Here is a 71823-nt window from a genome sequence, read left to right as displayed (position 1 = left end):
TATGAGCATGAGATGCTTCTGACCAACATACTACCCAGTCCTGCAGGGATGCATCTTTCTCAGCAGAGGTGACCAAGGTACCTTTTGGTCATTTGATTGTTCTAATCAGTGGCTTCTCTAAATCATTTGTCTTCAACCATCGTGTTATGAACTGAATTGTCTTCCTCCACCCCCAGTTCATATGTTGAAGTCCTAACTCTCCATGTGACTGTCTTTGGAGATAGGGTGTTTAAGGAGATAATTAAAGTTAAATGAGTTCGTAAGGGTGGGTTCTTAATCTGATAGGACTGGTGTTCTCGTAAGAAGAGGAGGAGACACCAAAGAGCGCTGTCTCTTTCCTCACACACACAGAGGAAAGGCCATGCAAGGACATAGCAAGAAGGTGGCCATCTGCAAGCCAGGGAGAGAGCCCTCACCAGAAACCTAATGTTCTGGCACCTTGGGCTTGGACTTCCAATTTCCACAACTGTAAGAAAATAAATTTTTGTTGGCTGGGCACAGTGGTTCATGCCATAATCCCAGCACTTTGGGAGGCCGAGGCAGGTGGACCACTTGAAGTCAGGAGTTCAAGACCAGCCTGGGCCACATGCTGAAATCCCGTCTCTAGTAAAAATACAAAAATTAGCTGGCCTTGGTGGCAGATGCCTGTAATCCCAGCTACTCAGGAAGCTGAGGCAGGACAGTCGCTTGAACCTGGGAGGAGGAGGTGGCAGCGAGCCGAGATCATACCACTGCACTCCAGCCTGGGCGACAGAGTGAGACCGTGTCTCAAAACAAATAAATAAATAAATAACAGAAAATAAATTTTTGCTGTTTAAACTACCCAATCTGTAGTATTTTGTTAGGGCAGCCTTAGCAGACACTAACATCGATCATTTCTCTTGGAAAAACTGAGGAGATGCCCCAACTCCTTGCTCAGGCTCCGGATCTCAGTTTAGTTGGAGGTTCTTTCTTAGGGAAGGCTGGCCTAGGGCCAATGGCCATGGCCAAGGAGAGCCAAACCACAGCAATTTCCACGTTTGGAACCCTTGTGGTCTGGGAAATACATTTCCTGTAAACTTCATTTGAGCCAAATACACAGCAATGTACCATTAATGTATTTAGCTAACTGTTTAATTAGGCTATTGGCAACAGTTTCAAAGGAGTCAGATTGAATAACAACAGAATATGTCTAACTGTTGAAAAAATTAGAATGTGTCAGCATGTAGGCACTGCGAGGGTGCTGCCAAGTCTGTCGTCAACATGTGTCTATCTGAATTGCTTTCTTTAGGTGGGGACCTTGTTTATTTTTCTAAAAGAATGCTACTTTTAATTACGTTCAGTTTTAAAGCACTGTGAAATTTCAAGGAGAGACCTCAAATATCCTAATATTTCTGCCCTTAAGCTCTCTTCCTACACAGTCGGCTGTTCCGCCATTTGGAAGGGTGGCTCAGTCTTGCAGGAAGATCAGTTAGGGGTTCATTTATTGCTTCTCTGCACCCTCTCTCACAGCAGGCATCAGGGCCCAAAGTGTGCCCCCCGGAGCTGGCTAGCTCAGCCCTGGAGACATCGCCTGCATAACCCTTGGCCATCTCATCCCTAGCACACCCCATGGTATGGTTTGAATGTTTGTTCTCCTCCAAAACTCATGTTGAAACTCATGTTAAATCACCAGTGTAACCGTATTAAGAAGTGGACCTTTTGGAGGCGATCGAGTCCTGAGGGTGGAGCCCTCTTGAATGGGATTAGGTGCCCTTATATGGTGGAAGGAGTCTTTTACTTTTCACTTTCTGCCATTCGAGGGCACAGCATTCCTCTCCTCTGGAGGATGCAGTGTCAAGGTGTCATCTTGGAAGCAGAGAGCAGCCCTCACCAGATACCAAACCTGCTGGTGCTGTGGTCTTGGACTTTCCAACCTCCAGAACAGTGAGACAATAACTTTCTGTCATTTACAAATTGCCCAGTCCCAGGTACTTTTGTTATAGCAGCACAAAACAGACTAAGACACCTTACCTGGAGACTCTCACCCCTATATCCAGTGAAACACCAGGTCATGTTGATTCTCCCTCTCTTTGTGCCAGTCTCCCACTTCCCAGCCCCTCGGCCCTCCAGATTTAGCATGGCTATGGTGGACACTTCCCTGTCCCTGCTAGCACTCTATGTCATAATGCACACCAAGGTCTCTGCTTTGCTTTCTTTCTCTAAAGCTGTGCTAGGCAACATGGTGACCACTACCACATATGATTATATAAATCAGAACAAATGAAAGTGAGATATAAATGAAAAATTGAGTTCCCCAGTGGCACTGGCCACATTCCAAGTGCTAAGTAGCAACATGTGGCTAGTGGCAATCGTATCGAACAACACAAAACATTTCTATCATCACAGAAAGTTCTATTAGACAGTGCTGCTTTTAAATCTCCAAGGTCGGCCGGGCGCGGTGGCTCAAGCCTGTAATCCCAGCACTTTGGGAGGCTGAGACGGGCGGATCACGAGGTCAGGAGATCGAGACCATCCTGGCTAACACAGTGAAACCCCGTCTCTACTAAAAAATACAAAAAACTAGCCGGGCGAGGTGGCGGGCGCCTGTAGTCCCAGCTACTCGGGAGGCTGAGGCAGGAGAATGGCGTAAAACCCGGGAGGCGGACCTTGCAGTGAGCCGAGATCTGGCCACTGCACTCCAGCCTGGGTGATAGAGCGAGACTCCACCTCAAAAATAAATAAATAAATAAATAAATAAATAAATAAATAAATAAATAAATCTCCAAGGTCATTCAGCTGTGTGAGCATGCAACCCAGATATGTGTAGGGTCTCACACCCCTGAGGGCTCCCTTCAGCCAATGGAGATGGGAGTTGGTGGTAAATTCCTCAGGCTCCCTGTCCTTCAGTGGGCAGTTCTGTTTAGTTGCTTAAACGCTCCTCAGGGCGACTGAGCTCCAGGGACCCTAAGGAGTAACATTCTCCATAGCACACCCTTCATTGGTTCATCTCCCTTCCCTGTCACTCTTTCCCTGCGTCTTCACTTGTGCTTCCTGAGATCACCTCCAAAGTGAGCTATGTGCATCCAAGTCCTTGTCTGTGGTCTGCTTTTAGGGGAGCCCTAGCTAGGACACCCCTGAATTTGTAGGTTTTTCTCTACCTGCAATGCCTCTGCGTCAGTGTGGAACCCTACCTTCCTATCTGGGAGATAGTGACAGCCTCCTAGTGGGTCTCCCTGCCTCCTGTCTTACCTTCCACCAGTTTCCATAGCAAAGCCAGAGGACAACAAACAACACAAACATGAACCACCTCTACCCCGTGCCTCCAGTTCATATGTTGAAGTCCTAAGGTCCAGTACCTTGGATTGTGACTGTATTTGGAGGAAAGGCCTTTATGGAGGTTATTAAAGTTAAATGAGGCCATTGGACGTGGGCTCTCATCCACTATGACTTGTGTCCTTGTAAGAAGAAGAGATTTAGGACAGACATGAGCAGAGAGAACACCATTGAGGGCACAGGGAGAAGGCAGCCATCTACAAGCCAGGGAGAGAGGCCTCAGGAGAAACCAACCCTGCCGGCACCTTGATCTTGGACTTCTAGCCCCCAGAACTGTGAGAAAATAAATGTCTATTGCTGAAGCTTCCCAGCCTGTGGTACTTGGTTATGGCAGCCCTAGCAAAATGATGCATGCCCACTGCCCTGAGGAGAGTGGCCAGATTCCTTAAAATGGTTTTTGAGGCCTGGGTCATATTCAGTTCTAACTTACACCCAGCCTCTTCCCTCCTACTTCTGAGCAACTGGGAGTTAAGATCAACTCATCCACAACCAAATTATCAAAAGCAATTTGCCAAAAATCACTCATCTGTCTAACAGTCAATTTGCCCAAATCACGGGATCTTAAACAGAGCCTCCGGTAGTTCATGCAAGAACCAGGACTAGAGTGAGGTAGGGGATTTGTAGTTTTCAGTATAAAAGTCCTATATGTGTTTTGTTAGATTTATCCCTAAGTATTTCATTTTTTGAAGGGAAGGCAATTGTAAATGGTATCGTATTTTTAATTTCAATGTCCATGTGTTCATTACTAGCATGCAGAAATGCAAAAGATTTTTGTATATTTATCTTGTATCCTGCAAACTTGCTGAACTTACTTATTCTAGGAGTTTCCTTTTTTTGGAGATTCCTTTGGATTTTCTATATGTAAACAAAATCATGTCATCTGCAAATAGAGACTGTTTTATTTCTTTCTGATCTGTATATCTTTTATTTCCTTTTTTTGCTTAACTGCGCTTGCCATACATTTCAGTACTCTGTTGAATAAGAGTGGTGAGAGCAGACATCCTTGACTTTTTCCCAATCTTAGGGAGATAGTATTTGGTCTTTCACCATTATGTATAATGGCAGTTGTAGGTTTATTGTACATGTTCTTTATCAAGTTGAGGAAGTTCCTCTCTACTTCTAGTTCTATGAGAGTTTTGTTTTTTTTCTAATATGAATGAATGTTGGATTTTGCCAGATACTTTTTCTTTATCAATTGATATGACCATGTGATTTTTTTCATTGTTAACCTGTTAATATGGTGGATTTCACTGATTGATTTGCCAATGCTGAGTCAGACTTGCATACCTGCAATAAACTACTAGGTCAAAGTGTATTTTTAAAAATACATTGCTAAATTCTATTTGCTAATATTTTATTAAAGAAGACTTTTGCCTCATATCTATGAGGGTTATTGATCTGTAGTTTTCTTTTTATGATACTGTATTTGTCTGATATTGATAAAAGTGAAATATTAGTTTAATAAAATGAATTGGGAAGTGTCCTTCTCTTCTATTTTCTGGAAGAGATTATATAGATTTCATTGTAATTTCAAATGTATTTTCTTTAAACTTTTGATAGAATTCTTCAGTGAAACCATCTGGGCCTGGAAACTTCTTTTTTGGAAGGTTTTAAATTACAAATTCAATTTTATTATTAGTTAAAGGGTTATTCAAATTACCTATTTCACATTGTTTGAGGTGTGATAGTCCACACTTTTTAAGAAATTGGTTAAATTTGTGTATGTAGAGTTGTTCATAGTATTCTTTTATTATTATCCTTTTGATGTCTGCAATGTCTGCAGTGACATCTTTGCTTCATCTTTGATGTTGGCAATTTGTGTCATTTTTTTTTTTTTTTTGAGATGGAGTTTTGCTCTTGTTGCCCAGGCTGGAGTGCAATGGTTCAGTCTCGGTTCACTGCAACCTCTGCCTCCCGGGTTCAAGTGATTCTCCTGCCTCAGCCTCCCAAGTAGCTGGGATTACAGGTGTGTGCCACCATACCCAGCTAACTTTTTTTTTTAAACGGGGTTTCACCATGTTAGCCAAGCTGGTCTTGAACTCCTGACTTCAGATGATCTGCCCACCTTGGCCTCCCAAAGTGCTGGGATTACGCGCACGAGCCACCGTGCCTGGCTTGTGTCTTTTCTTGTTTTTCTCAGTTTTCCTAGAAGTTTGTTAATTTTATTGATCTTTTCAAAATACTAGCTTTTGTTTAATTGATTTTCTCTATTGTTTTTCTTTCAATTTTATTGATTTCTATTTGCATTTTTCTTTTGCTTTCTTCAGTTTTATTTTACTCTTTTTTTCCTAGGTTTTTGAGATAATAGCTTGGATTATTACTTGAGAATTTTCTCATGTAAGGATTTAGTGCTAAAATGATCCCTTTCAACATTGCTTAACTGCGTGCACTGATTTTATTACATTGTATTTTCATTTTTGTTCAGTTCAATGCGTTTCAAAATTTCCCTTGACAGTTCCTCTTTGACCTATGATTTTTTAGAAGTGTGTTATTTAGTTTCCAAATATTTGGAGATTTTACTGTTTTCTTTCTGTTACTTAATTTTACTTTGATTTCACTGTCATCAGAGAACACACTTTCTATGATTTAAATTCGTTTAAACTTATTGAAGTTTGTTTTACGGCATAAGATATAGTCTAGTCAGGTATATATTTTGTGGACACTTGCATGTATATTCTGCTGATGTTGGACAGAGTGTTCTATAAATGTCAATTAAATCCTATTGGTGGATTTCTCAATACGTGGTACTGTTGAGTTCTTCTAAATCTTTGCTGATTTTTGTGACTAGTTGTTTTATTAACTGTTGAGAGAAGGTGCTAATATCTCCAACTAGGATGGTGTATTTGTCTTTCTCCTTTCAGTTCTAGCAGTTTTTGCTCCATATGTTTTATAGCTCTGTTGTTTGCTTTATACACATCCAGGATTGCTATGTCTTCTTGGCAAATTGACCCTTTAATATTTATGTGGTGTTCTTTTCTGTCTCTGGTAATTACTTTTGCTCTGAAGTCTACCTTATCTAATATTAATATATAAGATATATTGCTTTTTTGGTTAATATTTGCAGGATTCATATTTATCAATTCTTGTACTTTTAACTTAACTACTTTGTTATATTTGATGAGGGTTTCTTGTAGAGAGCAAATAGTTGGGTTTCCATGCCAGTCTCTGTCTTTTAATTGACATATTTAGACTACTTATATTTAAATTAACTATTTGTATGTTAGGGCTTAAGTGTGCCATTTTATTTTTCACGTTTGTCCTCTCTGCTTTTCATTTATTGTTTGGACGAACGGAGGCAAGATGGTGCACTTCCTGGTTCTTCTTCACCAACTTTTCCCGCGCGCGCGAAAATGTAGCCAGCGACCCAGGAAGGTGCAGACCAACCGGGCATGCGCCAGGTGACGTCAATCCGAAGAGACCAAGATTTACCTGGTCGCACCTGCGGAAGGCCCCCCGACACGCCCGTGCCCCTGCCTATTGCCCTCCCACTCCTAGAAAAGCCGCTCTGGACGGACGCCACGCGTGGACTTCCCAGCCCCACTCCTGTCGGGATGTCGGGACTGTATCAGGAACCCCGCCCGAGAGCCCCACCGAGGGACTCTCTTGGCCTCCTTTGCCGGAGGCCGACAGACCTCTCCCTACCCACCTTCTTCCCCTGAAGCTAGGTGACCAAAAATAAATTTGCAGTTTTGCTCCTACCCTTGCCTACTCGCTGGTTCTTTTGTGCCCGCTCTGGTGGTCTTTAGAAAAAGAACAAATCAGTTGGTGCCGAAGACCCGGGAGGAGACCCCTCCTCAGGCCTCTAAGGGTTGAGGAACCTCCTCCTCCCACGCCGCAGACGGACCAGGACCTGAGACCCGCTTCCCTCACTCTCACGGCCTCTCTGGGGTAAGTGCCCTTGTCTCCTCTTTACCTCCCTCGGCCAAAAATCCTGCGCAGGTCCGAGGCCCACTTTTGAGGAGCCACCATGTGGCTCGGGAGACCCGTTCAGGACGGAGACGTCCACCTGAAGGTCATCTCCACTTTGGCTCCATGAGCCTCCAGTCTGTCTCTGCTGGTTCCAAAGGACACTTTGAAGCCAGGCAGAGATCCACTTCCATTTCCATTGTGTCCATTGTGTAAGTAAAGAGGAAACAAATGGGAAACCCCCAGTCCAAATTTCCAAAGAGCACCCCCTTAGGGTGCCTCCTAGCTAATTTAAAAACCTTACAGCTTGAACAAGACCTTAGGAGGAAGCGGTTAATTTTCCTTTCCACTGTGGCGTGATCGACCTCAGCAATTTCTGCCAGCGGCTAGGCAAGTGGTCTGAAATTAATTACATACAAGGCTTTTGGGCCTTACGCTCTCGTCCCGACCTGCCCTATAGTCCTCCTTCTCTCCCCGCTCTCTCCACCCCCTCCCTTCCTGCCCAGACTCCTCCTCCTCCTTGCTCCTCATCGACTACTAGTAGTCCACTCGTACCCGTGCCCCCTTCCACGTCCTCAGCTGGCCACCTAGGGTCCCCTATCTCTGCACACACCCGCTCTAAGTGCCCTGCTGACACCCTCACTCCTGCCCACACCCTCCTACAGTGTTAGCGCCTTTGTGAGAGGTGGCTGGGGCGGAGGGGGTAGTCAGAGTACATGTTCCTTTTTCACTGGCCGATCTTTCCAAAATTGAGAAGCGTTTAGGGGATTTCTCAGCTAATCCTACCATATACATAAAGGAATTTAGATACCTTTGTCAGGCCTGTGACTTAACTTGGCATGACCTCCAGGTTATGCTAACTTCTACCCTAAACTGACTGAGGTTCTAACCCAATATACCCGGTTAGATCCGGCCTCCCCCACAGGGGCCACCATTTTGGCGTCTTATTTCATTTCTCAATCAGCTCCTGACATTCGCAAAAAACTTCAAAAGGTAGACGATGGTCCTCAGACAGCAATACAAGACCCAGTTAAATTAGCCTCTAAGGTCTATAACTCCAGAGAGGAGACGGCAGGCTCACCTCAAACAGAAGTTACAGCTCCTAGCAGCGGCTTTACAGCCCAGTCGTAACCCCAGGCCAGAGAGCACACACCCCGCAAGAGCTTGCTATAAGTGCGGCAAGGCAGGACACTATGCCAACAGGTGTCCACAATATCCCCGAGCCCCAACGCAGCCTTGCTATAAGTGCAAGGCATCAGGACATTGAGCCAATGAATGTCCTAACTCTCGTCCACCAGCAACCCCCTGCCCTGCTTGCCAGCAGGGAGGACACTGGAAGTCTGATTGCCCCACCCTGAGAACAGGTGCTGCGTCTCCACATGACCCCCTTTCCCAGGATCCTGGGAGCTCCTTCCAGCTCCTACATCTGGACGACGACAACTGAAGGTGCTGAGACTCGGGGACCCCCATCACCCTCGCCGAGCCGCGGGTAACTCTCCTGGTAGTGGGTAAGACAATTAATTTTTTAATCAACAGCGAGGCTACCTATTCTGTTTTGCCGTCCTTCTCTGGACCTAGCCTTCCATCCAATAGCTCTGTAGTAGGAGTAAGCGGAAAGCCATCCACTCCACGAAAAACTCCACTCCTTAATTGCTGCCTGGCCAACAACTACTTTGTGCACTCATTCCTCATTCCCAACTAAAAAGGGCCCCTACCGAAAGCAATCTGGAAATCAGTTTGGCTTTCCCCCACTCGCCTCAAACTCACTAAATTTTCTTAACTATCTCATACTCCTCAGCCTTGCCAGGACTATCCTTCTGGGTTTTGCCCATATTCCAACAAATGATTCCATTCCTCATTCCTATACTAATACTGTGCCTTATTTTATGTTTTGTCCCCATTTTGATCAAATTTCTCCATGCCAAGATTCCGTACGTCCAAATGCCAACCATAGGCCCCGTGCCAAGATTCCGTACGTCCAAATGCCAACCATGGGCCCCGACCTTAACAACGCCCCTTAACAGCAGGAAGTAGCCAGACAGACCACGGCGCCCCTTATCACTATTATCAATAAAACGTTGGACTGTTTGGACGAACGGAGGCAAGATGATGCACTTCCGGGTTCTTCTTCAACTTTTTCCGTGAGCGCGAAAATGTAGCCAGTGACCAGGGAAGGTGCAGACCAACCGGGCATGTACCAGGTGACGTCAATCCGAAGAGACCAAGATTTACCTGGTCGCACCTGCGGAACGCCCCCTGACACGCCCGTGCCCCGCCTATTGCCCTCCCACTCTTAGAAAAGCCTCTCTGGATGGAGGCCACGCGCAGACTTCCCAGCCCCACTCCTGTCGGGATGTCGGGACTGTATCAGGAACCCCGCCCGAGAGCCCCACGGGGGGACTCTCCTGGCCTCCTTTGCCGGAGGCCGACAGACCTCTCCCTACCCACCTTCTTCCCCTGAAGCTAGGTGACCAAAAATAAATTTGCAGTTTTGCTCCTACCCTTGCCTACTCGCTGGTTCTTTTGTGCCCGCTTTGGTGGTCTTTAGAAAAAAAACAAATCATTTATCTGTTTTCTTTTTCCTGCCTTCCTATGGGTTACCTGAACAATTTTTAGATTTCCATTTTAATTATCTACAGTGTTTTTGAGTATATCTCTTTGTATGGCTTTTTTAGAGATAGGTGTGGATATTACATTATATATACCTAATTTATAGCAATCTACTGGTGTAAACATTTCACCAGTTCAAGTGAAATGCAGAAACCTTTCCTCCCTTTTTGTCCCTTCAGCCATGCACTTTATAATACAATTGCATAAACATTTCTTCTATGTACAATTAGAAACACACAAGATAGCATTATAATTTTTAAATTGGCCATCACTCATAATTTAGAAAACTCAAGAGGAGAAGAAAAACATTGTGAACTTACCCATATTTTTACTCTCTGTTTTGTTTTTTCTTCCCATTGTTTCCGATTTCCTCCTTTTATGAGTTTCTTTCTGTTTAGGGAACTTCCTTTAGCCATTCTTTCGAAGTAGGTCTGCTCATGGCAAATTATTTCAGTATTCCTTCACCTGCTAATGTCTTGATTTTCCTTCACCCTTGAAGGATAATTTCTGCTGTAGAATTTTTGCTATAGAATTTTGCATTGACAGTTCTTTTCTTACAGCACCAGAAAAATGTTGTGGCTTCTTCCTTCTGGGTTTCATAGCTTCTGATGAGAAATCCAAGGTCATCTGAATTGTTTTTCTCCGTGGGCAAAGGCTTGTTTCTCTCACTACTTTCCATATATTTTTCTTGGCCGTCTCAAAGAAAGAAGGAAAGAAAGAAAGAAAAAAAAAGGGCCGGGCACAGTGGCTCATGCCTGTACTTCCAACACTTTGGGAGGTGGAGGCAGGTAGATCACTTGAGTTCAAGAGTTCAAGACCAGCCTGGCCAACATGGTGAAACCCCATCTTTACTAAAAATACAAAATTTAGCTGGGCGTGGTGGTGTGTGTCTGTAATCCCAGCTATTAGAGAGGCTGAGGCAGGAAAATCGCTTGAACCTGGGAGGCGGAGGTTGCAGTGAGCTGAGATTGTGCCATTGCACTCCAGCCTGAGTGACAGAGCAAGACACTATCTCAAAAAAAAAAAAAAAAAAAAAAAAAGAAGTGTTTTTTCTTTTCCTTTCATTTTCAGAAGTGGACTGTGATGTGTCTTGGTGTGGATTTCTTTGGTTCTATTCTCTTTGCAGTTTGCTGAGCTTGTTGACTCTGTAAGTTTATGTCTTTTGCCAAATTTGGGAAGTTTTCTGCCCTGATATCTTTGGGTGACTTTCCAGCCCCATCCTCTTTCTTCTTTTCTTCTGTGACTTTAATGTTAGATTTTTTGCTATAGTCCCAGAAGTCCCTGAAGTTTTGCTCCAGTTTTTAGAAGTCAATTTTCTCTCTGATGCTCAGATGAGGTAGTTTATACTATTCTGTCTTCAAGTTTACTGACCCTTTCCTCTGTCCTCTCCTTTATGTGGTTGAGCCCATCCACTGAGTTCGTTAATTTCATGTATTGCATGTTTCAGTTTGAACGTTTGCAGTGGGTTGTCTTTGATATTTTCTGCATCTTTGCAAATACTCCATTTCTTTGTGGAGAACTTCTTTTTTAAAAAAATGTTTATTTCCGGAGGTTTTTGGGGAACAGGTGATATTTGGTTACATGAGTAAGTTCTTTATTGGTGATTTGTGAGATGGTGCAACCATCACCTGAATAGTATACACTGCACCTAATTTGTAGTCTTTTATCCCTCATCTCCTTTCCACCCTTTCCCCCCGAGTCCCCAAAGTCCACTGTGTCATTCTTACGCCTTTGCACCTTTATAGCTTAGCTTCCACTTATGAGCAAGAACATACGATGTTTGGTTTGCCATTCCTGAGTTACTTCACTTAGCATAATAGTCTCCAATCCCATCCAGGTTCCTGCAAATGCCATTAGTTCATTCCTTTTTATGGCTGAGTAGTATTCCATCATATATATACACCACAGTTTCTTTATCCACTTGTTGGTTGATGGCCATTTGGTTTGGTTCTACATTTTTGCAATTGCAAATTGTGCTACTATAAACATGTGTGTACAAGTATCTTTTTCATATAATGACTTCTTTTCCTCTGGATAGATACCCAGTAGTGGAATTGCTGGATCAAATGGTAGTTCTACTTTGAGTTCTTTAAGGAATCTCCACACTGTTTTCTTTCTGGAGGACTTCTATTTATTCATTTGTTTCAAGTGTATAATTGCTTGGGGATGGGGATGTGTTTTTATGATGGCTGCCTTGAAATCTTTCAGTGACTTTTAGTTTTTTTGCCGGGGCTCTTTAGTAGATAATTGTAATATCTCTGTCATTTCAGTGTTGGCATCTACTGATTATCTTTTTTACATTCAAGTTGAGATCTTCCTAAGTTTTGGTATACTAGGCATTTTCGATTGAAACCTGGACATTTTTGTATTATGTTATGAGACTCTGTATCTTATTTGAATCTTCTGTTTTGGCTGGCTTCCTCTGATCCTATTCCAGTAGGGGATGGGAGGGTACCACTTCACTATTTCCAGGTGGGGTAGAAGGCTAGGTTCCCCATGTGAACGCTGTTGACACTCAAGAGGGGAGGGGATCCTTGTTACTGCTGGGCAGAAGCAGGGGGCCAGCCCCTCACTGGCCTTCACTGATACCTCCTTGGCTGGGAGGGGAGGAGTGCCTCATCTTTGTTCTACACTTGGTCTCCAATGACACCACGGGCTTGGTGGCCTCATCATCACAGGGAAGTGGTGAAATTTCTGACTCTGAGATAGTGGGAGGTGCCTCATGACTGTCTGATGAAGTCTAGGCTTTCCATGTAGTTTCTCTTTTTTTGAGACAGTCTCACTCTGTTACCCAGGCTGGAGTGCAGCGGCATGATCTCGGCTCAGTGCAGCCTTTGCCCCCGCCAGGTTCAAGTGATTCTCTTGCCTCAGCCTCCCAAGTAGTTGGGATTACAGGCATGTGCCACCATGCTTAGCTAATTTTTTTTTTTTTTTTTTTTTTGTAGAGATGGGGTTTCACCATGTTGGCTAGACTGGTCTTGAACTCCTGGCCTCAAGTGATCCACCTGCCTCGGCCTCTCTAAGTGCTGAGATTATAGCTGCGAGCCACCGCACCTGGCCTCCATGTAGTTTCTATTGATACTGGAGGTGATGGGGGCTTTTTCCCATCCTGGGGGGATGAATTCCATATTTGACCTCCTCTGCTATCACTCTAGGAGAGGGTGGGTGCCTCATTACAGCCTGGTAGAGACGATGGTGTAATCAACCCACTCACCCTTGGCTGACATGAGTGGGGAAGGACAGAGGCTGTTCTCTGGTGTTTGGATGGAGGAGAGTGGCTATTGTTAAAATGATTCTGCCTTGCCCAGTTGGCCTTTTCCTATTCCTTTGGCTGGAAAGAACCAGCTTGTGTTGGTGCTTTTTTGTCTGTGCCTGGTGGTGTTTCTGGATTTCTGGCTTCTTCGGTTCCAAGTGTGGGATGTATGAGGCAAAAAGAAAATGTAGAAAACCCATCACCACTATGTACCTTGGGTCCCAATGTCCTTAGCCACCCTACCTTCTTCTCTCCACCCTTCAGAATCTCATGATTATTCTGTATATAATTGCCGGGTTTTTTAGTTGTGTTTATGGGAAGAATAGGAAAAAGCATGTCTACTATATTTTCCTGGGTGTATAAGTTGATAAATAATATTTCAATGTAATATTTAAAAAATCCAAGTTAATGCAAAAAAAAAAAAAAAATCCATGGTGAGCAAAATGCATTTTAAATAAAGACAGGAACAGGATTATTGATTTTTCCTTTACCCTCACGCTCCAATATGGCTTGTCACAGCATTGTTACTGATCATGACTCTATTTAAAACGTTGTCATTTTGTACGTCATGAATTTTTTGCATTAATTGTGATTTGAAACATATTGCATTAAAACACTTCTCATGACTTTTGTGTGTTTTGGAGCCCCCTAAACTTTATATCCAAGGCAAATGCCTCACTTCCCTCACTTGAACTTCCCTGGTTTATGTGACCTTTGAAATGACCCAGCCTGGTGTGGCAGTGGCCTGGGCCTCTGGCTGGGACCATGTGTTTGTGATGGATCCAGCTGCCCGAATGCTGGTCAGGAGGCCTCCCTTCTGATGCCCTGCCTGAGGGCTGTGGCCATAGCAGCCATGTTAGAGGAAGCTTTAGGGGCACATTCCCCGTTGTTTTGAAGGCAGAAGGCAGGCATGTGGAGGCGGCACAGGGATGGCCCCTCCCTCTGGCTACAATGAGACCCAAACGTCAAAAAAAAAAAAAGTCCTCCAAGGCTTCCAAAATGATTTGCAACACAAATTGCTGAAACTTCCTAAGTAGAATAGAAACAAATATTTAGTGAATCAATTATCTGGTAAATTGGTCATTTGGCAAGTTGATTTTCTATGCTTTTGTGAGTTCCCCTCGAGAGGGCATTGTGGTCAGAAGCCTGAGGTCATCTTCAAGCACCTCACTGTCCTCCAAATGGCACCCTTCCTAAACCTGTCATTTCACCTACATCCCAACAGGCAGGCAGTAGGTAACTTCAGAATGTCCAGTGGGCTGTGAAGGAAATGCAGCGGACACAGTGACAGCAACTGAGAAGCAGGGAGGTCAGGGAAGCCTCTCCAAAGAGCTGACTTTGAGCTGGAGATGGAGCCAGCCACGAGAAGAGCCTTCCCGGAGGAAGGAGCCGCAGGTGTGAGTGAAAGAGGTGGCGCGAGAAAACCCAAACTAACATGAACTCTGCCTTGGCCGCTTGTGAACTGTGTGCCCTTGGCCAGGGCATCCAGCCTTTGGGATTCTGTTTTCTCATCTGTAAAATGGGGATAATAATACCCACCTCTAAGGGCTGATGCGAGGAGAAAAGTGTTAGGGTCAACCATTCATTATTTATTTTATTTTTTATTTTCATTTGTTTGAGATGGAGTCTCACTCACGCCCAGGCTGGAGTGCAGTGGCGTTATCCCAGCTCGCTGCAACCTCCACCTCCTGGGTTCAAGAAGTTCTCCCGCCTCAGCCTCCCACCACCACGCCTGGCTAATTTTTGTATTTTTAGTAGAGATGGGGTTTCACCAAGTTGGCCAGGCTGGTTTTGAACTCCCGACCCTCAGGTGATCTGCCCACCTCAGCCTCCCAAAGTGCTGGGATTACAGGTGTGAGCCATCATGCCCAGCCTGTCATTCATTTTTTTAATTCATGCAATCAATAAATATTGAGCTTTCCTACCAAGCATGAGGTAGCATTCTAGTCACCAAACAAAAAAGGCAAAAATCTCTGCCCCCATGAAGATAAAGGGAAAGACAAATAATGAATAAAATAAACAAGGAAAATATGTGACTTCTTAGGTGTCAACTCATGAAGGGGGCAAATGGACCAGGGCAGAGGGATGGGAGAGCTGGTGAGAGTCTGCAAGTCAAAACAGGGCAGTCAAGGCTGGGTGCGGTGACTCATGCCTGTCATCCCAGCACTTTGGGAGGCCGAGGTGGGCGGATCACCTGAGGCCAGGAGTTCGAGACCAGCCTGGCCAACGTCGTGAAACCCCATCTCTACTAAAAATACAAAAATTACCCGGGTGTGGTGGCGCACCCCTGTAATCCCAACTACTCAGGAGGCTGAGGCACAAGAATCACTTGAACCCGGGAGGTGGAGGTTGCAGTGAGCTGAGATCACGCCACTGCACTCCAGCCTGGGTGACAGAGCGAGACTTCATCTCAAAAATAAAATAAGGTGGTCAGGGAGAGCCTTGCTAAAGAGATGATATCAGAATGGGGGTCTGCAGGAGGTGGGGCTGTAAAAATATTCCAGGATGGAGGAAAAGCAAGCGCAAAGGTCCTGGGGCAGGAATGTGCCTGTTGAGTTTGAAGGAGGCAATTGTGAAGGGAGCAGAATGAGCGAGCAGGAGGGAAGCAGAAATGAGCACAGAAAGGCCACTGTATTGGCTTGTATGGGCTTTTCTCAGAGTGAGCTGGGGGCCACAGCAGGATTTTGAGCAGAGGATGCACATCATCTGACTTAGTTTTTTAAATTTTATTTATTTATTTATTTATTTTTGAGACGGAGTTTTGCTTCTGTTCCCCAGGCTGGAGTTCATTGGTGCGATCTTGGCTCACTGCAACCTCCACCTTCTGGATTCAAGGGATTCTTCTGCCTCAGTCTCCCAAGTAGCTGAGATTACAGGCATCCACCACCATACCCAGCTAATTTTTGTATTTTTAGTAGAGACAGGGTTTCGCCATCTTGGCCAGGCTGGTCTCAAACTCCTGACCTCAGGTGATCTGCCTGCTGTGGCGTCCCAAAGTGTTGGGATTACAGGCATGAGCCACTGCACCCAACCAGTTTTTTTATTTAAATATTCTTTTTACTTCGATAGCTTTTGGGGTACAAGTGGTTTTTTGGTTACATGGATGAATTATGTAGTGATGAATTCTGAGATTTGAGTGCACCCATCACCCAAGTAGTGTACATTATACCCAATATATAGTTTTTTATTTCCTGCTCCCCTCCCACCCTCCCCCTTCTGAGTCTCCAGTGTCCATTATACCACTCTGTATGCCTTTGCATACTCCTAGCTCAGCTCCCACTTATAAGTGAGAACATAATGGTATTTGGTTTTCCATTCCTAAGTTACTTAGAATAATGGTCTCCAGCTCCATCCAAGTTGCTGCAAAAGACATGATTTCATTCCTTGTTATGGCTAGTATTATTCCATGGTGTGTATGTACCACATTTTAAAAATCCACTCATTGGCCAGTGGGCACTTACGTTGGTTCTACGTCTTTGCAAGTTTGAGTTGTGCTGCAATAAACAAACATGCGCATGTGTCTTTTTCATAGAATGAGTTTTTCTGCCTTTGGGGTAGATACCCAGTTGTGAGATTGCTGGATCAGTCTGGCAGCTGTGCTGTAGTGAGGCAAGGATGAGCAGAAGCAGGGAGATTGAAGAGGTAGCTGTGGTGGTCAGGCGAGAGATGCTGCAGGCTTGGACCAAGGTGGTCAAGGAGGTGGTGAGAAATCTAATCCTGGATGTATTCTGAAGGGAGATCCAGTAGGATTTGCTAGTGAATCAGCTACGGGGTGTGAGAGACCCCCTGGGGAGAGAACTTGTCCAGCCCTTGGGAGGCAGCCCCCAGCCCTGTGAGTCCCCGGTGGTGGGTTCTTGTGCCCCTGGTGGTGATGATGACAACTTGCCTGATGCTCCAGAGATCAGCCATGGAAATGTGGTAACAAGTGACTCTAATTGCTTCTGGTGTTTGCATCAAAGGAAAACCCAGCTCTGTTTGTAAAAAATACATTAGAAAGAGCCGCTCTGTGGGCACAGCGGGCAGAGTGGGAGAGCAAGGAGCGTGCCATCATTTCGGTGCCTGCTGGCTGAGGCAGGTGAGGGGACGAGCTGGAGGCTGACCCTCACGACCCCCCCCACCCCAGCCCTCCAGGGGGCCAGAATGGGATGCAGATTGGAAATAGGGTAGGGGCTTCACCCGAATTTCTTCTTCCGGGCCAACTTCCTGGGCTTCTGGGACTACAAGCTGCAGACTGTCAGCTGCACTGCTAGCTGGAGACTGTCCTTGGCCACAGGGAACTGCTCTGCCTAGGTGTATCCGCTGTGGGAGGCAGCCTGGGCTGATGTGGGGATACAGAAGCTGGGGCCCTTAGTCTCAATTCAGGGTAACCCTGAACTGCCGTCCAGCTCTGGGACTTAACACAGGACCGACAGCAGCCTCGCGTCAGTCACACTGACAGCAGTCACACTGCAGGCCAACGTCTCCCTCCCTGACTTCATCATTTCTGTGCGGAGTCATTCCTGACAACATTCCCCATAAACCTCACCCAACCCCCTGGCTCAGAATCTGTTCCCAGAGCACCCAATTGAAGGTAGCAGGGGTGCCATGGTTTCTGCTCTCTCCACTTGGGGGTCCTCTGGGCAGTTCTCACCCTACCTGACCAGGTCTGAGTCCATTTACCTCCCCACCCCTCCTCTGGACTTTCTTACATCATCTGCCCAGTGACCCAAGCCAGAGGTGGCTGTTGACTGGAGACACTGGTTCCTGGCCACGTGGGATCTTAATGCAAAGCGCCTGACATGGCAGCTGGCTCTGCCAAGTGAGCAGGAGAGAAAGCAAGAGAGATAGGAGAAGGCCAGCAAGAGGGAAGCCGGGGCTTTTCTAACCTTCTCTTGGAAGTGACATCCCATCCCTTTTGCAATGTGCTATTCATTAGCAGTGAGTCCCTGGGCCAGCCCGCATGCAAGGCTGGGGGGCACATAAGGGCACAAACACCAGGAGACAGGGTTGTGGGGGGCCACCTTGGAGGCCAGTCACTGCACGTAAGCACTGCCCTTGCCCTGGACATAGCCCCCGGCAACCACTCAGTGAGCCCACCTCCGGCCCGTCTGATTGGCCCAGGATGCATACCTGACAGTAAGCTGGGCCAATCAGACTTCGAAATGATGCTGTTCGTACCCCTGAGCGCTTGAATAAAGGCTTGAACCCCAGGGAGCCGTGCCATGCACGTGTGTGACCCCATAGAGAAGCCGGGAACGCCAGTTTCCAGAGAGGAGCCAGAAGCCCCGACACAGGAAGGGGAGGGGAAACAAGGCATTGGAGTTCCAGAGAGACATGGAGACACCACCAGAAACAGTTCTGACCCAGGCCTATGTCCCCTGAGATGCTCTGTTCTCTTGGGAAGCTACTAGTTTTGTCCCAGATATTTTGAGTGGATTTTATTCCTTGCAACTAAAGAGCCTTGAGAAAGAAAGATATTTTCTCTGTTTGTTCCCTTTCTGCCCTTCTCCTTGTGCTTTGGCAAGACTTTTCTGAAAATGTCAGCCCCCTGGTTCAGCTGAGCAAAGGGAGAGGCAGGCTGGCATGTGTGGGCCTCTCACTGTGTACCAGGCTGGCCACGGGCATTATCTCAGATAATGAGGCAGGGCTGGCGTTGCTCCATTTCACAGAGATGGCAAAGTGAGGCTCAGAGGGCTTAAGCGACTGGCTCAGAGGTGGTTGAGCTGGGATGCCTTCCCAGGATGGTCTGACTCGGAAGCCTGAGTCCTTTTGTTCTGCCAGACTCTAGCACCACCACAGTGCCATCTGTCCATGACTGGGGCTGAGTGTTACAGGCGGCACAAAGAAGTGTTTTGTCACTGCTTAAGGGGATTGTCTTCTACCCCTTCCCCCATAATGAAGGAGAATAGTCAGTCCCAGGGGCTCTAGGCTTCTCTGAGGTCCACCGCCCCCACCTCCAGAATTTTGTCTCATTCATATCTCCCTTCAGTCAATGCCTTGCTCCAAATGCTCTTTGAGAATAATATGTTTCCAGAAAGTGATTTCTTGTATCTACTTCACCTCTCTCATGATGCAACTAAAATTTCAGGCAACAGCACTGGGTCAAGGTGGAGAATATACTGGCCCTGGAGTCATATATTAATGGAACTGGGTCCAAGCCTTGTTCTCACCTATTGTAACCGCCCAGTGGGTTCTTCCTGCCCTCTGCACAAACAAAATCAATTCACAGCATTGCAGTAAAGAAAGAGTGTAATTAATGTGAGGCCAGTAACACCATGTGGGAGACAGAGTTATCACTCAAACTAACCTCCTGGAAGGTTCCTGGTTTAGGGGTTTTTCAGAGGTAGTTTGAGGGAAGAAGTAGGGGTGGCTATGCAATGGGTGCCCACTGCCGATTGGCTGGGATGGAGATGAAATCTTAGGGAATTGCAGCATACCGAGGCGGGCCAATCACCTGAGGTTGGGAGTTCGAGACCAACCTGACCAACATGGAGAAACCCCGTCTCTACTAAAAATACAAAATTAGCCAGGCATGGTGGTGCATGCTTGTAGTCCCAGCTACTCGGGAGGCTGAGGCAGGAGAATCGTGTGAACCCGGGAGGCAGAGGTTGCCGTGAGCTGAGATCGTACCATTGCACTCCAGCCTGGGAAACAAGAGCGAAACTGTCTAAAAAAAAAAAAAAAAAAAAAAAGATATTCCAAAAGGCCAATCATAGGTTCTGCGATAGTGACGTTTTCTGCAGGAATAATTGGGGTAGTTGCATATCTTGTGACCTCCGGAATAAAGGCTGGCAATTGTTTATGTCTACACCTTAACAGAATTCAGGTTTCTGTATCCTCCTGGCCTGGTGGTCTCTCATTAGCTTTATAAAGACGGCTGAGTTCTGAGGAATGGCTACTATCATTTAAATTGTAAACTAAGTGGCCCCTTGAAGGCTAAAGGCCTGAGGGGGTTGACAACATCAGATCTCTCCCACTGCTGTAATTTTCTCACTAATACAATTTTTGCAAAGGTGGTTTCTCTATGAGCTGTGGAACCATGATCTAAGATCTCACCTTGCCGAGTCTCGCTTTTCTCATCTGTAAAATGGGAATATACCTCTTACCCACAAAGTTTTTAAAGAAATAAGTAAAAATAAACTGCATGCATGGCACATATACATGGCAGTTGCTTTTGCTATTATCTTCTGCCCTGAGGGTTCCTGATCAGGGGACACCTGTACCTGTCTCCGTGTGGACCTGACGTTCTCATTCTGGCTTTTGCAGCCGAGCAGACCCCTGACCCCTTAGAAACGCATCCTCAGCAAGTTGAACCTCTCTCTGGAAATTTCAGAGTGGGATCACTAGCTATGAGGCCTCTGCTTGTTGCTAGATGCAGAGAAAACAAATATTGTTTTAGAAACATTAATAATTGAGAAGTTTTCAGCAGAGAATCGGCCAGCATTAGGGGAATTGAAAATCAAGACTAAGACACTACCTCAAGCTGGTTTCCTGATGAATAATTCATGGAGCCGATGCCCACGAAGACCTGGAGGAGAAAATACCTTCTGTGTCTGTCCTCCCCACCACTGCCACCGCGCCGTCACCTCGCTGACTCCTCTATGGGGAAGGGGAGATCTGGGGAGTAGGAAGAGCTGGCAACACAGCAGAGCTTTGATTTGAATTCTCATCACCATTTTGCCTGCATGTGGCTGTGTGGTCATTGATATTCAGTCTCTCTCTGAGTTGGAATCCTGCCTGCGAGTGTCACTGACTGTGACTCTTTGAGGTCCGAATGATGGAAGGGACTTTGAACAGCCACTGAGGCCTTGGTTCCCAGGGAGAACTATATCCCAGAGTGTAGAATGGTGGTCCATTCCGTTTTTCAGACCTCCTCCTTTCTTCCTGACTTCAGCACACATTCCTTGCATGTCTGCTCTGTGCTGAGTACTGTGGATATTGTCTCCCCTAGTGGAGAAAATGGTGAAGGACATGGACAATTACAATCCTGGGTGACTTGGACAAAGGTAGAGATAAGAAGGTGGTACAGGCCGGGCGCGGTGGCTCAAGCCTGTAATCCCAGCACTTTGGGAGGCCGAGACGGGCAGATCATGAGGTCAGGAGATCGAGACCATCCTGGCTAACACGGTGAAATCCCGTCTCTACTAAAAAATACAAAAAACTAGCCGGGTAAGGTGGCGGGCGCCTGTAGTTCCAGCTACTCGGGAGGCTGAGGCAGGAGAATGGCGTAAACCCAGGAGGCGGAGCTTGCAGTGAGCTGACATCTGGCCACTGCACCCCAGCCTGGGCGACAAAGCCAGACTCTGTCTCAAAAAAAAAAAAAAAAAAAAAAAAAAAAAAGAAGGTGGTACAGTGAGAGTGCAGATAATAGGGTCCTAAATTCAACCTGGGGTGTAATCAGGGAGGGCTTCCTGGGAGAAGTGACATTTGCATTGAGTCCTATGGAGAGAAACAAGTAGGAAGAGAAGGGAAGAAGAGTGTTACAGGTAGAGAGAACAATGTATAAAAAGCCCCTGAAGAGAGAGAAGGAAAAGGCACTGTATTGGGACCTGAGGCATGTGTGGGAAGACCTGGATAAGGGGCCAACTTCTGCAATGCCTTAAAATCAAGTTAAAGTATTTGCATTTGGACTTTACCCCAAGGGCAATGGGGAGCCTTTGGAGAATTAAGCAGGGTGCTGGCAACACCACTGGATTTGTTTTAAATAGATCGTGAAACTGTTGTGTGGAGGGAGAACTTGGTAGTGCTGGTTTTCTGGTATAAAGCTCCAGCGTGTTGGTTTAAACCCTTCTCAATCTATTCAAACTGATTGCATGTCATCTTTTCTGAGAACATCATTTTTCATGTTTCTGAAGTCCATCCAATCTCAAGCTGCTGCCTTGTTTCTGTTCATCCATTGCATCTATCTTCTCTAGAGAGCAGGACTGAGTTTGTGGGAGGTTTCCAAGAAGAATACCCCCACTCACCTCTTTTTCCTAGTTGTCAGCTCAAACTTAATTCTGCCAGTTTGTGGCTAGGAAGACAGATAGTCTACATGAGAACTGACCTCACAGGCTAGACTTACTAGGTCTCAAACGGGTAAGCCCAGTGATGAATCGGGACCTATAGATATGTTTTGCTGGAACAAAACAGTGTTTTGTTTAGGAAAAAAGTTGGAAAAAATCATTGCTACGGACCTAATTGTGTCCCCCTGAATTCCTATGTGGAAGGCCCAATCAGAAATGTGATGGTATTTGGAGAGGGGGATTTAGGGAGGTAATTAGATTTAGATGAGTTATGATGGTGGGGTCCTCATGATGGGATTAGTGCCCTTATAAGAAGAGACACCAGAGAACTTGCACTCTCAAGCTCTCTCTCTCTCTTTCTCTCTCCCCCTCAACCCACCACCATATGAGGACATAGTGAGAAGGTGGCCGGCTGCAAGCTGAAACAAAGAGGACTCACCAGAAACCAACCCTGCTGTGCTGGCACCTTGATATTGGACTTCTCACCTTTAGAATGGAGAGAAAATCAGCTTCTTTTGTTTATTTAAATCACCTAATTGTTATAGCAACCCAAGCTGACATTGTTACAATAATCACTACTTAAAAATCAGGAGATTTCTCATAACAAGTCTGGATTTCTGCTTTTCTGGAAATAGTAGACAGGACAACACTGGTAATACTTTTTGTGCTGGGTGGTAGCTGTCCCTTAGATGAAGCCTGTATGTTCCAGTTCACTACAGTCCCCACTACTCCCTGTTGCCTCCCTGTCCTAAGGCTGCTGGCAGCTGCTGTCTGTCATAATCCTTACACCACCATTTTTCTTCTACAAAGCAAAGAGGAAAGTGAACCATTTCTTGATGTCAACGTCTCTACCAAAAGCAGAAAATTGAGGCCGGGCGCGGTGGCTCACGCCTGTAATCCCAGCACTTTGGGAGGCCGAGGCGGGCGGATCACGAGGTCAGGAGATCGAGATCATCCTGGCTAACACGGTGAAACCCCGTCTCTAGTAAAAATACAAAAAATTAGCTGGGCGTGGTGGCAGGTGCCTATAGTCCCAGCTACTCGGGAGGCTGAGGCAGGAGAATGGCGTGAACCTGGGAGGCGGAGCTTGCAGCGAGCAGAGATTGCGCCACTGCACTCCAACCTGGGCGACAGAGCGAGACTCCTTCTCAAAAAAAAAAAAAAAAAAAAAAAAAGGCAGAAAATTGAAAGATAGATCAAGAAAGCCACCTATTTCAAGACAAAAAGGAGAGCGCATATTTCTTGGCGGAAATAAAGAATAGTCAGAGTTTAATATGCAAACCAAATATGTCTGGGTTGAAAGAATACAACTGAAGGTGCTTTTCTGAGTCTATCTGGCTGGAGTCAATGTTACCTGCTTGGGCCTGGGTGCTTGTGGGTTTGCAGGGTCTGGATTTGAGCCTCAGTTGGGACTGGTGGAATGTGGTTTCAGAAGGCCAAGTGGCAGAGCTATCTTTTCCAAAGGGTTTCCCTAGATCTCTGCAGCTCAGTGAGGTGGCCTGGGGCTCCACCACAGGAACACATGTGGGGAGTGGAGGTGTGATTGGCTCTGCTCCTGGTCTCACCTGCCCCCAGGTAACTCTGCTTCTGTCTGTGTCTGCTTTCATTTGTGGCAGTGATAGGGAGATGGCTCAATACTTTAAAAAATGCTTAAAGTCTGTTGATCTACTAAAATCTCTTCATGCGCCTCTGGGAAAAACTAAAGTCCAGGGAAGGGGACCGACCTGCCCATCATGACTGTGTGTGTCCAGTGTGGAAACAGAGCTTGTCTCTGCTCTTCCCCGCCCTCCTCTTTGCTGCCTTCTCTGCCCAGGCTGGGTAAGATGCTCCTCCCCTTGGTGCTCATGTCCTTCCTGGAGCTGCAGGATCTCATTTACTGCCCTAGTTACCCACCTTCCTCTTCCTGCAGACCAGGATTCAATTCTAAGGCTTCCCGGACACACAAAAATTAGGTAGTTGGGAAAGAGAACTCAGCTCCAGCTACTGTTGCGGGGGGACATGGGAAGGGAGTCTCCGGATCTCAGTCAGCTGGCAGTTTGGATCCTTAAGTGAAATGTCTTATGAGCCGATGCATTTGGACTTCTGGACCAGGCTTTAAGCAACTTGAGGGCAGAAATACTGTCTAATTCTTATTTGGTTCTTGCCATCTGGCACACAGGGCACAGGGTTATACACCCAGTGAATGTTGAATGAGTGAAGGAGCCGAATTCCTTCATTTTTTTTTCAAGTTCTCATTTCTTCACTCAACAAACATTCATTGACCTTCACTTTGTGCCAGGCCCTAAGCCAGAGGCTGGGGGTTGGGGAAGGGACAGGAAAACAAGTTAACAACCTGAGCTATGAGCTGCCCTTGTGGAGATTCATGCCAGTCTGGGATCCATTGTAACAATGGCTGCCATTGGTTGCAGGCCTACTATGTGCACCGAGCCAAGCATTTTACACAAACGATCTTGTTTACTCCTTACAACCCTAGGAGATACTAGTATCATCCCCATTTTACAGATGATGACACTGAGGCTTAGAAAGGTTGATTAAGACACACATTCCAAGGCATACAGCAAGTGTGTAGCAGATCCAAGATTGTGCCCAGGGATTCTGAACCCAAAGTCTATTCTATTTGACCACTGTGAATTCCAGGATTAGAATGAGACTATACTTTGCTCATGTGGTTAATGTCGTTAACATGATATGCATGTGAAAGATTTTCACCAGAAAGAAAGAGATTCTAAACTTGGGCACAGTGACTCATGCCTATAATCCCAGCTACCTGGGCAGGAGGATTGCTTGAAGCCAGAAGTTCAAGACCAGCCTGGGAAGCATAGGGACACCCTATCTCTACAAAAAATAAAAACAAATTAGCCGTGAATGGTGGTGCATTCCTGAAGTCCCAACCACTCTAGAGGCTGAGGTGGGAGGATCGCTTGAGCACCAGAGTTCGAGGCTGCAGTGAGCTATAATTGCACCACTACCCTCCAGCCTGGGTGACAGAGTGAGACCCTGTCTCTATTAAAAAAAAGAAAGAAGGCTGGGCATGGTGGCTCATGCCTATAATCCCAACACTTTGGGATTATAGGTGGATGGATTGCAATTGAGGTGGATGGATTGCTTGAGTCCAGTAGTCCGAGACCAGCCTGGGCAACATGATGAAACCCAGTCTCTACAAAAAGTACAAAAATTAGCTGGGAGTGGTAGTGCACACCTGTAGTCCCAGCTACTTGGGAGGCTGGGGTGGGAGGATCACTTCAACCTGGGAGGTAGAGGTTGCAGTGAGCTGTGACTGTGCTACTGTACTCCAGCCTGGGTGACAGAGTGAGACTCTGATAAGAAAGAAGGAAGGAAAGAAGGAAGGAAGGAAAGAGAGAAAGAAAGAAAGAAAGAAAGAAAGAAAGAAAGAAAGAAAGAAAGAAAGAAGGAGCCGGGCGTGGTGGCTTGTGCCTGTAATCCCAGCGCTTCAGGAGCCCGAGGCAGGCAGATCACAAGGTCAGGAGATCGAGACCATCCTGGCTAACACAGTGTAACCCCGTCTCTACTAAAAATGCAAAAAATAAGCTGGGCATGGTGGCACACACCTATAGTCCCAGATACTTGGGATGCCAAGGAAGGAGACTCACTTGAACCTGGGAGGTAGAGGTTGCAGTGAGCTGAGATTGCACCACTGGACTCCTGGGTGCAGAGCAAGACTCTGTCTCAAAAAGGAAAAAAGAAAAAGAAAGGAAGGAAGGAAAGAAAGAAAAGGAAGGAAGAAAGAAAAGAAAGAAAGAAAGGAAGAAAGAAAGAGAAGAAAGAAAGAAGGAAAGAAAAGAAAGAAAGAAAGAGAGAGAAAAAGAAAGAAAGAAAGAGAAAGAGAGAAAGAGAAAGAGAAAGAGAGAAAGAGAGAAAGAGAAAGAGAGAAAGAGAGAAAGAGAGAAAGAAAGAAAGAAAGAAAGAAAGAAAGAAAGAAAGAAAGAAAGAAAGAAAGAGATTGATTCTGGGCAGGTTTCCACAAACCACAACTGACAATCCATTAAGAGCAGGTGGCCCTAGGGACTTCTAGTGAGCCCAAGCACTAAGTCTGTCAACAGTCATTTTATGACCTTTGGAAGTCATCAGGTTGCTAAACTTAGAGTGTGTATGTATGTGTGTGATAATTCCAACTTCCATTGGCTCTCATTTGGTCATGTTTTGTGTTTTAAGAACTAACATTACAATCAAGGTTTGACTAGTCTCTATTGAATAGCCTTTGCAATGCTCAGATTCAACTCATTCATTCCAAGGTGTTTACTGAGCATCTACTGTATGCAAGGCATGGTTCCAGATGCTTGGGGTACAATGATACAATGATGCCCCTACTGTGAAAAGCCATAATTCTGTGTTTTAGGGATATAGCAGTGAGCAAAAGAGGCACAGTCCCTGCCCTTGTAGAGTTAAAGGCTCATTAGAGAGGCAGGTTTTAATCAAAGAATCACACCAATAAGTGTAAAGTTATAACTATAATTAAATGCTATGGGAGAGAGGGGTGTGGTACTCTGAGAATTTATTCAGGGGGATTGGATCTATTTGGGGGATAGGGAAACTTTCCCCAGGGAAGGGACATGGGGGTTGAGGTCTGAGTCTGAGAGACACGAGAGTTGAGGTGAGGAAGAGTAGGAAGTAACCAGGTGAAGAGGGCAGAGCATATTCTAGCTAGGGGAACTGCTGGTGCAAATGCTGTGGGGCGAGTGGGTCTGAGGAGATGATGAAACTACAGAGAGTGAGAGGAATGTAGTTTGTGATGAGGCCAGAATGGTCATTGTCTTAGGTTATTTTGTGATGCAATAACAGAAAACCTGAGACTGATAAAGAAAAGTGACTAATTTAGCTCATGATTCTGCAGGCTGGGGAGTTCAAGGATCTGACCCTGGCTTCTGGTGAGGGCTTTTGTGCTGCCTCACAGTATGGTAGAGGAGGTCAAAGGGGAAGTAGGCACGTGTGAAGAGACAAAGCCCAAGTGGCATCCTGGCTTTATAATAACCTACTGTTGAGGGAACTAATCCAGTCCCACAGCAATTAATCCAGTCTTGCCAGAGCAAGAAGTCACTTACTACCAGAGAGCAGCACCAAGCCATTAATGAAGAATCTGCCCCCATGACCCAAACACCTCCCATCTGGACCCACCTCTTAACAATGCCACATAGTGGATCAAATTTCAACATGAGCTTGGGTGGGAACAAACAAACTATATCCAAATCATAGCAGTTGGCCAGGTGCGGCGGCTCACGCCTGTAATCCCAGCACGTTGGGAGGCCGAGGCCGGTGGATCACCTGAGGTCAGAAGTTCAAGACCAGCCTGGTTTACATAGTAAAAGCCCATTTCTACTAAATATACAAAAATTAGCAGGGCACGGTGGCACACACCTGTAATCCCAGCTACTCAGATGGCTGAGGCAGGAGAATTGCTTGAACCTGGGAGGCAGAGGTTGCAGTGAGCCGAGATCGTGCCATTGTGTTCCAGCCTGGGCAACAAGAACAAAAACTTCATCTCAAAAAAAAAAAAAAAAAAAAAAAAAAAAAAACAAAAGAGCAAAAAACAAAAACAAAAACAAAAAATCATAGCAGTCACTGAAGGCTGGACCCTTGGTGGTCATGGTGAGAATTTTGTTCGTTTACCCTAAGAGCAAGGGAAGGTCATCAGAGCATTATCAGTCAGCTTTGTAATAAAAATCCCAAAACACAGTGGCTTAAAGCAACCCCCTCTTATTTAGCTCAGGAGCCTGTAGTTCAGCAGTTGGGGCTGGGCTCAGTTGGTGGTTCTTCTGGTCTGGGTCATGCTCAGCTGATCTTAGCTGGTTTTTGTCCATTTGTCCATGGTCAACTGGTGGGTCATTTGGGTTGCCTGGTTTATGACAATCTTGACAAGAATAGGTTGGTAATTTGGGGGTGGGCCTGGGGTCTCTCTCCACATGGTTTTTCATCATTTAACTGGCTGGCCCAGGCTTGTTCTCAAAATGGTTTCAAAGTTTGAAGACTGCGGAAGCAGGAGCTGCAAGGTCTCTTAAAGCATAAGCTCAGAACTGTAGAGCATCACTTCTGCCACTTTCTATTAGTCAAAGCAAATCACAAGATCAGCTGAGATTCAAGGGATGAGGAAATAGACTCCTCTTCATGGGAGGGGTTGGTAAGTATTGGGGCCATTTTTGCCAGCTACCCTGAAGGTTTTATGTAAAAGCGTGATTTTATTAGAGGGTAAAAACATCCCTTTAGATCCTGTGGGAGAATGAATTGGAGCAGTGTTTATAGCAGATACTGTAATTGCCTCCCTTAGTATCCATTTCTTCCATTAGTTACAGAATGGCAACTTTTCTTCCTACACACTGTTTCCTAGAATAAAGACCAATTTTTCTCACCTCCCTTACAGCTAGGTATAGCTGTGTTGTGTGGGACTTTTAGGATGTCTCCCTAAAGAAGGGGAGTCAAGACTTTCTTCTTTTCCTTGTCGTGCTTGTCTTGAAAGCAGATGTGTTGGATGGAGCTTAGGCAGCCATTTTATACCACGTGGAAGAGGACTTCATCCTTAGGATGGTGGAATGGAGAGTTGGAAGGAGCTGGGTTCCTGATCATCTTGTGGAGCCATCATACTACCTTGGACTGTCTGGCCAGGATTGCTGCTGGTGGCTCACAGCTGTCCCTTCTCTGGAGAATTGCTCTTGGCTGGATGGAAGCCATTTTACCTGGGAGGTTATGGTTCCTCCACCCAGGGCATGAGGGCAAAAATGCCTGGTCTCCTTTGACTAAAGGTAGAATCAGCTCCGTGGTGCAGTTCACACCCCAGAGCTCCTGTGGAATCAGGCTGAGGCCAGGGTCCAGCCAAGACCACACCATTGCTTAACCCCTGTTCTATCCCATCCTACTTACCTCCCTCCTCTTCTCCTGGGAACCCTCCCTCAATAACTCTCCCAAGAATCCCCACCTCAGATTCTGCTTCTAGGAGACTCAACCCAGACACCCTCCTCCTGCTTCCCTGCCCATGATGAGACATTGAAGAAGAACCTGGCATAGCCAGCAAGCTCCTGGCTCACAACGAGCCACATTTGGCAGACTCAATCTATTTCATCCACTGGTTTTGGAGTGAGGACAAGAGGAGAGGTCAAGAACCCGAATCTAACAGAAATCAAGCACTACAGTGTGAAGACTATGAAAGCTGAACTCCTTCCCAGGTGGTGATGGAGGCCAAGAGAGCACTTGGGAAGAGGCCTCTGACTCATTAAGCATGGGAGGTCCATTGGCCAAATCCCTCTCTTTCCTGCCTGCCTGCTCCAGGCCTGTTTGAAGTCCAAGGCTGCTGCGGTCCTCTGAATGGCCAGCATTCATAAGCAACTTTCTCCCCAGCCCAGTTAATAATTCAGGAGCGGGTGCCTACAGCCAACCCGTCATTCCAGCCCTCCTGCCACCCTGAATGCCAAGATAGTGGACAGGAAAGAAAAAATCGCCGCATCGCTTTGAAAAATGGTCCTCATTTCAAGTGCTTGCTGGGTCCTCTGTGCTGCCGTGGGAGAGAGCCAGGCTGAGATGTATCTGCTAGGTCACAGCCAGGGGAGGATAGAGGGGCCCTGGGGCTTGCCGGCGTGCACACTGAGCATTGTTTAACCTTTGTCTTGGGGCAGTGGGCTGTAGCTGCTGAAGAGCAAGCTCAGGAGGACCCGACTGTCTTCCTCTGATGCAGCTATTGATCCTTCACTCATGTGCTCACTCATTCATTCATTCGGGAATCACTGATGCTGCTGACACAGAAGTGGGCATCCAGGAAACAGTGAAGGGTGGGGGTTGGCACCACCCCTCAGGGAGGCAGACACATACATCCTCATGTACCAGGCAGTGAGAGCCACTACACTTGGCCTGAGACAGGAAATGGTTAACTGGGAGCTCTGGGTCTGGGTGTGGCCTGTTCCCTGGGTGTGCTGGGGGTCTTAAGTATCCAAAGCAGAGAGGGAGGGTAGAGACAATAATGGTTAAGATCATGGACTCTGGGGCCAGGCTGCCTGGGTTCAAATCCTAGCCCTGCCACTTACACAGAGCCTCTCTGTGCCTCAGTTTCTCTTTTTGTAAAATGGAGTTAGTAATGGGAGACTGATACAAATCATCCTCATATATGGTTAAAACAAAAACCAGGGCCAGGTGTGGTGGCTCACACCTGTAATCTCAACACTTTGGGAGGCCAAGGCAGGAAGATGGCTGGAATCCAGAGGTTTGAGACTAGCCTGGGCAACACAGGGAGACAAAATAAATAATATGCAAAATTAGCCAGACGTGAAGGCATGCACCTATAGTCCTAGCTACTTGGGGAGGCTAAGGTAGGAGGATTGCCTGAGTCCAGGAGTTCGAGGTTGCAGTGAGTTGTGATCGTGCCACTGCACTCCAGCCTAAGTGACAGAGTGGGACGCTGTCTCCAAAAAAAAAAAAAAAAAAAAAAAAAAAAAAAAAAAAAAGAAAAGAAAAACAAACAAACAAAAAAACCCCAAAATACCCCAGAAGTCTGACAAATACGTAGTGTAGGCAACTAACGTTACAGCCAACTTTAGAAAGTGATTCGGCAGTTTCCTGTAAAGTTAAACATACTACACCACCCAGAATCCCCACTCCTAGGTATTTCTCCAGATGAAATGAAAAATTTGTGTTCGTACAAAAACCCATTCATGAATGTTTGCAGCAGCTTCATCATCTCCCCAAACTGGAAAAAACCTAATGCCTTCCAGCTGGAGAACAGATACACTATGGAACACCACACAGCCATGCACATAAACAGTATGTGTGAGTCACAGATGCATTATGTACGCTAAGTGAAAAAAGCCAGGCTCAAGCGGCTCCATCCATACTGGATGAGTCCACGTATATGACATTCTGAGTCAGAAAACTGGTCCATGGTTGCAGAGATGGGAGGAAGGATTATTACCGAGGGGCATGAGGGAATTTATGTGGAGTGATGGAACTGTTTGGTATTCTGACTGTGGTGGGGGATACATGACTGTATGTGTGCGTGTGTCGAGTTATAGGCCTAGGCCGGGCGCAGTGGCTTACACCTGTAATCCCAGCACTTTGGGAGGCTGAGGCAGGTAGATCACCTGAGGTCTGGAGTTCGAGACCAGCCTGGACAACATGGTGAGACCCCCGTCTCTACTAAAAATTCAAAAATAAGCCGGATGTGGTGGCAGGTGCCTGTAATCCCAGTTACTTGAGGGGCTGAGACAGGAGTATTGCTTGGACGCGGGAGCTGGAGTGAGGCGAGATCACGCCACTGCACTCCAGCCTGGGCGAAAGAGCGAGACTCTGTCTCAGAAACAAACAAAAAGTCATAAAACTGTACACGAAGAGGTGAATCTTACTGTGTGTAAATTATGCCAGGCAGAGTAAACAGCATGTGTAAGGGGCACAGAGGTTTGAAATCAGGTTTGAGATGGTGCGTGGGAGCAAGTGGCAGGAAGTGAGGCAAGGAAAGCTTACCTGGGTCTGTTTGGGGTGGGCCTTGAATGCTGTGTCAATGCCTCTTTGGGTGGTGCGAAAATGTTGGAAGTTTTTTTTTTTTTTTTGAGACGGAGTCTTGCTCTGTTGCCCAGGCTGGAGTGCAGTGGCCGGATCTCAGCTCACTGCAAGCTCCGCCTCCCGGGTTCACACCATTCTCCTGCCTCAGCCTCCTAAGTAGCTAGGACTACAGGCGCCCGCCACCTCGCCCAGCTAGTTTTTTAAATTTTTTAGTAGAGATGGGGTTTCACCATGTTAGCCAGGATGGTCTCGATCTCCTGACCTCGTGATCCGCCTGCCTCGGCCTCCCAAAGTGCTGGGATTACAGGCTTGAGCCACTGTGCCCAGCCAATGTTGGAAGTTTTTAAGCAATTGAGGAATATAAGCAGATATATGCTTCAGAGAGATGGCTCTGTTCTCCGTTTAGAAGCGGAAGCCAGGCCAGGCTCAGTGGCTCATGCCTGTAATCCCAGCACTTTAGGAGGCTGAGGCAGTCGAATTACCTGTGGTCAGGAGTTTGAGACCAGCCTGGCCAACATGGTGAAACCCCACCTCTACTAAAAATACAAAAATTAGCTGAGTGTGGTGGTGGGCGCCTGTAATCCCAGCTACCAGCTACTTGGGAGGCTGAGGCAGGAGAATTGCTTGGACCTGGGAGGCGGAGGTTGCAATAAGCCTAGATCACACCACTGCGCTCCAGCCAGAACAACAGAGTGAGACTTTGTCTCAAAAAAAAAGCAGAAGTCGTTGGGCACATGGGTCTGACCCTGCCTTTAGAAATGTTTTGATTTGTGTTATAATTTTTTTGAAAGAATTTGAATTTGTGGCCAGTATTTAGAACCAGGAGATTTTACTCAGAATTCTGGATTTTTGGCCTCTCTTTGAGAAGACATGGGCTTCCCAATTTGCCACCTCCACTCCCTCCCTCATTCTCTATTCCCTTCCTGGTCCTGCATGGGTGTCGGTTTTGACCCCCGGGATTGAAAGTGGATTCCAGGAGGAAGAGATCAAAGCCAGTGGCCTCTCTCAGTCCTGGTCTGAACACTTTCATCACCTGGGGAATTTTATTAAAGACCGATGCACAGGCCAAGTTGCTGGGAGGAGGCTGTGCACTTGTACTTTGTAAATGCTCCCCTCCACCCCCGGTGACCCTGATGTACAGCTGGGGTTGAGAACCACTGTTCTAGCGGGAGGTGAAGGCAGGCTGTGGCTCAGCAGTGGAGGTGGAGGGGTGTTTAGGAATTGATGGGACATTGGGCTGAGGCAGGGGGAGGAGGACTTAAGCGTGATGTCCTGGCTTGGACAAATGCAGCATGATGGTGCCATCTGCTGAGAAGGGACAAGAAAGAGGTAGTCAGGGGAAGGTGGTCAACTTAGTTTTGGCCACGCTGTATCTGAAGAGCCTGTGGCCTCCAGGCTGAGGGGTCCAGCGTGCAGGTGTCCAACACCGCTGTGCCCATAACTTCACTTCTGTGTGTTCTCCTTTCCCCTCTGAGATGGGGAAGCTAAAGAAGATTCTTAGGGGTGGGAAGGGCTATGTTGGGGGGAGATGAGGTGGCCAAGCTTCCCCTAGAGCTGCCTGCAGAACACAGGGGTTCCCTCGGTGTTATGGACTGAGCTTTTGTGTCCCCTTAAAGTTGCTGTGTTGAAATCTATTCCCTCAAGGTGATGGTATGAACAGGTGGGGCCTTTGGGAGGTGATCTGATCATGGGGGTGGAGCCCCTGTGAATGGGATTAGTGCCCTCACAAAAAAGGCCCCAGAGAGCTCCCTCACCCCTTCCACTATGCGAGGGCATGGTGCAAAGATGGCTGTCTAAGAGGACAACTGGGCCCTCACCAGACACCGAATCCACTGGCAGCTTGATCTTGGACTTCCCAGCCTCCAGAACTATGAACAATGAATTTCTGTTTGTAAGCCACTCAGTTTATCATATTTTGTCGTCGCCACCCTCCATGACTAAGGCTCTTGGGTAGAGGTGGGAGGCCTTTCTCAACTGGATCATGGGTGCTCAGGCCCTGCTGAGTGACTGTCTGGAGGACAGCGGGGGAGAATGTTCTCAAAAGGAGTGCTTATACTTGAGAAGGAGAGACTCGCCACACCAGACATGTGGTACCCTCACACCCAGAACCAGTAACCCCTTCCTCAAACCAAAACTCTCTGCCAAAACATCTTACCTCCCAGCAGATGCAGTGGCTCTTTTTTGTTTTGGTCAGTAACTTTTTCTCCGTGATTAGCAGTGACTAGCCTTTCTGTGCCTGAGTAAAGCAAGACAGAAACCACCGTGCCCGTTTTACCCATAAGCAAGAAAAATCATACACCATGGAATATTATGCAGCCATGAAAAAGAATGAGATCATGCCCTCTGCAGGGACATGGATGGAGCTGGAGGACATTATCCTTAGTAAACTAAGGCAGGAACAGAAAACCAAACACTGCATGTTCTCACTTAGAAGTGGGAGTGAAATGATGAGAATACATGGACACATAGAGGGGAACAACACACACTGGGGTCTATTGGAGGTTGGGGAGTGGGAGGAAGGAGAGGATCAGGAAAAATAACTAATGGGTACTACATTTAATGCCTGGGTTATGAAATAATCTGTGTAGTAAACCCCCGTGACACACATTCACCCATGTAACAAAGCTGCATGTCCTGTACATGTGCCCCTGAACTTAAAAGTTAAAAAATAAAAAGAAGAAAAGAAAAGAGAAAGAAATACATTACTTTAGTACCTATTAATTGCTGGGTAATTGATATACATTTCCATGTAATCCACATAACCATCCTATGTATGAAATAGAGGTTAATATCCCCATTTTCCAGATGAGGAAACTGAGGCTTTGAAAATTTAAGTATTTTGCCCAGACGGCCAGCTCAGCAGTGGCAGAGTTGGTAACCATGCCCAGCTCTCTCCATGGTTTAGTGTGTTTGTGGCCCACCCCTCCTGTGAGCGCGGCCGGAAACGCACACACAGACCCACACACATGTGACCTCTCCAGATACCTTTTATTGTCTTTTTTGGCCCCTCCACTTTCCTTCTGGTACCTAGTGGATGTCTTCATGGCGGTCTCTGGCCTCTTTTCCTTTGTGGGCAGACTCACTTCAATGTCTGTGAGGTCACCCCAGGGAGGGGGTTTAGTGTCCCCAGTAGGAGAAGGGCAGAGACTTTGGCTTTTCCATCCACTGAGATGGTGCTCACAAAATGCTCCAGAGCTTCTCCATTGCAGCTGTTCCCAGCTGGGTTGGACTCTGTCACCATGAAGTGTTTCTCACGGCATTGTCCTGCCCTCGTAGTCACTGCCTCAGTCATCTGAACACAGGATGGCTCCTGGCCTCCTTTCTTGACATGAGTGAGGCATCAGGAAGCTTTTGCTCCTGAGAGGATTCTGGGCTGAAGATGTCCGGAGACAGTGCTCAAATAAAAAAAAAAAAAAAAAAGGAAGCTTGGAACTCTCTGGGATGGTGCCTCCCAAGTAGCTGGAATTACAGGTGCCCAGGGATGGGGTTCCCTTTACACCGCCCTCTAATGTTCTTGCTAGACCTACTCCCTCTGTGCTGGTGGCATCCCTGGCCGCTCCTGATGGTCCTTCTCTGGTGACAGTCACTGGTCTGGACTCCTGCGGGGAGCTGAGAGTCATGAAGGTGCTCCGTGTGCACCGTGGCTGTCTTGCTAGTGCTTCTGCAAGCAGTGACCATGGTGGACAGAGTGTGTGCGGAGCTTGGCCAGGACCAAGTTTCCTGTGGTCATGTCTCCCCACGCATGGTGCTCACTGCAGATGGTTCTTGATATGGACACTCCCAACCACGGTTGTAGCTTGTTTCTTCTGAGCTCATCGTGGTTGGTGTTGGTTGTAGATGGCGTTCATCATTTACGACGGTTTCATCATGGAAAGTTTTAACTCGTGACAGTTCTTAATATTGTCAGCATTTGCCATTGAGAACAGCTGTCGCCACTGATGAGTTTTGGTACAGGGGGTCCCACCAGGATGTTGCTGACGACAGATGGTTTTGTCATTGATGGATCTTGTTATAGATGGCTCGTCACTGAAGTTCATAGTCTCGATATCATTACCCCTCGCTGTTTTGACACAGGTGGCCTCAGCATTGGTGAATCTTGATATTACAGCTCTTCCTACCAACAGTGGTTCTCAGTATAGACAGTCTCCTCACTGACTGCATTCTCAGGATAGGCGGTGCTCAGCGTAGACCCTTCCTGCTACATGTGGCCTGCCCACTGATGCTTGTTGCTACAGATGGGACTACCCATTGATGGTCCACACAGTCAGTGTGTGCTTCTGAAAACACCTTTCCTCCTTGTTTCGGGAATAACCACTCTGGGTCCCGCCTGGGTTTGCTGGGCCTGTGTGCCATTTTCCAAGAGACTCTGGCTGCTGGAGAGGATTCTTATGAAGGCATGCACACCTGGGCAGGCTGCTCCCCCTTGGTGACCTGCTCACTGGTTTCCACGTTGCCACCCGTCTTGTCCTCCTGCACACTGGTGTGGCTGCTCTGCCTGTTTTGGGCACTGCCTTCCAGCCCAATGCTCTGACGGCTGCTGGCCTGGGTGGAGGGAAGGCTGGCTGTGGAAGTCAGCAGCCCGCTGCTCACCTGGTAGGTGAGGGCACTGCTGCCCAAGCTGATGAAGCTGGCACTGGATGGGCTGCTGCTGCCGCTGCCCGGCAGGCTGGCCTCACTCTTCCCCTCCAGTCTGCTTGGTGCTGTGGGCGGGGCCAGTCAGCTGGCTCTTTAGGGACCTGAGAAGGTCTGTGGAGCCCAGCTGGCTGGTTTGGTTGCTGGCCGCCTGGGTGTTGAGCCTTCTGTTCAGCCGCACTCTCCGGTGGCTGCCCACCAAGCTGGTGCCACTGCCCTCCTCGTCCCCCGCGTACCCGCTGCTCAGGCTGGCATGGCTGCACTCCTCCGGCCTGGGATGCTGCACACTGGACACATGACTCTCACTGCTCTGGGTGTCACTGAGGTTGCTACTGGCCACTTTCAGGGGATCCTGCGCCGCTCCTGCATGGTGTGGCCACGCAGGGGACTGGAGCTCTAAGCTGGGTGACTGTAGGCTTGGCTCTCCTTCCTGCTCATTCCGGACAGACGATTCCCCTTTTTCTCCCTTGAGAAAAATGAGGGGCAGCTGAAGTGGTTTATCCAGGGAGAGGGGGCCCTGGGAGGCTTCTGTATGTTGGCTGTGACCTCTCTAGGGAGAGGTGCCTCTGTATATAGGGCTGCCCTTTGAAAACTCTGTGTTCTGAGTGGCTGGCTCGGTTCCCATGGTGATGGGGCTTGTGAGGTGAAGGCGGGTGTGGGAGGGAGAACAATGCTGTCCTGGCACCAGTGACATCAGTGGCCTGGCCTGGAGGGTAGGAGTGGGGCAGAAAGGGGCTCATGGCTGGAGGGGGTGGGGTATCACCCTCCTGGGAGTCTTTCTGAGGAGTCTGTGGCCAGACATCAGGTCAGGGTCCCCAGGCGTGTGTCCCAGCCTAGCCCCTGTGAGCCAAGTTGCTTCTCTCCCAAGTCTCTGCCTGCTTGCTGAGTGTTTTTGTTTGTTTGTTCGTTTTTGTTTTTTTGTTTGTTTTTTGAGATGGAATCTCACTCTGTCACCCAGGCTGGAGTACAGTAGTGTGATCTCAGCTCACTGAAAGCTCCACCTCCCAAGCTCAAGCAATTCTCCTGCCTCAGCCTCCCAAGTAGCTGGGATTACAGGCGCCTGCCACCACACCTGGCTAATTTTTGTATTTTTAGTAGAGATGGGGTTTCACCATGTTGCCCAGGCTGGTCTTGAGCTCCTGACCTGGAGCGATCTGCCCGCCTCGGCCTCCCAAAGTGCTGGGATTACAGGCGTGAGCCACTGCACCCGGCCTGCTGAGTGGCTTTGAGGACAGGGGGAATATAGCAGTGAGGAGTATAACCTAAATTCCTTGCCAGATCATCAAGGCCCTAGCCTGGTCTGGCTCTCCCAACTTCATCACACACCACGCCCTGCCCCTTTCTCACTTCGGATGCCCGACCAGGCTGAGCACTCTCTTATTGCAAAAGGGACCCACAGCTGGGTGCACTGGACCCCAACACTATGAAACTGGGTTTCTGAGAAAAGCTTTTCATTGCAAGTTGACTCAGAAAGAGGCAGGAGTCAGCTCAAATCTCTCTCCCTGTGCTGGCTTTAAGGCAGTAATTTTATTAGAAAAGGTTTAGGGAGTGGATTCTGAGATTAGTAGGTGATTGGTGCAAGGAGAAGTGAGGTCTGAAAAGACCCCGGGCATGCGCAGTTATCTCTTCATGCCTCCTCATGGGTCCCATGTGCAAATTTGTGGGGAGTGAGTGTGAAACATGCAGTGGAAATTCAGGCCGTGACATTGGCAAGCTGGTCTTGCACTAACTCCAGTCGGCCGTATTGGTTCCAGCTGATTGCAGCCGGTTTTGTCATAAGTGAAAGGAGTTTCAAGTTGTTTCTTGTTTTATTTGCTTTCCTGCAAATTCAAGAATTTCTGTTAGTTTCTTTAGCTCTTTGGTGCATGGGTTCACGATTTCGTGCTCTTACCTGCTGCAGGGCCTTGGCACTGGTTGTTTTCACCCCCCAGGGTGCTTTTCCTCTCTGTCTGGCATCCTTCTTTTTCTTCTGAGACAGAGTTTTGCTCTTGTTACCCAGGCTGGAGTGCAGTGGTGCAATCTCAGCTCACTGCAACCTCCGCCTCCCAGGCTCAAGCAATTCTCCTGCCTCAGCCTCCCAAGTGGCTGGGATTACAGGCGTGCACCACCACACCCGGCTAATTTTGTATTTTTAGTGGAGATGGTTTCTCCGTGTTGGTCAGGCTGGTCTCAAACTCCTGACCTCAGGTGATCTGCCTGTCTCAGTGTCCCAAAGTGCTGGCATTACAGGTGTGAGCCACTGTGCCTGGCCCCTCCCTGCTACTTTTTTTTTTTTTTTTGAGACAGTCTTACTCTGTTGCCCAGGCTGGAGTGCAATGGTGTAATTTCCTCTCACTGCAACCTCTGCCTCCCAGATTTAAGCGATTCTCTTACCTCAGCCTCCCGAGTAGCTGGGATTATGGGCATGTGCCACCATGGCCAGATAATTTTTGTATTTTTAGTAGAGATGGAATTTCACCATGTTGGCCAGGCTGGTCTTGAACTCCTGACCCCAGGTCATCTGCCTGCCTCGGCCTCCTAAAGTGCTGGGATTACAGTTGTGAGGCACTGCACCTGGCCCCCTCTGTCATCCTTTATGCCACTTCCTAATTGATGTTCCTTGTGACATGAATGAATTATGTACTGGTTATTTATTGCCAGTTCCTCAGCCAGAATGTAAACTTAATGAGGGCAGAGATTCTGATTTCTTATTCTCTGCTTGGCCCTCAAGGCCCAGCACACTGCCTGACACCTCACAGATGCTCACTAGATGTTGATTTAGTGAATAAATGAATAACCCTGGGGTGTGCATCACCACCTAGGGAACTTCCAAAAAAAAGTTTGAATTTTCTTTTTTTTTACTTGAAAATAATTTTTTTTTTTTGTAGCAATGGAATCTTGCTAGGTTGCCCAGGCTGGTCTCAGATTCCTGGCCTCAAGTAATCCTCCTTGCCTTGGCCTTCCAAAGTGCAGGGATGACAGGTAGGAGCCACTGCATCTGACCGATATTTTCTAAGACAGTGGTTTTTGCCCTTGGCTACATACTGGATTCACCTGGGGATGCCTGGGTTCCACCCCTAGAGGTTCAGAGCTAACTGGTCTAAGGTGAGGCTTTGGCAATAGAGTTTTAAAAAACTCTCCAGGTAATTCCAATGTGCAGTCAGCGCTGAAAATTGTGCTAGCTTGGCCACAGGTGCTTTTTTGTAGAGGATTCTGATGCTCAACCCTGATGAAGAAGTTAACTGCAGGTGAAAACACTCAGCATGCCACTTATTAGTAATAGATGTTTACTGAGTGATGGAATGAATTAATATATTCATTGACCCCTAAAGAGTTCATGGGTGGAGTTTTAAAACCTTGAGAAGTCATTGAAATTGTACACAAAATCTGCAATGAGCTACACGTATTCTTTCTTTCCCTTAGGCAGGGAGGCGTAGCATTCATAAAATTCCCAAGGGTATCCATGATCCCCCCCCCCAAAAGATCAAGAAGGGTAAAGATTAGGCACAACTCCTGCCTCAGTGCGAGACGGATGGTCCTGGTGCTTAGCCTGACCCTAAGAGGTATGGAGAGGGCTGGCCTGCCCAGTTTGGGGTGCAGGGTGAGAGAAGAAGGGGGGCACTGCTCAGAGAGAGCATTGCTAAGCCCCTTGACAGTTATCATCACCATCATTCCTAACCATCACTGTCATCGTTGTCATGAATTCCTTTCCCATTGCCTGGGGCAGCTCGGCCTCCCTTTGCTGTATACAGCAGCGTCTCTTTTGCTCTGAAAATTGTGATCCTTTAGGGGTGAGTGGAGCATCTCCTTGCTGTCTAACTTCCTATCCCCAGCCCTATGCTCCCCACGAGGGCCTGCAAGGAAGAGACGGGCACGGTGGCTTAGTGGCGATGTTCAGAGTGAGGGGTGTGGTGGGACCCAACTGTTATGGGAAGCAGGGACAAGGTCTGGCCCTTTAGGGGACTGGCAGGTGAGAGGCAGGAGGCTGGGCACCAGGCAGGTAGGCTGGGACTCAGGACTGGCTCTGTCCCTGCACAAAACCAAAAGAGGGCAGATGCCCCAGTGCTGGGATTTACGATGAGCCTGTTGGAACGCATCTTCCCTCCTCTCGTCTTTTGCCTCACCTGCTCTGGGCACATTACATTACGGGCCTGAGGACTGCAGTGAGCACTTGGGCTTGCTCAGGATAAATGGCAGAGGCCACGCAGTAATAAGAGTTCCCTTCCCATCTAGTGCATTGAACACCAGGTCTGTAGCCTGTGGATACAGCCATGGCTCAGCTTAGCGTTTACCCGTTTTTTTTTTTTCTTTTTTAAATTTTTTGAGATGGAGTTTTGCTCTTGTTGTCCAGACTGGAGTGCAGCAGTGTGATCTCAGCTCACTGCAACCTCCTGGGTTCAAGCGATTCGCCTGCCTCACCCTCCCGAGTTGATGGGATTACAAGCATGAGCCACCATGCTTTGCTAAGTTTGTATTTTTAGTAGAGATAGGGTTTCTCCATGTTGGTCAGGCTGGTCTCAAACTCCCAACCTCAGGTGATCCACCTACCTTGGCCTCCCAAAGTGCTGGGATTATAGGAGTGAGACACTGTGCCTGGCCCAGAGTTTACCTTTTAAGTCTCTGTGGGTTACTCTGGTAGTCTTGGGGAAGGCATTTCACGGAGCTTCTGTGGTTTCATTCTAGCCTTCTCGTTCCTGCCTCACCTGTGCAGCCACCTGAGGGCAGTGCTCTTACCTGGTCCCTGCCCTAGCTGCCCTTGTGCATAAGACCAGGGCTGTTCTGCCCAGGCACCGCTTCCAGCATCCTCCAGAGATGCAGGTCCTCAAGGCTCACATGGAGCAGCACCCTTCTGAGCTCACAGTACCAAATCCCCGAAGGATCCAGGGAGAAGTGGGTAGAAGACATTTTCTACAGTGGGACCTGGCATCTCATTCTGGGACCATGCTCTGGGCTGCCTTTCCTGTCCCCAGTCCCTTGCTGTTTGCCCCCCCACCCCCCCAGAAGCCCTCCTCTCAGCCAAACACATTCCAGCCTCTGTCTCCAGGTTCCCTTTATCTCATGCATGTCAATTTCTTCACCCAGGAGACTGGCACCCACCGGACCAGCAGCTCAGAATATAGAACCAGACTCAGAGTCCCAGGCAAGGCTCTCACATGAAACCTGTTATAATCACATTGTCTGTGGCTCCTGGAGACCAAGTGTCCCGTCCTTCCTTGGTGTGGCACAGACAATGCTATATGCTTATAAGACCATCTCATTTCTCTTCTGGGCTTATAGGAAAAGTACATTTCCAACTCCATCTAGGTAGGACTAATAGAATGTGGGCAGAAGGGATGTTCACTACTCTAGGTTTGGGCCGTAAAACATCTCCCATGCACGATCCTTCTCTTTCTTCCCTTTCTGTAGGGACCTTGAAAGCCATGCTTTGAACATAGCAGAGCCCCACTGTGGTTGGAGCCCGGGTCTCTGAGTGACTGCATGGAGAAGAACCCTTACCCCCTCTGCCCAACGCATTGGTGCTGTCAGTGAGCGGTAAACTGTTATTGGACTAAGCCATCAAGATTGGGGGTTCGTTTGTTACCACAGCAACACCTGCTTTGCACAGACTAATACATCATGTTCCCAGATACTGCTGATGTATTTCACCAGATTTAGCTTTATCCTGATGGTTTCTGCAGTGGGTTCTGGAGCTGTGTTCCTACCTCAATACCTACCCTAGAATCTCAGCATCACAGTCCCTGGTGGGAAAGCAATGCTTTCTCACATTATGAAGATGGAAAAGAATATCGCCAGGGAGAACATCGCCGGCCCAGAAAACTGGCTGTCAGCCCTGGGCCTTTAACCTAATATTTATTCCTGGGAAACCCTTGCTAAGTTAGGCATTGATTCTCTGCATGTGACACGCCATAATAACTCCTAACTTGGAGAGTTGGCTTGTTTTCACTCATTCATTCAATAAATATTTCCTGAACTGATATTCTCTCTGGGCTTCCACCAGTATTGATTGGGATCCTGCTCTGTGTTAGGCAGTGTTTCAGCCCTGCCCTCAGAGAGCTTCCATGCATGGAGGGAGACAGGTAGAAGGAAGTAGGATGTGTTGTGTGATGATCAATGTTAAAGGCAAATAAAGCAGAGCTGGGGAGTACAGAATGATGGCGAGTGTGCGTGTGTGTGTGTGTGAACCCACAGGGACACTGTCCCTCAATCAGAACCAGCAAATGCCAGGGGAAGAGGTCACTAGGGGAGCCCTGGGGAGGGTGGACGCTGTGGGCTGTGGAAAGGGCTCTGCATTTTACTCTGAGACACGGGAGAGTTTTCAGCAGGGCGAGATGAGTGCATTGGAGTTTGAACAGACTGCCGGGTCAAGAACAGGAGGCTCCTGTAATGCACTTTGGGAGGCCTAGGTGGGTGGATCAGTTGAGGCCAGGAATTTGAGACCAGCCTGGCCAACATGGTGAAACACTGTATCTACTAAAAATACAAAAAAATTAGCCAGGCGTGATGGTGTGTGCCTGTAGTCCCAGCTACTCGGGAGGCTGAGGCATAAGAATTGCTTGAACCTGGGAGAAGTTTGCAGTCAGCTGAGATTGCATCACTGCACTGCACGCCAGTCTGGGCAACAGAGCGAGACTTTGTCACAAAAAAAAAAAAAAAAAAAAAAAAAGAACAGGAGGGCAGGGAGGTGCAGGGCTTGAGTCTGTCTGGTGCCATAGCCTAGGGGTGTGATGGGGATGGCTTGGGCCAGGACAGAGCAGTAGAGATGGAGAGGTGGTTGGATTCTGGAAATATTTTGAAAGGAGAGTGTCAGGATTTGCTTAGGGATTGCATGGAGGATGAGAGGAAGCAAGGGCTCAAGGCCAGCTGTGGGGTCCAGGAGCCCAGAGTCAGAGGCTGTATGGGCTTCCGGAAATGGCTCAGCCTCCTCTTGGTTTGGAGCACGTGGGGGAGTGCGTGGGTGGGAGGAGGCACAGAGGAGTCAGACCTACTCGGATTCCAGCCTCAGCCTTTGGAACTGTGCTTAACACCACCACAAATAGGTGGGAGGATTCAAGGCTCCACGAACATGAATTGAGAATAAATAAATAGGAGGTTCCCTTTTGGATGCTGGAGAACAGACGCGGAGAAGACAGACAAGCCCCTCCTTCATGGGCCTCAGTTTAGACTGGGGACTCACAGACTGGGGACAGATTTCAGAGAGTGAGAAGTGCTGCAGATAAAATAGAATGAGGGAGGGGAGGAAGACGGAGGGTAGACCGGGCAGGCACAGTGCTCCGGAGTTAGGATAACTGCCCTTTGCCATCTTAGAGCACAGCCAGAGAAAGGACCCTGGCCTGCCGTGGTTCAAATCATGTGACCACCACCGAGGTGACATTGTGTGATCCACTTAACCTCTCTGAACCACAGCTACTCCTCCTTGGAAATGGAGGAGTAATCATGATCATATCACTCCACAAGGGGATGCTGTGAGCACCGACAGGAAGCACCCAGGACAGGGTCTGCCCCTGAAGGGGACCTGCAGGGTGCTGCCCGACCCTAATGGAACCTTCTGCTTTAAAAGAGACTATACAAGTATGTATGTGTGTATACGAATACATATATTAGTACATGTGACTGTATACACAAGTATCTATGTATATATATGAGTGCATACAGAAGTATATGCATGAATACTTGTATGAGCATATGTACATGAATGCATACACAAATACACATATGTGTACTTTTTTTGAGACAGGGTCTGGATGTGTCACCCAGGCTAGAATGCAGTGGCGTGACCTTGGCTTACTGCAAACTCTGCCTTCTGGACTCAAGCAATCCTCACACTCAGCCTCCCAAGTAGACTATAGCTGTGTGCCACCAGGCCTGGCTAATTTTTTCTTATTCTTTGTAGAGATGAGGTCTTGCTATGTTGCCCAGGCTGGTCTTGAACTCCTGAGCTCAAGCAATCTGTCCGCCTTTGGCCTCCCAAAGTGCTGGGATTACAGGTGTGAACCAGTGTGCTCTGCCTCACATATATGTACTTTTTTTTTTTCTTTTTTTTTTGAGACAGGGTCTCGTCTCTGTCACTCAGGCTGAAGTGCAGTGGCTCAATCTCAGCTCACTGCAACCTCCGCCTCACAGGTTCAAGCGATTCTCCTGCCTCAGCCTCCTGAGTAGCTGGAATTACACGCATGCGCCACCATGCCCGGCTAATTTTTGTATTTTTAATAGAGACAGGCTTCACCATGTTGGCCAGGCTGGTCTTGAATTCCTGACCTCAGGTGATCCACCCACCTCGGCCTCCCAAAATGCTGGGATTACAGGCATGAGCCATTGTGCCCGGCCACATATATGTACTTTTAAATCACAAAACCCTCTTGCCCTCAGCATCCCCCACCGGGGCCCCTACTCTTCCCCGAGAATCTCCCCAGAGAGCGCTCTTATCCGAGCCTCCCCTGCCATCCTTTGATGGATACTTCTGTCTTTTCCCAGGACTCCTCATTGTCAAGCTCCCATCTGGATAAGGACTCTCACTTGTTCACTTTATACAGTCCCTGAGCATCTACTAGGTCCTCACTTGCAGGGTGGTGAGTGCTCTGCTAAGAAGAGTCTTGGCCGGACGCTGTGGCTCACACCTGTAATCCCAGTACTTTGGGAGGCCGAGGTGGGTGGATCATGAGGTCAAGAGATTGAGACCATCCTGGCCAACATTGTAAAACCCCATCTCTATTAAAGATAGAAAAGTTACCTGGGCATGGTGGTGCGTGCCTGTAGTCCCAGTTACTTGGGAGGCTGAGGCAGGAGAATTGCTAGACCCTGGGAGGCAGAGGTTGTAATGAGCTGAGATCGTGCCACTGCACACCAGCCTGGCAACAGAGGGAGACTCCATTTCAACATTAAAAAAAAAAAAAAAAAAAAGAAGAGTTTCATGCACAGTGAGTCGGCACCTGACTGGTGCTGGAACCCAAGCCCCTGATTCCCAGTCTGGGAGTTCCTCCCTGCATGGGAGCTGGAGCAGTAGAGTAGAGTGACTGTTTCTGCAGGGCTGGTTGTGAGTCAGGCACTGTGTGAAATGCCTGCATGTGCGGTCTCATCCTCACAATCATTTGATGAAGCAGCTTCTCTGGGCTTCTCCATGTCTGCTGGCTGTCTGCCCTAAGCCCATGCTCCTAATGACTTGACTGAGTTGCAAGACAGGGCTGCTCATGGGGGTGGTGAGAGTCATTTCTGGGGGGCCCAGAGCAGTGGGTACCTCCCTACTCAGGCCCATTTAGTATGCAATCAAGAACAGGAGAACTTGGCCGGGCACGGTGGCTCAAGCTTGTAATCCCAGCACTTTGGGAGGCCGAGACGGGCGGATCACGAGGTCAGGAGATCAAGACCATCCTGGCTAACACAGTGAAACCCCGTCTCTACTAAAAAAAAATACAAAAAACTAGCCGGGCAAGGTGGTGGGTGCCTGTAGCTACTCGGGAGGGTGAGGCAGGAGAACGGCGTGAACCTGGGAGGCGGAACTTGCAGTGAGCTGAGATCTGGCCACTGCACTCCAGCCTGGGCGACAGAGCGAGACTCTGTCTCCAAAAAAAAAAAAAAAAAAGAACAGGAGGACTCTCGGGTGGACCTGGCACTCCCTGGAACCAGAACCTGGGACTCTATGCCTTCTCCTGAGAGAAACAGCTCAACCATGGCTTGGAGGAGTGATCTGTCCAGGAAGAAAGGTCATTCCTCCTCTGGGTGGCCATGTGATTGATTTTGTGCTCCAATTTTTGATTACTTAGTAAATACCAAAAAAGAAAAAAGAGAATGATAAAACTCATCTCTCATCACTCAATGGAAGAGATAGGATACTACTGGTCTACCCAAGATCCATTTAGCCCTCCATATCACCTCTCCTTATGGCAGCCCTGAATGTCATGCTCACCATTGCCATGAACATCTTTATGCTTGAAATATAAAAGGATATAACCTGGCCGGGCACAGTGGCTCACGCCTGTAATCCCAGCACTTTGGAGGCTGAGGTGGGTGGATCACCTGACGTCAGGAGTTCGAGACCAGTCCGGCCAACATGGTGAAACCCCACCGCTACTAAAAATATAAAAATCAGCAGGGCATGGTGACACATGCCTGTTGTCTCAGCTACTTGGGAGGTTGAGGCACAAGAATTGCTTGAACTGGGAGGCAGAGGTTGCAGTGAGCTGAGATTGCGCCACTGCACTCCAGCTGGGGCCACGGAACAAGACTCTTTCTCAAAACAAACAAATAACAAAACAAAATTAAAAAAAAAAAACAAAAAAGGATTGTAACCCTAAGCCTAAATTGTGTTGTATGCTATTAATCTTGACATAGGCCAGGTGTGGTGGCTTACACCTGTAATCCCAGCACTTTGGGAGGCTGAGGTGGGTGGATCACTTGAGGTCAGGAGTTTGAGACCAGCCTGGCCAACATGGTGAAACCCCATTTCTACTAAAAATACAAAAATTAGCTGGGTATGGTGACATGCACCTGTAGCCCTAGCTGCTCGGGAGGCTGAGGCAGGAGAATTGCTTGAACCTAGGAGGTGGAGGTTGCGGTTAGTCCAGATAGTGCCACTGCATTCCAACCTGGGTGATAGAGTGAAACTCTGTCTCAAAAAAATAAAAATATCTTGACATAAATGGCGTCCTTTATGCTCCTATGACTTATGTTCTATGTTATATTTGTGAGATGCATCTGTACTTATATGTGTAGCTCAAGTTCATTTTCACTACTGTAACATATTCTATGGATGGATGTCATAATTTACCCATTCTATTAACGGCTATTTTCCTTGCAATAAACATTGCTTTAAGTGTCTCCTTCATATGACATTTCTCCTGAGGATTTCTCAGAAAATTCCCCCAAACAGACTATGAAAGCTTCAACTTTTTATGTATTTATTATCACAGTGGAGGCTCTTAGGATTTAACTTGTTTTAGTTGCACATAACATATATAGCAGACACTTCTCTGCATCCCTTGGGCCCTGTTCTCTGAGTGTGTGTATGAGGTTCAATTTAGGGATGGGGTAAATCACAGACATAGCTGTTGTCTATGTTATTTGGTCATAAAACATGGCCATTCCAGAATGTCATGCACAGGGTCTTCGTCTTTAACTTTAAACTTTAGCTGAACATGAAGACCCAGAGTCAGCCCACTTGGGTGAAGTAAGGAGTCAGGGGAGCAGGATCTTGGAGGCTGGGGTGGCTGAAGGGGGTTGAGTCTCTCCGAAGGCTGAGTGCCACCTCTTTCTGTTCAAACCTCCTCATGTAGCTCCGTGTGGCCTGCAAAACAACTGTCTGGTATTCTTAGTTGTGCACTCCTTGTGTGATGGATGGGGATGGGAAGTGTATTAGTTTGTGTCCACACTGCTGATAAAGACATACCCGAGACTGGGAAGAAAAAGAGGTTTAATTGAACTTACATTTTCACGTGGCTGGAGAGGCCTCAGAATCACGGCAGGAGGAGAAAGTCACTTCTTACATGGCAGCGGCAAGAGTAAAATGAGAAAGAAGCAAAAGCAGGAACCCCTGATAAACCCATCAGATCTTGTGAGATGTATTCACCATCATGAGAAGAGCATGGGAAAGACCGGCTCCAGTGATTTGGTTACCTCTCCCTGGGTCCCTCCCACAACACGTGGGAATTCTGCGAGTGACAATTCAAGTTGAGATTTGGGTGGGGACACAGCCAAACCTATCAGGAACAGAGGATGCAGGGGGAAGCTTCCTGAGGAGGGAGGAAGCCATGAGTTTTCTTTAGGTCAAGGTGAGAACTGCAGAGCAAAGTGATTAAGCACTTGGTATATGAAGTCAGATGTCTGAGTTCAAATCCAGGATCTGCCATGTATTTGCCATGTGATCTTGGGCAAGTGACCTAACCTTTCTCAGTTTGGGTTTCCTCAAAAGCAGACCATAAAACATGGACTTAGGTACCAGTCATTTATTTGGGAGCTGACCTCAAGATACCCAAGTGAGTATATAGGTGGCAAGACTGGAAAAAAAGGACAGCCGGTGAGGGGGCATTAAGGAGGAAGTGGGGTCTCTGCAAGGTGGTGTGGCTGTACCCCAAAAGCTTGGACATTTAGCCATTGGCTGCCATCCCCACTGGGGCATCTATTGCTCCTCTGGTTTCTCCTGAGCTGGACTGGGAAAACTTCCGTGTGGCCAGAAAAAGCCCTGGGGTGAAGGAGAGAAGCCAGAGTCAGATACAGTGCTGGGTGAGAAGCCATCTGCCAACACACCAGGCCCTGTCTGTATCTGAGGCCAACTCTGGAGGGTGGAGAGGACATGGGTGGGGGCATCAGTGGAGGTTGCTGGTGCCTTATCTGTAAAAGGGACAGCAGCTGTTCCATAAGTTGTAGCAAGGGTAACATGAGGTCAGTCCTGGCATATAGTAAGCACTCAATGAATGCAAAGTGTGCCCCCAAGGCTGTGGTAGGACCTGTTTGAAGAAATGGAAGCTTGGAGAGATAAAGTAACACAGACCTGGTCACAGAACTATGAGATGTGGTCACAGAACTATGGGCTACGATTTGGACCCAAAGTTTGTATGACCCCAAGGACACCAGGCCTTCTCAGAGAATACCGTGGGTCACACTCTGGGGAACGTCAAGCTGCAGGGCCCAGAGACATTAACACTCCTGGAGCTGGATGCAGGGTGGCTGTTCGGCCTCAGGCAGGGCACAAGTACTGCCCAGGAGTCTCGGGAGAGGACCAGAGAAGACCAGTGCCCGGGCCAAGCCGGGAGTCTCCTCTCACCAGCAGAGGGCGCCAAGCACAGGACAGGCCGGCCAGGGCAGTAACCACTTAGGAGCAAGTGAATTTCTCAATTTACAGAGATCCCGGGCGCATTTAGGGCGGTGGAGAAAAGGGAACGCTTATACACTGCTGGCGGGAATGTAAATCAGTTCAACCACTGTGGAAAGCAATCTGGCAATTTCTCAAATAATTTAAAAAGTACTACCATTCTACCCAGCAATCCCATTACTGGGTATACACCCAAAGCAATATAAATCGTTCTATTATAAAGACATAGCTATGCATATATTCACTGCAGCACTATTCCCAATAGCAAAGACATGGAATCAACCCAAATGCCCATCAGTGGTGGATTGGATAATGAAAATGTGGTACATATACACCATGGAATACTATACAGACATAAAAAAGAATGAGATCATGTCCTGTGTAGCAATGTGAATGGAGCTGGAGACCATAATACTAAGCAAACTAACACAGGAACGTAAAACCAAATACCACATGTTCTTACTTATAAGTGGGAGCTAAGCATTGAGAATACAGGGACACAAAGAGGGGAACAACAGATCCCCGGCCTACTTAAGGGTGGAGAGTGGGAGGAGGAAGAGGACTGACAAACCACCTGTGTAGGGTCCTATGCTCACTACCGGGGTGATGAAATAATCTGTACAACAAACCTGCACATATATCCTCTGAACCTGAAATTAAAGTTGGAAAATAAAATAAAATGTGATTACAACCAAAACAAAAAATTTCTCAATTCAGCACATGACCAAGGAGGCTTCTGGAATGTGGAATTTTCAGTTTTAAAACCAGACACTTCTGAGCAAACCAAAATGAGGTGGTTACCCTCATGTGAGTATATAGTCAGAGGATGAAAAAAATGTCCTTTCTCACATGCCCTAGAATACCAACATTTGGGCTTTTTTTTTTCCTTTATTTGACAGGGTCTTGCTCCGTGGCCTAAGCTGGAGTACAGTGGTGTGATCACAGCTCACTGCAGCCTCAAACTCCTGGGCTCAAGCGATCCTCCTGCCTCAGCCTCCAGAGTAGCTAAGACTACAGGCTTGAGCCACTGTGCCTGGCCCTGCCTTGGGCTTAAGTCTTTGGTGGTGGATCCTGGGAGAGGGTTGGAGGCTCACAGGTTTTTGTCCCTAGCAGGCATTGCCATAGGCTCCTTCTTACAGACTCTGGGGTCAGATGTAGGCTCTGCCTCCTGAGTGAGTTATCCAAGCCCTCTCAGCCTCAGTTTCCTCCTCTGTAAAATGGGGTTAGTGGATGTAAGCTGCTGATATTCTTGAGATCAGAGAGTGTGTGTTTTGTCACAGGTGAGTCCCCGGTGCCTAGAAGTCCCCAGTACTATGGTGTTCCAGGCAGTTTTGCTGAATGAGTACCCGTGAAACAATTTCAGTGACGTGCTTTATTTACTGGAAAGTTACACATGCAAAGTTCGGTAGGCTTAAGTAATATTATCATTCTGTGTTGATATTAAGCCTTATAATCATCAATATAAGGCAAACTAAATGTGCTTATTTTGCGGCTGGATTAAATTAGAGTTCTAAAGTTGGAAAGATGTTAAGTGCACGTTGGAAAGGATTTTGGTGGCAGGTGGGCTGCTAGAGGCAGAGGGGCCTTTGAGGAACACTGACTTTTTAAGTCCTAAGTTACAGTTGAGGAAACTGAGGCTCAGTGAGGGGAAAAGATTTCTAAAAGCTGCATGGATTGTAAGCAGCAGAGTTGGGATTCAAGCCGGGTCTGCTGACTCCCAGTCCAGCCTGACTCTGAAAGTGCACCCCTGAACTACAGGTTTGCAGATGGAGAGAGGCTCTCAGAGAGGAGGAGCAACTGGCTGGGCCAGGAATCAAGGAGGTGGCAGAGCCTGAGGGACAGATGGCTTGCATCACGGAAGGGTGGGGTGAAGTTGTGTAGGAACCGGATGCTCAGAGAGACGTAAGGAGTGGGACAGAAGCAGGATTTGGAAGGTCCCGCATCCTTTTGCACCTGGGTACGCTGGACCCATTGGTGTGACCCCCTCCATGCATCCTGGACTCTGGAGCCTCAGTTTCCTCATTTGTAAAGGAAGGTAACAGTCAACTGTGCCCCTCCTCTGAGGCTGTTGGGGTGCAGATGGGAAACTCTCTTGAACTCCTGGAGAAGGAAACATTGCCAGGGGGCAGTTAATGGACCCCCAGACCCACTTGGCTGCCAGCTCTGTCCCGCACCCCTCGCACTCCAAGCTTCTAAATTAGCACAACCCCCTAAGCCAGGGCAGGGCTGGCCCCAAGTCGTGGAATGTGAGCAGCCTTTTCATTAAATTATTCCTCCACATTCTCAGAGAAGAGGAATTATTGGCAGAAAATGAGGACATAAAACCCCGCTGGAACCTAGCACCTTTTTGGGGCGCTCAGCGCAGAGCACTTGGAAGCTGTCCAGCAGATTGGTTCATTTTTAATGGTCTAGGACTATAGTTCATCTGTTTAATTCAAACGAGGTGACATAATATCTTTCATTTGGACTTATTACCAGCACGGCAGTGATTCGGCTCCCGGCATTCTCCGGGCAGGACATTCTGTCATTACTGCACATTTTCTCTCTCTCTGGCCAAATTGAAAGTCCGCGGGAAGGGCAGCAGCCTCTGAAGGGAGAGATCAACAGAGAGTAGGTCACATCGGGTGTTAAGGAATGAAAATGAATTCATTCTTTTCTCCGTTGAATAAGCAGCTGTACTTGGGTCTCTGTGATCCATGAAATAGGCTGTCAGGAAAAGAGGAAACGGGCTGCATTCGAACTTCACCGTTGATTCTGCCTCTGCCACCCTGAAGACTGGTATTGCCCCCCGGGGCAGAGCAGAGGGAGGAGAGGGGCGACATAAGGGGTGGGACGGAAGCAGGACTTTGAGGGTCCCGCGTCCTTCTGCATCCAGGTACACTGGACCCATTGGTGTGACCCCTGTGCACCCTGGACTCTGGAGCCTCAGTTTCCTCATTTGTAAAGGAAGGAAACAGTCAACTATGCCCCTCCTCTAGGGCTTTTGGGGGTGCAGGTGGGGAGCTCCCTTGAATTCCTGGAGGAGGAAACGTTGCCAGGGGAGCAGTTAATGGTCACCCAGACCCCCAGACCGACTTGGCTGCCAGCTATGTCCCCCTGCACCCCCAGCACTTCTAAATTAGCACAACCTCCAGAGCTGGGGCTGGGCTGGCCCCAAGTCGTGGAATGTGAGGGGAGCACATTCATGGGCACCTACCCCATGCCAGACCCCTGGCATGCAGGATGGTCCTTGGGGGGTGAGGCTGGAGCCCCATGTTGCAGATGATGATGACAGGCTCAGAAAGATGCAGAGACTTTCTCTCAAGGTCACTTAGGGGCAGAACCTGGCTTCAGTTTGCCATGCAGAGCAGTGCAGCTGGGAAGTTGGGCTGAAGCAGCTCAAAGCTTCATTCTCCATATTTACTGGCGTGAGAGGGTGGGTAAGCTGTTTGATCTCGAGTCTTACGCTTCCCAAGAGGGAGGGGTTTTGCCCAGTTCACTGCTGCATCCCCAGTGCAGGACCACAGCTGGGACTGGAGTGAGGTGGGCGAGACATCTTGCAAGTGCAAACTTGGATGTAGCCTTCAGTGAAAATTTTGATGTGTTGTTCATTGTGGATACTTCTGCATTAATTTTTCATTTTTTTGAGATGGAGTCTAGCTCTGTTGCCTAGGTTGGAGTGCAGTGGCGCGATCTTGACTCACTGTAACCTCTGCCTCCTGGGTTCAAGTGATTCCCATGCCTCCCAAGTAGCTGCAATTACAGATGTGTGCCACCATGCCCAGCTAATTTTTGTATTTTTAGTAGAGATGGGGTTTCAGCATGTTGGCCAGGCTGGTCTCAAACTCCTGACCTCAGGTGACACACCTGTCTTGGCCTCCCAAAGTGCTGGGATTACAGGGGTGAACCACCGTGCCCAGCCTCTTCATTAATTTTTATTTTAATATTACTGTATTAAAATATTGATGACCATAATTACAGTTGTTTGGCACCCTCTGAAAATTTGCTCTCCCCAGGCAAATGCCTCACCTGTCTCATCCTAGTCCCAGCCCTGCCTAGACCACGTAGTAACAAGTGACATTCAATAAGGATTTGTAGAATGCATGATGCCCTGTTATGTCAATTTCTGGGTCCCCAAAGAATAGACTATTCCCCAATGGATGATCAGTTCCCCTTGTATCTGAAGGAAGCTGAAACCCCAGACTGAGATTTTATTTGGCTCCATAATTTGGGGGCAGCTGAGTATTTCTGACAGTGGTGAACTAAAGTTTGTGGAAAGATTCCAAGACCTGATTGTGGAACCAATTAGAACTTGAATTTCTATAACGGCCTAATGGGAGAATGGAATGTAAGATATCCATGTGGCTCTGAAAACCTATGCAGAATTTCACTTCGTCATTAGAGACTGCAGCACCTTTCCCTCTCCTGGATGTTTCTTGCAATTAAAAGCCACACCAGGTTGTACTGACAATCGTTAGCATAATGAGATCTGGCTGTGCAATGCTACTAATCCCCTTCCCTGTGGGGGGCACACCTGGGCTGAGACAGCTGGGTTTCTGCTGTGATGCCTCTGTTGTTCCATTTCAATGAAATATCAGATCCTGCCTCCACCTTCGGCTTCATTTCCCTCCAAAGCCGAGGTTTCATAGAGAGGCATTCTTATAATTAGGGTGGGAGTGAGAAATAACCTCCTATATAATTTAAAATGGTAAAATTATCGATACCTTTTCTAGCCCCAGCTTTAAATCTTAGCCACCAATGACTCCGCTATTAACGGGCCTAATTAAATCCATTTTTCAGGACGTCTTTGGCAAATTCCATTTTAGCAAAATTGGAGGAAGTTCAATTTGATTTGTCTCTGCTCCCCAAAGCTTTTCTGTAAAAACGAGGACAAGGTGAATGCTCGTCTCTCATGTCTTACATTTATTCATTCAGCCAACAAATATTTGTTGAGCACCTACTATGTGCACTAGCATGAAACTAGGGCAGGGAGATTGAGGAGTAAAAAGACACCAAAGCTCCAAACTTCATGGCTAGAGGAGAGTGACGATCATTCATTCATTCATTCATTCAGCAAACAGTAATTGAGTCATCTAATGGGTGACCCACTGTGCTAGACCCTGGTGTTGTAATGATGAAATACCACCCCACAGTGTCATCTTCACAAGATCACCACCTTTCTGAGGTGGTATAGATAGTTAATATTCAATGTGATAAGTGCTCTGATAGGGCTAAGCACAGGAGACTGTGCAATTTTGGAAGAAAGCTCCTAGCTCAGACTGGGAAGCTGGAGTCAGGGAAGATTCCCTGGGACTGAGTTTTAAAGCATAAGTAGGTGTTTTCCATGTGAAGCAAGTTGATGGGGAGGCATTGCCAGAGCCAGGATGGGCGAGCACAGGGATGTGGGAGAACATGGGAACTGGGCAGAACTCTAACCTGTTCAGTTAGGTTAGGGCAGTGCTCACAGCTCTGGTTGCAAATTAGAATCACTTGGGGACTTTGAAAAAATACAAATGCCCGCACCTAATCCCTGATTATGTACATCATAATTTTGGGGAGCAGGGTCAAGATATTGGTATGTTTTTAAAGCTCCCCAAGTAATGCTAATGTTCAGCCAGGGTTGAGAGCCACCAGCTTAAGGCATGCAAGGTGGTGAGAGGTGTGGCTGGAGAGGTAGCAGGGGACTATATTGGGAAAGGCCCTGGAAGGCTGTTAAGGGGTTTGAACCTTACCTGAGGGTAGTGAGATCATTGAAGGGTTGTAAGCATTGGGGAAGGTGGGGCTGATATTTGTGCTTCAGAAGGAATTGATTAGATTGTGGTTACTGGAGGCAGGGAAGCTGGTAAAGAGGCTATGGCAGCAATTTGGGCAAGAGATGACAGTGACCAGGGCCTAGGTCATGATGGAAAGGAGAGATATTTACCAGGACAAATCAACAAGATTGGGTGGTGAATTGGGTATCCTGGGTAAAACAGGGAAAGGAGTTTAAGATGACTCCAAGTGACTTGGATGACTGTGTGGATGGTTGTGACATAAACCAGAGAGGGTCAAGGAAAGATAGATAGTGGTTTGGGTTTAGGACATGTGGGAGAGATTTGATTAGTGGTTGGAGTCAAGGCCTGACACTTGGGATTATACTTTGCATGGATTAAACAATTGGAAAGTCAACTATAACTCATAATTGGATGATGTCATCCAAGGAGAGTGTATAACCTCAGAGTAAGAGGAGAAAAAGGCCAAGGGTGGTGGAGCGTTTAGGAGTCTCAACATGTAAAGGGTGGGTGGTTGGAGTTTCAAAGAGCTGAGAAAGAACTTGACGAGGGATAGTAGAGAGGTAGGAAAAAAAGTAAAGTGATGTCGTGAAGCCAAGGGAGAGAGCTGTGAGAAGAGAACGGCAACATGTTGAAAGTTGCACGGAGGTCAAATAAAAGGGAAGACACCTCTATACGTTTAGGAAAAAGCTGGAGGCAGAAACGAGACTGTAGTGGGCTGGAGAGTGAATGGGAGAGAGATGAACATAGCGTACATGCTAGTCTAAGAGAGGAAAGCAAGAGGTTGGGCAGGACCCAAAGGAGATGTTGCATTGTGGGAGGTGTTTGCATTCCTTCAAAAGCAGACACTGAAACAGAATTGAGTGCAAGTGGTTTATTTTGGGGATGATCCCAGGAAACACCAGTATGGGTGGGGGGTGAAGAAATGAGACATCAATAAAGAATATGTCAGCAAGCAAGATGAATGTGGGAATATGGAGCTTAACCTTATCGGGTAACCCTGGAAGACAGTATGGACTGTGTATTCAAAGTTAATTCCCCATGGCGGGGAAGGGAGCTGGGATATATTTAGCCACCAATTTTAGTCATTGGTTGAGCTTCCGTTCCTTGGGGATTGGGGATGCATTAATTTCCCAGGCACCTTTAGCAGGCCATGTGCATGGGGAAAGGAGGATCTGGCAGCAGATAAAGTCCTCACATAAAAAGACAGGAGATGGCAGTTGGAAGTTGGATGAAAGTGATGAAAATGGTAAGAGCTGAGGGGCTATAGATAGGGACACTGAGAGCATCTGTTGCAGGAGGGATTTAGTCTTTTTCTAGCCTGAAAAGAATGTATCATGAATTGAATGGTGAGGATGTGTGAGAGGGATGGGTTGAATATATAAGTGAGAAAGGAGATAAATGATGGAGAGTGCTTCAAGAGGAGGAGGAGGGGAGTGTGAGTAAGAATGCAACAGAAGGGCTTTGTTGAAATGATATGAGGTTGTGGCTGGTAAGTAGGAGGCTGAGATTTATATTCTAGCAGAAGTTCAGCATATCATGATCCTGGGTGTGGGTGGTTGAAATGGTAGGAAAGTGAATTCCACTGGAGATGGGCAAGTCAAGCACCAGGGAGGTGAAGATGTAGACTTGGGTTCATTCACATTGGAAATCAAAGTCCCTAAGGACTTGAGGATAGAGAGAAAGACTCAATCAGCTGCCAAAGTTATTAGTGTTATTGAAAGTCACAAGGTACCCCAGTGAGCCAAGAGTCTGTGTCAACCACTGGGTGCTGGACCAGGAAGGAGTCAGAAGAACAAATCAGTCTGAAGAGTTGTTATTTAATTGGCGAGTCTGGCTGGAAGTTTTGAAAGGAGGTTAGAGGACAGAGCTGAAAAGTGGCAGCAAGAGCAAAATTCAAGGAGCCGGCAGGAGGCCATGAACGAAAAATAGGATCAGGAACCAGAGAAATCAAGTACAGTTTAGGAAGCCAAGTTTGAGATTGGTTCAAGTGTATGGTATAGGTTGAAGGCTGTGGATAAGGAGAGAAAATAAGGTCGTATTTTTTTTAGGGGGACCCATGTGGGCAAAGAGATGGACAACAAGCCCAAAGTCCTGTCCCTACTTCGTTTTCCCTTATCCCTGAGCCTTCACTCCTGCTGAAATCCAGGAGTCCATGGGATCCAGTTTGATGGTCACTGAGGAATTGGAGTGAGTTCAGACTCTGGAGTCAGACTGTCCTGGGTTCAGATCTCTGCTCAGTCTCTTCTAGCTGTGAATCTTGAGGAAGTTTTTCACCTCCAAGTGTAATTGAACCTATATTGAAGGATTGTTCTCTGTTCTTCTTGTTCAAAGAATGACTTGCATCACTTTAAGATGACAGTGATACACATTCATGAAGCAACATTGTGCAGGGCTCTAAGAGTGTGTGATAGGGTCATTTGGCTCAGTCAGGAGATGAAGGGAGGCTGCCCTGAGGAGGTGACATTTGAGCTAAGATGGGTAGAATGAAAAAAAGGTAGGTAAAAGTGAGAGTGGGAGCATTCTAGGAAGTAGAGATGGTACGTATAAGACCATGTGGTGGTAGGAAGCATGGCCCATTTTAGTAATTGAGTCAAGGGCAGTGTAGTTGCAATGGAGAAAGTGACAAAGGGCATAGAGGAGCTTCTGTCAGCAGCCACTCCATGCAGGACCTTGATCTGCATCATAAAAGCAATGAGAAGTCAGAATTTTAGCAGGAAGGTAACTTGGACAGTTGGTGTTTTTGGCTGCTGGATAAAGGAGAGACGATGGGAGGGAGCACAGGTTAAGGCAGGGGGCCAGTGGGTGGTCATCGCCTTCATCCAGGGAAAGGATAAAATGGGCTTGGAATAGGTGCCAGAGATGGAGCAAAAGATGAGAATGCATTTGAGAGATGTTAGGAAAGCAGAATACACAGGATTTGGTGAGGGCTTAGGTTATAGGGAGATGGAGAGGTTGAGGATGAGAGCCTCATTTCCAGGGTGGCAGGCAGGCACACCAAGTTGCCCACCTCAGAGTCATTCCTCCTTTTTTCTTCAATGTCATATTCCATTTTTGGAGGATCGTTGTGCTCAGGCTGGGTTTCCTGAGCACATTGATGCCCAGTAATCATGGACCATGATTAGTTTAAGCCAAACATCATAATCCTACTTCTGCTTAGTGACTGGTTTAGAGGGAAGCCTGTATCCTAGGTTTAGCCAATGAATCCAAGGGTATGAATGAGCTTACTTTGGGAGATTTACAATGAGGAGAGATAAGGGCTGAGATCCAAATCTTGAGTAATTTCAATATTTCATGGCCAGACACTGAAGAATGAGCTACAGAAGGAACAGAGAGTTAGAAGCTAGAAAAGTGCATGGAGAACCATACAACTGTGGTGTCATAAAAGGTAAGGGAAGAAAGAGTTCCCAAAAAAGAAAGTGTGTATGGAGGTAGTGAATAGAATGATAGGTACGAGAGGCTGGGAAGAGTGTGCAGGTGCGAGGTGGACATGAAGACAGGTTGGTAAATGGGGCATACATACAGTTAGATGGAAGATACAAATTCTGGGCTGGGTGAGGTGGCTCATGCCTGTAATCCCAGCACTCTGGGAGGCCGAGGTGGGCGGATCACGAGGTCAGGAGATCGAGACCATCCTGGCTAACACGATGAAACCCTGTCTGTACTAAAAATACAAAAAATTAGCTGGGCATGGTGGCGGGCACCTGTAGTCCCAGCTACTCGGGAGGCTGAGGCAGGAGAATGGTGTGAACCCAGGAGGCAGAGCTTGCAGTGAGCCGAGATCAATGCCACTGCACTCCAGCCTAGGCAATAGAGTGAGAGTTCGTCTCAAAAAAAAAAAAAAAAAAAAAAAAAGAAAAAGAAAAAGAAGAGATAAATTCTAATTCTGAATAGCAGAGCAGGGTGACTATAGTCGGCAACAATGTAGGGTATATTTCAAAGTTGCTAGAAGAGGAAACTTAAATTGTTTCCAACACATAGAAATGATAAATACTTAAGGTGACAGATACCCCAAATACTCTGACTTGTTCATTATACATTCTATGTATGCCACAAATACTCACATGTACAGCATAAATATGTAAAGGATTATGTACCAATAAAAAAAAAAAGTGACTGTATACCCATGCAGAATATTACTGAAACATCAAAGCAAGTGAAAGACTAAAACTTTTCTGACTCTCTTGCTTTCCTGATAAGGAATTTGCAGACAGAGTAAATGTTTGTATTAGAGTTACACAGCAAGTTGGTAGCACAATCTTTGTATCAGTTAGCTATTGCTGTGTAAGAAAGAACTCCAAAATGAAGTGATATTTATTCTAAACCACTAATATTTATTCTAACAGTTTGGTTGGGTTGTTCTGCTGATCTGGGCCAGGTTTGTCCAATCTTTACTGGACTCATTCATGGTCAGCTGGTAGATTGGCCAGAGCCTGGCTGGTGTAAGATGGCCTCAGCTGGGATGGTTTGTCAGTTTGTCTCTGCTCCATGTGGTGTCTCATCCTCCCACAGGCAGGCCAAGGGGTATGGGCTCCAGGCAGAGGGAACAGGAGGTACAAAGATTCTGAGGTGAGAGCAAGTTTGAATGTTTGACGAAGAGGAGGAGGAAGGCCTCTGTGGCTAAGACCAGCATGCATGGGGAAGAGCAGGAGCAGCTCAGAGTGGGATTGGGTTGGGAAGAATATAATGAGTGCCTCGTAGACCTCTGTAAGGATTTTTGCTTTTATTTTATTATTATTAGACTTCTGCTGCTTTATCCTAGTTGACTCCGGTTTGGCTTCTACTCCATGGAAGAGGTTTTACATTTCATCTGGCCCTGTTAATGTGGACTCCATTTCTCTCCTCCCTGTGCTGACATTTCTTCCATTTTGTCCCACTGAGTGGTGCAAGACAGATCAGCATCCCCAGCTCACAAATCACTCAAATTTAGGAGAAAATACTTGCAAACTACCCATGTAATAAGGGATTAATAACCAGAATATACAAAGAGCTCAAACAACTCTATAGGAAAAAAATCTAATAGTCTGATCAAAAATTGGCAAATGCATCAATGACAGATTGGATAAAGAAATTGGGGTCTGTATGCATCATGGAATACTATGCAGCCATATAAAAAGAATGAAATCATGTCTTTGCAGGAACTTGGATGGAGCCAGAGGACATTATCCTTAGCAAACTAACACAGGAACAGAAAACCAAATGCCACATGTTCTCACTTATAAGTGGAAGCTAAATGATGAGAACACACGGACACAAAGAAGAGGACAACAGACACTGGGGCCTACTTAAGGGTGGAGGGTGGGAGGAGGAAGAGGATCAGAAAAAATAACTATTGGGTACTAGGCTTTAGTCCCTGGGTGATGAAATAATCTGTACAAGAAACCCTTGTGACATAAGTTTACCTGTATAGCAGACTTGCACATGCACCCCTGAACCTAAAATAAAAGTTTTAAAAAATGGGCAAAAGATTTGAATAGGTGTTTCTCAAAAGAAGATCTACAATGGCAAAAAGGCATATGAAAAGATGTTTAACATCACTGGTTATCAGAGAAATGCAAATCACAACTACAATGAGCAAATGCTGGCGAGGATGTGGAGAAAAGGGAACCCTCGTACCCTGTTGGTGGGAATGTAAATTAGTATAACCACTGTGGAGAACAGTGGTTCTCAAAAAACTAAAAACGGAGCTACCATATGATCCTACTGCTGGATGTATACCCAAAAGAAAGGAAATCTGTATATCAAAGAGATATCTGCACTCCTACGTTTGTTGTAGCACTGTTCACAGTAGCTGAGGTTTGGAAGCAACTTAAGTGTCCATCAGCAGATGAATGGATAAAGAAAATGTGGTACATGTACACAAGGGAATACTGTTCAGCCATAAGAAAGAATGAGATCCAGTTATTCGCAGCAACATGGATAGAACTGGAGATCATTACATGATGTGAAATAAACCAGGCACAGAAAGAAAAACATTGTATGCGCTCACTACATGTGGTATCTAAAAATCAAAACAATTGACTCATGGGCATAGAGAAGAGAAGGATGGTTACCAAAGGCTGGGAAACGTAGTGGGGGCCTGGGAGTGAGGTGGGGATGGTTAATGGGTACAAAAAATAGTTAGAAACAATGACTAAGACCCACTATTTGGTCACACAACAGGGTGACTATAGCTAATAATAAGTTGATTGTACATTTTAGAATGACTAAAAGAGTGTGATTGGATTGTTTGTAACACAAAGGATACATGCTTGAGGGGATGGATACCCCTTTCCCCATGATGTGTTTATTTCATATTGCATGTCCATATCAAAAAATCTCGTGTACCATACAAATATAAACACTGCTATGTACACATACACATTAAAAATTTAAAAAAATTTAAAAAAGGAAATCATTAAAACGTAAAGTCTCATCCTAAGGTCTCATCCTCCAGGATAAGAGGATACGACCCACAGACCAAATTCAGCCCACTGTCTGTTTTTGTAGCCAAAATTTGTTCCAGTTTTATTGGAACACAGCCATGCCCAATTGTCTACCTATTGTCTGTGGTCACTTTTGTGCTACAATGGCAGAGATGAGTAGTTTTGACGGAGACTGTATGGCCCACAAAGCCTTAAATATTTATTATCTGTTGCTTTAGAGATAAAGTTAAACCTTCCAGAACTTCAGAAGAAATACATTCAATTCTTTCCTGCCTGGAAGGGTGGGGAAGTTCAGGTCTGTGGCATTGTGTATGGGCAAAGGAAGTGCAAGTGTGCGCAAGTACACACTCTGCTTGGTTTCTAGTATCTTGTCTCACTCATCTCTGCTTCTTTGGGTTGACTTCCAACCCTGCTCCAGGCAATAGGGACACTCCTGATGTCTTAATCTGCTCTTGCTGCTATAACAAAATGCCACAGACCAAGTGGCTTAAATAAAGCACGTTTGTCTCTCACAGTTTTGGAGGGCAGGAAGTCCAACATCAGGGTGTCAGTATAATTGCTTTCTGAAGAGGCCTCCATTCCTGGCTTGCAGATGGCCACCTTCTCACTGTGTCCTTGCATGACAGAAAGAGATAGAAGACATTGGCTTCTTCTTATAAGGATACTAATTCCATAATGGGGCCCCACCCTCTTGACCTCATCTAAACCTCATTACCTATCAAAACCCCACAAATTATTTCAACTTCAGTAATTTCTGTAACTCTGGCCAATATACCTAATTTTAGAAAAGCAGGAAAAAAACAATCTTGGAAGCCTGCAACCAATAAAATACTGGTACATGGGGTTGCAGGGTGGTGGGTAGGAGTTAGGACATCAGAATATGAATCCTGGGGGACACAAACATTTAATCCCTAACATCTGACATCTCTTATCTTTCTACCTGTTCCCTCAATCAGAATGAGTGGTGGGGAGCAAGGCAGTATAGGTAGTGCCTCAAGAACGTTTTCTGGAGTTAGGCACACCTGAGTTCAAGTTACCTGTTATCTTGGGGAAATCTTAGAATATCTTCTCATTGAAAGAGTGAATGATGGCCGGACACAGTGGCTCACACCTGTAATCCCAAAACTTTGGGAAGCTGAGGTGGGAGGATGGTTTGAACCCAGGAGTTAAAGACCAGCCTGGCCAACATGGTGAAACTCTCTCTATACAAAAAATACTAAAAAGTAGCCAGACGTGGTGGTGTGTGCCTGTAGTCCCAGCTACCATGGAGGCTGCTGGAGGATTGCTTGGGACTGGGAGGTCAAGGCTGCCGTGAGCTGAGATATTGCCACTGCACTTCAGCCTGGACTACAGTGAGCCCCTGTCTAAAAGAAAAAAAAAAAAGAAAGAAGGAAGGAAGGAATGAAGGAAGGGAGAGAAAGAAAGAAAGAAAAAAAGAAAGAAAGAAAGAAAGAGAGAGAAAGAAAGAAATAAAGAAAAAGAGTAAATGATAGGCTGAGGCTGGAGGATTGCTTGAGGTCAGGAGTTGGAGATCAGCCTGAGCAACACAGCCAGACCCTGACCCCCCAAAATAAAAATAAATAAAAAGAGAGAGCCAATGATAGTTTGCAGCTCTTTGGGTTAGTGTAAGGCCTGAGGATCACTTGTATGATGCTCAGTTGACAAATAGTAAGTGCCCAATTTTAAATTGTAACTATAACATAAATTTCAGGAAACCACCTTTCTCCCCTTTGGAGGAAAACAAGAAGAGCCTCTGGCAAGTGGTGTGGATAGAATCAGCAAGTCCATATTCAGGCTTCATCTCAATCATTTCTGCAACTCTGGGCAATACACCTGATTTTAGGAAAGCAGGGGGAAAATCAATATCTTGAAGCTTGCAACCAATGAAATATCAGAAGAGGCAATTTCATCCTCTCCGTGTCCGCCTGCATCACTAACGGTGTACTCAACACCGGGGTAGTGAGGAGTTCGGGGTAAGGCAGGCTCGTAAAAATGACCGATGCAGATATTAATGTTTTAATCTGCTAACGTGGCGTGGCTGCCTCCGAGAATCCTATTCGTCAGCGTCCAGGAACCATTACCAGGAGACTGGGCGAGAAGCGCCGAGGAGAGCGCGGGGATGTGGCGCGAATGAAGATGAATCGCGGAGCACAATATTGATTTGCCTTGCCTGGAACCGTCGCGTTCTGTTTGGAAATATGGAAAGCAAATTAATGAATAAATGAGCTCGCTCGGTGAACTGCGCCCCTCTGTGATCCCTGGTATTTAAGCCACATAGGCCAAGCAGACTCTTAGCTAAATAAGGAGGAGAAGAGACTTTGCTAAGAGGGGAGTGTGGCTGTGAGCCTTAGCCTGAGGACTGCGCCGCCAGGGTTTCAGAAAGCAGTAGCAGGTGTTCTGGGGTCAGACAGATTTTTCTATTTTTTTTTTCTTAAGAGACAGAGTCTGGCTTTGTTGCCCAGGCTGGAGTGCAGTGGTGAGATCATAGTTTACTGCAGCCTTGAACTCCTGGGCTCAAACGATCCTTCCACCTCAGCCTCAGGTTTAGCTGGTGCGTGCCACCATGCCTGGCTAATTTTATTTTTATTTTTTCATTTTGTACTTTTTTTGAGACAGAGTCTTGCTCTGTTGCCCAGGCTGGAGTGCAGTGGCGCCATCTCGGCTCACTGCAATTTCCACCTCCTGGGTTCAAGCAATTATTGTGCCTCAGCCTCCCAAGTAGCTGGGACTACAGTCATGTACCACTACGCCTGGCTAATTTTTGTATTTTTAGTAGAGATGGGGTTTTGCCATGTTGGTCAGGTTGGTCTTCAACTCCTGGTCTGAAGCGATCCACCTGCCTCGGCCTCCCGAAGTGCTGGGATGACAGGCACGAGCCACTGCACCTGGCCTAATTTTAATTTTTTGTTGTTGCTGTTGAGATGGGGTCTTGCTATATTGCCCAGGCTGTTCTCCAACTCCTGGCCTCAGGCGATCCTCCCACCTTGGCCTCCTAAAGTGCTGGGATTTACAGGCATGAGCCACTGGGCAGGCTACAGAGAGATTCTTTTTTTGAGACAGGTTCTTGTTCTGTTGCCCAGTCTGAATATAGTGAAGGAGCATAGGTCACTGCAGCCTTGAACTCCTGGGCTCAAGTGATCCTCCTGCCTTGGACTCCCAAGTAGCTGGAACTACAGGTGTGCACCACCATGCCTGGCTAATTTCTAAATTTTTAAAAAAGATGGGGCCCGGCTACATTGCCCAGGCTGGTCTCAAACTCATGGCCTCAAGTGAGCTCGCTTCAGCCTCCCAAAGTACTGGGATTAGAGGCATGAGCCACCACACCCAGCTGCAGACAGGTGCTTAATGGAACTTTGGTTCTGTCCCTGTCAGCTGTGAGCCTCCAAAAGTCATGCAATCTCCCTGAAGTTGAGTTTCTTTATCAGAAGAAAGGGGGTCACATACCCACCCAAAGGAGGATTCAGTCACAGCAGGCATTTAGGGTGGTTCAAAAGTAATTGCGGTTTTGGCCATTAAAAGTAATGATCTCAGCTGGGCACAGTGGCTCACGCCTGTAATCCCAGCACTTTGGAAGGCTGAGGCAGGTGGATCACAAGGTCAGGAGGTCGAGACCATCCTGGCTAACTTGGTGAAACCCCGTCTCTACTAAAAATACAAAAAAAAAATTAGCCGGGCGTGGTGGCGGGCGCCTGTAGTCCCAGCTACTGGGGAGGCTGAGGCAAGAGAATGGCATGAACCCAGGAGGCGGACCTTGCAGTGAGCTGAGATCATGCCACTGCACTCCAGCCTGGGTGAGAGAGCGAGACTCTGTCTCAAAAAAAAAAAAAAAAAAAAAAAAAGCAATGATCTCTATTGGCTCTACCTCTTATATGCTGATATATTGGACAAATTATTTGACCTCTCTTTGCTTCAAAATCCCCTTGATATGGTTTGGCTGTGTCCCCACCCAAATCTCATGTTGAACTGTAGCTCCCACAATTCCCAATTATCATGGGAGGAACCCAGAGGAAGGTAATTGAATTATGGGGGCGGGTCTTTCCTGTGCTGTTCTCTTGATAGTGAATAAGTCTCATGAGATCTGATGGTTTTATGAAGAGGAGTTCTCCTGCATAAGCTCTCTCTTCCTTGCCACCTGTAATATGTGACTTACTCCTTCCACCATGATTGTGAGGCCTCCCCAGCCATGCGGAACTGTGAACCAATTAAATCTCTTTTCTTTATAAATTACCCAGTCTTGGGTATATCTTTATCAGGAGTGTGAAAACAAACTAATACACCCCTTGTGTCTCTAGGGGAAAATAATAAGACCCATCCCATTGGGTTGTTAAAATTAACCGAGTCAAGCATTTAGAATAGTGCCTGAGACACAGACAGTGCTAAAAAAATGGTAGTTTTAAAAACTGTTCAACATTCAAGAAATATTTATCAAGCACTTATTAAGTGCCAATTACTCTTCTAGGTGCCCAGAGTAGAGTTGTGAACAAAACAGAGTAAAATCCCTTCTTTCATGGAATTTTATTGTTACTTTCTCCCCTATGGATGTCCAAATGTTTTGGCATTGTTTGTTGAAATGACTATCCTTCCTCCATTGAATTACATTTACACCTTCAAAAATTAGCTGCCCATACTTGTAGGGGGATATTTCTGAGTTTTCTGTTCCATTCCATTGATCTGTTTGTTTATCTCTCTGTCTATATCACACTATCTTGAATCCTCTAGCTCTAGAATAAATCTTAAAAGGGGAGTTGTATGATTTTCTTACCTTAGTCTTCTTTTTTCAAAATTATTTTAAGTTTTCTAGTTCATTTGCCTTTTCATGTAAATTCTTTAGTAGTTTGTCCATATCTACAAACGTCTTTCAGAAATGTTGATAGGGACTGTATTAAACGTGTATATCCATTTGAGGAGAACTGACATCTTTACTATGTTGAATCTTCCAATCCTTGAACATGGTATGTTTCTCCATTTATTTACATCTTCTTTGATTTCTTTCATCCACACTTTGTAGTTTTTACCACACAAGTCCTGGAATGTTTTGCTAGATTTATTCCTAAGTGTTTCATTTTTATGAACAATTGTAAATGGTATTATGTTTAAAATTTTAGTTTATAGTTGTACACTGTTAGTATATAGAAATATGATTGATCTGTGTGTGTTAATCTTGCATCCTACCACCTTACTGAACTCACGTATTAGATCTAGGGGTTTTATTTGTATGTGTTTAGGTTTCTTGGAATGTTCTACATGTATAATCATGCCATATACAAATAGGAACAAATTTATTTTTCCGTTTCTAATATGTACAGATAATATAGATATTTGGAATTTATTATTATTACATCAAGAAACACTAATGCCCAAAAAGGCCAGTCTGGTGGAAACTGTGACAAATGGGAGCCCAGGCTGGCCAAAGGGGGCTGCAGCTACCTGGCTATGTGGAAGTTTAAATCCAATCTTCAGATTGTTAAAACAGATTTCAATGTGAGATTTTCTGATATGTAAATATTGGTGAGCTACTCAAATATTTAAACACCTCTTAGGCCAAGCAAAACACATCTGTGAACAGGACTGAGCTTGCATCATTGACATCTATCACGACTTTTGGCTCTATCACGACTTTCAGCAACTCTAGGATCACGCCAGCTTTAATTTCAGCAGTCCTGTGCAAAGAGTGCCTCTTCACCCCAGAGGTTCCAACAAAGGTCCTGGAAATTGAGCCTTACTGGCTTTAGTCATTTGCAACCTGGCACAAAATGGGCATTCTGTAGACAGAAGCAGCGGTCCTGCCAGATGTCACAGGTGGGCACTTCTCAAGGGATGTGTTGGGGAGCACTTGCTGATGATTCGTCCCAGGTTCCCAGGGTGGACAAGGAGGCCTATGGAGATGAAGGTTAAACTGCATCTGTAAGGCCATCTCTGGGATTCTCGTGGCTCAGAACCACCTGGCTGGGTGCTCCTCTTTCTTCTCAGCAGCAAAGCAGCTGTGTCTCAGGTGGCTGGGCCAAGGTGTGTGACTCCAGGGTAATCCATGACAGGGCCTGATGATAAGGAGGGGTAGAGTCAGGACTTGACAGTGGAAAAAACTTGGGAAAATTACAGAAAGTGGCTGAGTTGTCTATGTGCAAAATGGGAGATGCGGGGGGTTGGGGGGAAGGAGGGAGTAAATGAATATTGAGTAAATATGCTGAGTATCATGCTAGTTTTCTCCCTTCCTTTTTTTCTCCCTTCCTTTCATGCATATATTTATTCAGGGCCTTCTCCATGCCAGGCACTGTGCTAGGCACTCTCCTCTCATTCTTTACATTTTCCTGTAACGTAGGCATCATTCTCTCCATTTCACAAATGAGGAAACTAAATGACCACACCTGTGGTCCCAGATCTGTCTGACTTCAATGACGGTGCTCTTTGTACCACGTGCACTTTTTATCTCACAAAGGGTGCAACAAACACCTCTGGCATCTTCTGACAATCTTTGGTTCCAGGAGCTCTAATCTGGTAGGAGAAATGTAGCAGAAGCAGAATCCAGGTGACTCCTGAATCCATAAATCAGGCAGACCATGACCTGCATTTTCCATAAAGTGGCATGAGGCATCCCCAGGAGGGTGACCTGGGACCAACAGTCTTCTGTAAATCCATCTACGAAGGGGCAAGGAGGAATCCATATGCGCCCTTGGGTCTTAACTGCAGTTTCATTCATGGTGCAATTAGTAGTGAAGAAGCCTGGGTATAGGGCCAAGGGAGGCTTTGCTTTGCACCTGGATGAGAGATTTAACTCTTAAGACCCACTGGATGGGGTGCGAAATGCTGCTGGGTCACCCCCCACCTCAGACTTGACTCAGACGAGGAAGGATGGATCTTGCAGGCAGATATATCAGGGACCTGATACTGAGGCTCTTAGGGAGAGATCCTGCTCAGGCTACCTACTTGTTCTGATTTCAATCTGCTTCCTCATGGATGACTAAGCGAACAGTAGAAACTAAAGTGGGGAAAATGGCTTGAGGGAGAGACTATTAATCAGGACTCTCTGAAATGCAAGTGACAGAAACTCCAACTTTAACTTGCTTAAGCCAAAAAAAAAAAAAAAAAAAAAAAAGAACTTATTGCTTTGCATGGCCAAAACTCTATGAAGTAGAATCTCCCTTCAGGCATTGCTGGATGTAGAAGGTCATACAGTGTGTTTAGAATATGTCTTCGACTGTCATTGCTGCTTTCCTCTGCTCCTCTCCTTGGGCTCTACGGCTCTATCACGACTTTCAGCAACTCTAGGATCACGCCAGCTTTAATTTCAGCAGTCCTGTGGAAAGAGTGCCTCTTCACCCCAGAGGTTCCAACAAAGGTCCTGGAAATTGAGCCTTACTGGCTTTAGTCATTTGCTAATCTCTGAACCAATCACTGGCCAGGGAGAGCATGGGATGAGCTGGTTGGCCAGGCCTGGGTCACATGCCCTCCAGTGACTTTTTGCTAGGGAGGAGTGGGGTTCTCTCCATTGAATCACAGAAAATGGGAGAGGAGAAAGTGGTTCCATAAAAGGAAATGGGGACGTTGCTCCCTGAAGAAAACAGATGTTGGACACAGTATCTTCCGTCCTGGAGTCAATCTCTTCCATCCTGGAGTGTCGTCAAAGTCTGACCTTACTAGGAACCGGAAAGTTGAAAATATCTGGTGATCTGCATCAGAAAAGAAGAATGTTTGCTCTCTGTCTCTTCACTCTGTAAATGCTATTTTATATTTTGTGCTCTGCAGACAAGCTTTCTCACATCCTCATCTTGCCGATTCCTATCCCATGTCTTCATCTGTGTGACAAGCCTACATTGACAAGTGTTCAGTCACAGTTCCTAGGAGATTGTGCAGAATGTCTGTGGGGGTCTGCCTAGCGTCCATCCACCCTCTTCTTGTTGCAGCTCCCTGGTTTTTCTTTGGGGAGTGCCTCTCCCCACCCACCACTGAATCCATGTATTTGAAACAGGAGTCTTCCCATACCCTACAACTCCTGCTCCAGGAATGAACCCGTGATCCAGACCGGATATTCTAGCACGTGGCCACTGTGATTTTTTCCAGGGATAGTCACATGAGCTAGGTAAGGTCCTCACCTGGTGTATTAATCTGTTCTCACACTGCTGATAAAGACATACTCAAGACAGTAATTTATAAAGGAAGGAGTTTTAATGGAGTCACAGTTCCACATGACTGAGGAGGCCTCACAATCATGGCAGAAGGCAAAGAAGGAGCAAAGTCATGTCTTACACGGCAACAGGCAAGAGAGCTTGTGCAGAGGAATGGTCCTTTATAAAACCATCAGATCTCATGAGACTTATTCACTACCACAAGAACGGTATGGGGGAAACTTCACCCATGATTCAATTATCTCCACTTGGCACCACCCTTGACACATGGGGATCATTACAATTCGAGGTGAGATTTGGGTGGGGACACAGTCAAACCATATCACCTGGAGACTTTTGCTGGGACTTCTGGGAGAAGGACATTGTCAGACTCTTAGTTAATCTCTCCTAGATCTGGGAAAGTCCTGCTGTATTAAGGGAGATTCTCTACAGAGGTAGATTTTCTCCACAAAATAACTTTGCAGGGCCATTTCAAAATATGTCAAACAAATATATTTTGGGGCAAAATATTTTGATTTCTTCAGGATCTGCTATCTATTATGTGATGCTATACTAGAGTCAGTTTGGAACTTGCTATCTTATTGCCAAACACTCTGTTTTGTCAAGTCCTGTAATCTCTATTTTAATGTTAATGTTGGACTGGCTGCAGTGGCTCAGCACCTGTAATCCCAGCACTTCAGGAGGCTGAGGCAGGTGGATCACCTGATTTCAGGAGTTTGAGATCAGCCTGACCAACACGACGAAACCCTGTCTCTAATAAAATACAAAAATTAGCCAGGCGGCCGGGCGCGGTGGCTCAAGCCTGTAATCCCAGCACTTTGGGAGGCTGAGATGGGCGGATCACGAGGTCAGGAGTTCGAGACCATCCTGGCTAACACGGTGAAACCCCGTCTCTACTAAAAAATACAAAAAGCTAGCCAGGCGAGGTGGCTGATGCCTGTAGTCCCAGCTACTCAGGAGGCTGAGGCAGGAGAATGGCATAAATCTGGGAGGCGGAGCTTGCAGTGAGCTGAGATCCGGCCACTGCACTCCAGCCCAGGCGACAGAGCGAGACTCTGTCTCAAAAAAAAAAAAAAAAAAAAAAAAAAAAAAAAAAAAAAAAAAAAAAAAAAATTAGCCAGGCATGGTAGCACGTGCCTGTAATCCCAGCTACTCACAAGGCTGAGGCAGGAGAATCACTTGAACCCAGGAGGCGGAGGTTGCAGTGAGCTGAGATCGTGCCACTGCACTCCAGCCTGGGTGACAAAGACTTCATCTCAAATATATATATACACACACACATATGTATATATATGTGTGTGTATATATATGTATGTATATGTATATATATAGTGTGTGTGTATATATATACACACACATATGTTAATGTTGATCCATTGGGCCTAAATTCCCAAGGGAGGGAGTATAATGAACGATGTCCAACCTCCTATATTGGTCCTTTCTCTTATTGCTATAAAGAAATATCTGAGACTGGGTAATTTATTTTAAAAAGAGGTTTAATTGGCTGGTTCCGCAGGCTGTACAGGAAGCATGATGCTGGCATCTGCTCAGCTTCTGGGAAGCCTCAGGAAACTCACAATTATAGCATTAGGCAATGGGGAGCAGCCTATCACATGGCTGGAGAAGAAGAAAGAGTGAGGGGAGGCACCACACACTTTTAAACAACCAGATCTTGTGAGAACTCTATCAGAAGAACAGCACCAAAGGGATGGTACTAAGTCATTCATGAAGGACCACCCCCATGTTTCAGTCACCTCCCACCAGGCTCCAACTCTGACACTGGGGATTGCAATTGAACATGAGATTTAAGTGGGGACACACATCCAAACCATAGCACCTCCCTTCCTGTCATGGCTGAGAATTCAAATTTTCAGGTTTCTCTGGGGTCCCTTTGGCCCAGAGGGGGCTGTTCAGTAGGTTGGGGGGCTTAGGAATTCTATGTTTGGTTTATAAAAGTCAGAACAGGGTCTCAATAACTTTTTTTTTTTCTGAGCATCTGGATCCAGCTATGCCTGAAGCTCTTTCCTTCTAGAGTTCATTCACAGTAGCAATTACCTTCTCATTTAGCTTAAGCAGTTTGAGTTGCAAGTAGGAGTCCACATGCAAACAGAAAGAGGGTTGGACTGACCTACTTTTATTGGCTTATGTGCCTGTGTGTCAGAGTCATGTGGTATAATATGATGATGGATAAAAGGACAGTTTTCAGGGAGGGGTCCTGTGGGCTGGGCCAGGCTTGCTGGTTTTGGCAATCATGAGTGGCTCAGGGTGTCACTGTGCTGAGAAGGTCAGGGAATGGCTAGGGAGGTGGCAGTAGGGAAGCTTAGTAGGGAAGCTTAGGGAGCTTAGTAGGGAAGCTTAGGGGCAGTAGGGAAGCTTAGGGGCAGTAGGGAAGCTTAGGGGCAGTAGGGAAGCTTAGGGGCAGTAGGGAAGCTTAGGGGAACAAGTACACCAGCCTGGGGTTTAGAGAGGCTGGGGTCCCGTGGGTGTCAGCTGTCATGGTCTCCTAGAGGCACATACAATGCTCAGTGAGGGGCAGCAAGACTCCTCCCACTGGAGAAATGTCAAGTCTGGCT

General features: G+C 46.7%; 1 protein-coding gene across 1 annotated transcript; it reads right to left on the bottom strand.

The window, feature by feature from the left end:
• Positions 1 to 34508: 34508 nt before the first annotated feature.
• On the bottom strand, positions 34509 to 36865 carry C20H16orf82 (chromosome 20 C16orf82 homolog). The gene is given in 1 exon segment (XM_010367524.2): positions 34509 to 36865. A coding segment is annotated over 1 exon segment (654 nt). The 3' UTR covers positions 34509 to 36211.
• Positions 36866 to 71823: the final 34958 nt, after the last annotated feature.

Source organism: Rhinopithecus roxellana, chromosome 20 (genome assembly GCF_007565055.1).
Source record: "Rhinopithecus roxellana isolate Shanxi Qingling chromosome 20, ASM756505v1, whole genome shotgun sequence".
Taxonomy (NCBI): domain Eukaryota; kingdom Metazoa; phylum Chordata; class Mammalia; order Primates; family Cercopithecidae; genus Rhinopithecus; species Rhinopithecus roxellana.
Note: the sequence above shows the minus strand (reverse complement) of the source record. Positions and strands in the feature narration are given on the sequence as shown.